The following is a 72,089-nucleotide window of genomic DNA, read 5'->3' as shown; positions in this document are numbered from 1 at the left end:
AGAAGTACTCCATAAACTTCCACTCTTAGAGCCTTCCATCCGTAAGATGTTGTTGGTTGAAAGCGGATGTATTTTGCAGTGGCGAATTCCTGTAGACTGTTCTTTACGATACCATTTTGATTTGAGTTTCCGGGAAAAACCTGTAGTTTGTGGTACAAAAAGATAAAGCATTATGTCTAAAGGTTCTTGTACTACTGCTTCACGAGCTGCTCCTACGTATCAGCTATTTACATATCCATAATTGCTATGGATAGACTTAGTTTCTTTTCTTTCAGAAGCAACACAAAGCAAGTATGTGACCCTGTCTATGACCTCGGGTCAATAACCTAAGGGAGAGGTACATGGAGTTTGTGAGAGATTATGATACAACAACAACTTGTTGGATAAACACCCAAAAATATGACATTTCGAAAACACTTTCACACAATGTTTTTATTTTCTCTTGCATCAATTACGTACTCTATTCAACAACAAGACTGAGTCTTAACCAAGTAGATAATTCTTTTTTGTCCCTCCTCTTGACTCAAAATTTGAATCAGTGTTCTAGAAGCTATATACTTTTGGCTTTTATGATATGTACATGAATGTTCACAAGAGTTTTATATGAACTTACCCTATCAACGTTGTTTTCTTGATACGTGACCATAGTGGTACCATCCATTGATAAGCGAATCTTATACTTTGTTGTCCACTCATTAATACCATGTGCTCCTTGAGTAGCAACAGCACAGATAACATACTCATACAGAAGATCAATCTGCAGGTAGTCGGCAGGATCAGAATTAGTCTTGGGTGCCCAACCTCGGTTACTTCCATTCAGTCGAGCATAAGAGGGTATATACCCAGAACTATAATGCGATGAGGCGGAGAAGCTGCTGTCTGGAATTCTTCCACCACTAGCCAGACCAATAGCTTTCAATTCACAACCTGCGAAGTAAGGGCACTTATCTGAATAACAAACATACCTCATTGAAATGAAACAGACAGCAGGTGTTAAAAAACTTCTTTAAAACTTAGAAAAAAATAATTACGCCTACACTACAATATATAAATAATGCTCATACCGTGATGATATTTGTCTTAGGGAGAGATCAAAACAAGTTGGAGTAAATAAATACCTCTTCCTTGAAGAAGCCCATAAACTTCAACTCTTAAAGCCTTCCATCTGTAATATGTTGTTGGTTGAAAGCGGATGTATTTTGCAGTGGCGAATTCCTGTAGACTGTGTTTTACGATGCCATTTTGATTTGAGTTTCCGGGAAAGACCTATAGTTTGTGGTATAAAATGATAAATCATTATGTCAAAAGGTTCTTAATATTACTGATTCAGCAGCTGCTCCTGTGTATCAGCTATTTGCGTATCTCTAATGGCTATGGAAAGACTTACTGTCTGTTGTTTCAGAACCAACACGAGGCGAGTATATAACCCTGTATATCACTTTGGGTCAGTAATTGAGGGAGAGGTACATCTAGTTTATGAGAAGTTATGATACAACAATTACTTGCTGGGTAAACACCCAAATTTATGACATTTCCAAAAACTTTCACATAGCGCTTTCATTTTCTGTTGCATCGAATACATATTCTATTAAACAACAAAACTAAGTCTTGACCAAATAGATACTTCTTTGTTCTCCTTTCTTTTGACTCAAAAGTTGAATCAGTGTTCTAGAAGCTATATACTTTTGGCTTTTATGATATCTACATGAATGCTCACAAGAGATTTATATGAACTTACCCTGTCAACGTTGTTTTCTTGATACGTGACCATAGTGGTACCATCCATTGATAAGCGAATCTTATACTTTGTTGTCCACTCATTAATACCATAAGCCCCTTGAGTAGCAACAGCACAGATAACATACTCATACAGAAGATCAATCTGCAGGTAGTCGGCAGGATCAGAATTAGTCTTGGGTGCCCAACCTCGGTTACTTCCATTCAGTCGAGCATAAGAGGGTATATACCCAGAACTATAATGCGATGAGGCGGAGAAGCTGCTGTCTGGAATTCTTCCACCCCTAGCCAGACCAATAGCCTTCAATTCACAACCTACAAGGTAACAGCACTCATCTGAATAACAAACATACCTCATTGAAATGAAACAGACAGCAGGTGTTAAAAAAACTTCTTTAGAACTTAGAAAAAAATAATTACGCCTACCCTACAATATACAAATAATGCTCGTACCGTGATGATATTTGTCTTAGGGAGAGATCAAAACAAGTTGGAGCAAATAAATACCTCTTCTTAGAAGTAGCCCATAAACTTCCACTCTTAGAGCCTTCCATCCGTAATATGTTGTTGGTTGAAAGCGGATATATTTTGCAGTGGCGAATTCCTGTAGACTGTTTTTTACGATGCCATTTTGATTTGAGTTTCCGGGAAAGACCTATAGTTTGTGGTATAAAATGATAAATCATTAGGTCAAAAGGTTCTTAATACTATTGCTTCACAAGCCGCTCTTGAGTATCAGCTATTAACATATCTCTAATGGCTATGGAAAGGATTAGTGTCTGTTGTTTCCGAACCAACACGAAGGAAGTATGTAACCCTGTATATCACTTTGGGTCAATAACATAAGGGAGAGGTACATGTAGTTTATGAGAAATAATGATACATCAACCACTTCTTGGATAAACACCCAAAAATTTGACATTTCGAAACACTTTCACACAGTGCCTTTATTTTCTGTTGCATCGAGTACATACTCTATTAAAAAGCAAGAATGAGTCTTGACCAAGTAGATACTTCTTTCTTCTCCTTCCTTTTGACTCAAAAATTGGATCAGTGTTTTAGGAGCTATATAGTCTTGGCTTTTATGATATGTATATGAATGTTCACAAGATTTTTATATGAACTTACCCTGTCAACATTGTTTTCTTGGTAGGTGACCATAGTGGTACCATCCATTGATAAGCGAATCTTATACTTTGTTGTCCACTCATTAATACCATAAGCTCCTTGAGTAGCAACAGCACAGATAACATACTCATACAGAAGATCAATCTGCAGGTAGTCGGCAGGATCAGAATTAGTCTTGGGTGCCCAACCTCGGTTACTTCCATTCAGTCGAGCATAAGAGGGTATATACCCAGAACTATAATGCGATGAGGCGGAGAAGCTGCTGTCTGGAATTCTTCCACCACTAGCCAGACCAATAGCTTTCAATTCACAACCTGCAAGGTAAGGGCACTTATCTGAATAACAAACATACCTCATCGAAATGAGACAGACGGTAGGTTTTAAAAAAAAACCTCTTTTAAAATTAGAAAATAATAATTATGTCTACCCTATAATATACTAATAATGCTCATACCGTGATGATATTAGTCTCAGAGAGATATAAAAAAGGTAGAACAAATTAATACCTTTTGTTAAAAGTACTCCATAAACTTCCACTCTCAGCGCCTTCCATCCGTAAAACGCTGTTGGTTGAAAGCGGATGTATTTTGCAGTTGCAAATTCCTGTAGACGGTTTTTTACGATGCCATTTTGATTTGAGTTTCCGAGAAAGACCTATAGTTTGTGGTACAAAATCATAAATTATTATGTCGAAAGGTTATGAATGGTACCGCTTCAGAAGCCGCCCTGAAGTATCAGCTATTTACATACCTCTAATGGCAATGGAAAGACTTAGTTTCTGTTGTTTCAGAACCAACACGAGGCAAGTATGTGACCCTGCATATCACTTTGGCTCAATAACATAAGGGAGAGGTAAACGTAGTTTGTGACAAATTATGATACAACAACCGCTTGTTGGAGAAACACCCAAAAATATGACTATCCGAAAGTACTTTCACTCAAATTTTTTATTTTCTCTTGCATCGATTATTTACTCTATTAAACAACAAGACTGAGTCTTCACTAAGAAGATACTTCTTTGTTGTCCCTCCTCTTTACTCAAAAATTGAATCAGTGTTCTAAGAGCTATATTTTCGGAAAGACTTCAGTTTTTTAGGGGCTATACTTTTGGCTTATATGATATGTATATAAATTTTCACAAGAGTTTTATATGAACTAACCCTCTCAACGTTGTTTTCTTGGTAGGTGACCATAGTGGTACCATCCATTGATAAGCGAATCTTATACTTTGTTGTCCACTCATTAATACCATGTGCTCCTTGAGTAGCAACAGCACAGATAACATACTCATACAGAAGATCAATCTGCAGGTAGTCGGCAGGATCGGAATTAGTCTTCGGTGCCCAACCCCGGTTACTTCCATTCATTCGAGCATAAGATGGTATATACCCAGAACTATAATGCGATGAGGCGGAGAAGCTGCTGTCTGGAATTCTTCCACTACTAGCCAGACCAATAGCTTTCAATTCACAACCTGCAAAGCGAGGAACTTATCTCAATAAGAAACATACCTCATCGAAATGAAACAGACAGCAGGTGTAAAAAAACTTCCTTTAAAGTTAGAAAAAATTATTACGCCTACCCGACAGTGTACTAATAATGCTTATACCATTATGATATTTGTCCTAGGGAGAGATCAAAACAAGCTAGAGGAAATAAATACCTCTTTTTAGAAGTACTCCATAAACTTCCACTCTTAGAGCCTTCCATCCGTAATATGTTGTTGGTTGAAAGCGGATGTATTTTGCAGTTGCAAATTCCTGTAGACTGTTTTTTACGATGCCATTTTGATTCGAGTTTCCGGGAAAGACCTATAATTTGTAATAGAAATTGATAAATCACTATGTCAAAAGGTTCTTATACTGTTGTTTCAAAAGCCGCTTCTGCGTATCAGCTGTTTACATATCTCTAATGGCTATGGAAAGACTTAGTCTATGTTGTTTCGGACTCAACACGAAGCAATTATGTGACCTTGTATATCACTTTGGGTCAATAACCTATGAGAGAGCTACATGTAGTTTATGATAAATTATGATACAACAACCACTTGTTGGATAAACACCCAAAAATATGACATTCCGAAAACACTTTCACACAGTGTTTTGTTTTCTCCTGCATCGATTACATACTCCATACTCCATACTCTAAACAGGAAGACTGAGTCTTGACAAAGTAGATACTTCTTTGTTCCCCTTCCTCTTGACTCAAAAATTGAATCAGTATTCTAGGAGCTATTTACTTTTAGCGTTTATGTTATGTACATGAATATTGACAAACTTACCCTGTCAACATTGTTTTCTTGATAGGTGACCATAGTGGTACCATCCTTCGATAAGCGAATCTTATACTTTGTTGTCCATTCATTAATACCATAAGCTCCTTGAGTAGCAACAGCACAGATAACATACTCATACAGAAGGTCAATATGCAAGTAGTCGGCAGGATCAGAATTAGTTTTGGGTGCCCAACCCCGGTTACTTCCATTCAGTCGAGCATAAGAGGGTATATACCCAGAACTATAATGCGATGAGGCAGAGAAGCTGCTATCTGGAATTCTTCCACCACTAGCCAGACCAATAGCTTTCAATTCACAACCTGCAAGATAAGGTCACTTATCTAAATAACAAACATTCCTCAACGAAATGAAACAGACATCAGGTTTAAAGAAAACTTCTTTAAAAATTAGAAAAAAATATTTGTGGCTACCCTACAATATACTAATAATGCTCATACCGTGATGATATTCGTCTTATGGAGAGATAAAGACAAGCTAGAGCAAAGTAATACCTTTTGTTAAAAGTACTCCATAAACTTCCACTCTCAGTGCCTTCCATCCGTAATATGTTGTTGGTTGAAAGCGGATGTATTTTGCAGTTGCAAATTCCTGTAGACTGTTTTTTACGACGCTATTTTGATTTGAGTTTCCGGGAAAGACCTATAGTTTGTGGTACAAAATGATAAACTCTTGTGTCAAAAATTTTTAAATGCTACCGGTTAACAAGCCGCTCCTGCGTATCAGCTATTTACCTATCTTTAATGGCTATTGAAAGACTTAGTGTCTGTTGTTTCAGAACCAACCCGAAGCAAATTTGTGACCCTATATATCACTTCTGGTCAATAACCTAAGGGAGAGTTACATGTAGTTTGTGGAGATTATGATACAACAACCACTTGTTGGATAAACACCCAAAAGTATGACTTTCTGAAGACACTTTCACACAATGCTTTTATTTTCTGTTGCATCGATTGCATACTCTATTTAACAACAAGACTGAGCCTTAACCAAGTAGATACTTCTTTGTTGTCCCTCCTCTTGACTCAAAATTTGAATCAGTGTTCTAGGAGCTATTTACTTTTGGCTTTTATGATATGTACATGAATGTTCACAAGAGTTTTATATGAACTTACCCTGTCAACATTGTTTTCTTGGTAGGTGACCACAGTGGTACCATCCATTGATAAGCGAATCTTATACTTTGTTGTCCACTCATTAATACCATAAGCTCCTTGAGTAGCAACAGCACAGATAACATACTCATACAGAAGGTCAATCTGCAGGTAGTCGGCAGGATCGGAATTAGTCTTGGGTGCCCAACCTTGGCTGGTTCCATTCAGTCGACCATTAGATGGTATATACCCAGAACTATAATGCGACGAGGCGGAGAAGCTGCTGTCTGGAATTGTACCACCACTGGCCAAACCAATAGCCTTCATTTCACACGCTGCAAGATAAGGTCACTTATCTGAATAACACGAATTGAGTTCGACTGCACATTGAGAGTAGGTCTTAGTTCTTGAACAAAAAACATTTCATAAAGTAGGCAGTCGAATTTGTTAGTACACTTCTGTAAAACACTAAAATTCTTCGTAAGATCCCTTGGGGCCAAAGAATGCTTGTTGCGAAAATTCTTGCCAATCGATGAAGTCGAGTTTCTGAGTTCTTGTGCAGTCGGACTCAAGTTGTGCAAAGGTTCTTTATTAGGTTTTCAATTTTAATTGGTTTTTAATTATCTTCCAATTATTTCTTCTCTTTGTATGTTCTTATTATCCTTTTACACTACAAAAAACTTTTTTACACTTTTTACACGCATATATATATTCATCGTGACATTCTTACTATTCCCTTGAAAGTGACCGAAGTTTTGTCGAAACTTCGTGTTTGACCGTTCATTTTTATTGTCAAACCATGACAATTAGTCCATTTTTATGCATAAAGTTTCTTGACGAACGAAACAATGGCAAAAATAATAGACTATACTTGAAACTACTGAAGTCTGTCTTGGAATAGTGCCTGCAAGATTTAGGTAAAGGAATACTTTTCCATACTATATTTACAGTACTTCAAAGTCCGGGTGTCTATTCAAAATTTTAAAGGAACTCTGTTAGCACATGGAGATAGCTTAAACCGTTATAGATAAAGAGGCAATAGAAACAGGATTTCCTTGTATCCCTAGTATTAATTGAAGAAAGTGTGGTAGGGGGTCGCTTATTCGGGAAAGGAAGTTTCTAAAAGCGTGGGCGCTTATTCGAGGAAATACGGTAATTATAAATTGGTATATCGCCAGTCAGCCAATGCAGTGCTGGTTATTCGCTTTCTGTTCGACGCTCGTCCCAGACACATGTCGTTAACTAAAAAGGGCACTGGTTCGAGGCAAACTACGAGTGAATGGCGGAGCAGAAGCAAATGGCCTTGCTCCCCTGCCGCGGGCGTGCGCCCGTGTGAATCGCGCACCTTGTTCGCTTGAGAAACACAAACAAATAATGATTGATTCATTGCGATTTCAAAACGTATATTGGAAAGGATAATTGCAATTTTGTGTATGCTTTCAGAAAGCTCAAATGTAAGAAAAATGGATAAATTTGTGTCCGGAGAATTGGAAAAGACTCGCTTCTGAGGCAGATATGAAACCAGCGAGACCTCAAAGCGTGCTTAAGAGGCTGTCTCTCTTATTTCGGTAATTGTGAAGAAGAGCTCCCCAAAAAACCTGTCGGCCGACTGTCAGTCAACTGTCGGCCGACAGTCGGCCGACAGTCGGCCGACAGTTGGTCGTCTGTCGGCCGACAGTCGGCCGACCGTCGGCCGTTTGTCGGCCGACAGTTGGCCGACAGACGGCCGACCTGTCGGTAGCTTGTCGGTAGCTCGTCCGTGAAACGTTAACAGAAACCTTAATGTTTTCTCTCGGTTTTCGCTTGATACAACATCCAACATGTGTAATACGTTGAAAATTGACTTTCAAGATTTGGTGGCTCCTAAAGGAGCCGTTTTGTGAGTGGTGAAATATACAAGATACTTCACTCGTAGAATCGTGATTTTAGCGGCGCGCGCCTAAATCGATTATCGCATCACGCATCCAAGTCTAATTATCGAATTGTTGCGTACAGTAATTTATTACTTAACATAACGAGTAAAAAGATTCACAGTTGTATCATTTATTAAACTTGAAATTGGAAATAGCAATTCATCCCAAACCTGCAAGATAGAGGACGATGTTAGCAACACAAATGCACAAGGTAAACATTATTGATACATACATAACATACCATAAGAGGCAGCGTTGCATTATTGGGCGATTTGAACGAAAGTGTTTGTATTGATACGTAGCTTATGCTTATCAGAGTTTTTGGCCGAGTTTTTTCGATTAAATTATCTTCCAATGCGATTCTTAGATTGTATGGTGTGTTGTAAATTACGCAAGTGATATATCCTATACGCATCTGATAACAACATTTTGGAAGAAACGTTTCTTTACATACTTTCATACTGATAACAACATTTTGGAAGAAACGTTTCTTTACATACTTTCAACTTTGCCGTCGATCGGTAAGTAGGTGAAGTCTGTCGAGTCATACATCACCATTACGGATTGTTATGTCACGTTAACTGTTCGTTTTTAACACAATTTTTCTTTTTTCTTAACCTGTCGGTAACCTGTTGGTTAGCTGTCGGTAGACTGTCGGTAATGATTTCTCCGGCTATTGACAGGTTGCTGTTCTGTGGACACAATCGACGCGGAACCGAGAGAAGCAAGCACAGGATATTTGAAATTGATTTATTAACTATATGATATCAAACTCCAAGTAAAAGCATTTATTCTTTTCATCTCAAATTTTTCTGCCCAAATATTACTTTGGGATACAAAACAAAACCATATGGCACAACGTACGGCACAAGCTATCAGCGGTCTTCTCTTTTGTGCGGACCTTTGTGAGAACAGTATAACATCGAACTGGATCTAAATTTAAGCGATTATTTCTTCACTTCAGAAGCCTAAAACCTTCATTTCTCCCTCAGCTTCCAGACATGGAGAGTTTATATTCTGATTTTGGAAAAAATTCAGCTCTGCAGCGATGTTAAATGGGTGATTCACCGCGAAATGTGGCCAATTCCGGCATTTGTTTTAATACCACGAATCACGCTGGATGCCGCCTACTTTTCGAAGGCAATACCTAGCTATTTGTTGAAGTTATCATGGATTTCACCAATTTGGTTATTAGAAAAATTCTGAAGTGAGCCATGAAGCCGGGCTGCAAAGCGGGTAAGCTGTATTTATGACGAAATCTGCTCCAGTGGTTCGATTTTGGTGTAGGCGAAAAAATCGCGAATGCTCGTACATGTGCTGATTCAAACGGTCATAACTTTTGAAAAATCGAAAACGTACAAGGGTTTTTGCATATTTTTGCCTATAAAGGTCTAAACTTAACGGCTGTGTAGGATAGAATCGTCAACCAGGTCCCAAATCCCAAAACTTAGCGTCTAAATCAAGGTTATTTACGGCCATCGGCCGATGGCGATTTCTAGTGGTCAGAATATGCTAAAATTCGCCTTTTCAAATTTCTTGAGAGGGCAAATTCTAACTTTCTTGGCAAACTAGAAAGGTTTTTAAGCAATCTGATATAAATTCTGTGGCTTAACTATGCGAATCAAATATTTTACAACGTTACAAAATATGCCTATTTTTCAATTTTCGAGACGTTGCGACGGTCCCTACGGACTGGGAAATAATTATGGCCCGTAATGCAGTCAGAAAATTATTTCGAATCAAACTAAATCTAATTTAGGTCTTTCCTAGGTAAAGTCTTTCTGTTAACAGAGTTTCAGGCAAAATTATTTTTGACGCAAAATTGACCGGGTGGAAATAAGAGAGACAGCCTCTTAAAAGCTGAACCAACGACGATCTGAATAAACATTTTTGACGACAAAATCTCAGATAATGACTTGTATTAGTATTACATTAAAACTTACCCTCGGTATGATTCTCTACCAGGTTGTTCCATTAGCTTCAAAACACAAGTTTGTCAAGGATGAGAATGAATTTTTTTTGTCAGAAAGATTCGTGGCGTCCTTTTACCTCGAGGGACTGTTTGGACTGAATGTTCACAAATTGCTCTATGTATTAGCATTTAGTAAATGAAGCGAATAAACCCAAATTTATTCAATTGTTTGGCTACATTTTGCAACGTGCTTTGGAAAGGATTATTTTGAAAAAAAGCTGGGCACCATAAATACACGATAAACTCCTCTACAATACTGACAGAGTATTTTGAGCGTTTGAAAATATATTTGAAATGTTTACGTGTCTGTAGGAATTTTCTATCGCAATCGTTTTCACTCAAGCGATGAGAATCACAAGGATTTTGCTGGGAGTTATTACAACTATGGAAAATTTGGAACAATATGTAGAAGAGCTGGTTATAGCAACCAGAGAGGGATATTACATTTTTATAAAATCTTTTACGCCCAAAAAATCAGTAATTTTATTCTCCATATTGTTCTTTACACAATTCCTACCGTGCTGACAATGAAAACTTGATGAATAATCAGGCAGCGATAATTTCCTTTATTCTCATGAGCTTTATTTTTGTTTAAGTGGAGATACCGTAGATAGAAACCAGATGCTGGTCATTCTTGGGGGATTATAAAATAAATTTACCTCTTCCTTGCTTGCTAGTTTGTCGGCTGTTAATGTCCCAAGCTGAGAAATCCTTTTCGAAATTTCACATTTGCCCTCCAAGCTTCGCTTATTATTCATTGTTCAGATATAATCAGCCGACGCTTGAACGGATTTACTCACTAAATAACCTGCCACATAAAATTTAGAGAACTGGGTTTTTAACCCTTCCTTGGAGGAATAAAACGTCGACTTTTTGTGTAGATGTACAGTTCTGGGGTGCAATGCAGGAATGTACAAGCTCATCCAAACGGCATACTGAGTGACCCGATTTATGCATCATCCGTAATACTTAATACATACTCCATTATGCATATATTTCTTCGATGAAAAGCAATAGATTATCTTTGGAACTAGCTTTACTTTAGAATAGTGTCGTGTTAAGTGGAAATCTCCTCACTTAATTGTATAGATAAAATTATCAAGCAGATAGGGCAGCTAGAGTGCTTTCCAAGAGTTCTATCCCGTTTGGCTTCAGGTGAGCACTACATCATTTGAAATCTTCTCGTAAGGTGTATTTTGACTTTCATTACCACTATTATCGGAATTGATTGGATTTATCTTTAGTTTCGAGAAGACTTCCGCGTACCATCGCAACTTAATCGCTAATGCCGACAGAATCAATTCTAAAAAGATTAGCTACTTCAGGTTTTATACTTATTGTGAAAAGATTATCTTAGAGCAAACAGGAAATCCAAATATCTTTATTTCCCGTTTGCTCTAAGATGATCTTTTCACAACAAGTATAAAACCTGGAGTAGCTAATCTTTTTAGAGCTGATTCCGTCGGCATTAGCGATTAAGTTTCGATGGTACGCAGAAGTCTTCTCCAAACTAAAGATACATCCAATCAATTCCGATAATAGTGGTAATAAAAGTCAAAATACACTTTACAAGAAGATTTCAAATGATGTAGTGCTCACCTGAAGCCAGAGGAAGAAGTACAACGAGAGAGGCTACGCGGAAACAAAGCTTGAGAATAAACTGCGCCATGTTTCAATTGAGTGTGTCACGGTAAACGATCACGACTGTTTTGCGTAATTAACCGGCCATTAAGGAGTTCATTGCACAAAAGATGTCTTTGTTTTCTCACTATCTAAGTGAGGGGGCAAGGGTCCGCTTCATTTAAACTCGTTTACTCTGCATTCAATTCAACTACTCTTTAGTACGCTCGTGAAGAAGATATGATAGCCAATACATACTCCATTATGCAACCATTTCTTCGATGAAAAGCAATAGATTATCTTTGGAACTAGTTTACTTTAGAATAGTGTCGTGTTAAATGGAAATCTCCTCACTTAATTGTATAGATAAAATTATCGAGCAGATAGGGCAGCTAGAGTGCTTTCCAAGAGTTTAACCTGAAATCGAAGCAAGTTTTGCCACCCGACAGCTTCAATGAAAATGGCTTCAGATTCTCTGTCTGTTTGATTGATAATGTAAAGCGACTTTCGTAAATTTTTCTTTCCTAATGAGCAAGTTAAATATGGAAAAAGATTTTTGGATTTCCCATTTGCTCTAAGATGATCTTTTCACAACAAGTATAAAACCTGGAGTAGCTAATCTTTTTAGAGTTGATTATGTCGACATTAGCGATTAAGTTTCGATGGTACGCAGAAGTCTTCTCCAAACTAAAGATACATCCAATCAATTCCGATAATTGTGGTGATAAAAGTCAAAATACACCTTACGAGAAGATTTCAAATGATGTAGTGCTCACCTGAAGCCAGAGGAAAAAGTACAACGAGAGAAGCTACGGTAAAAAACAAAGCTTGAGAATAAACTGCGCCATGTTTCAATTGAGTGTGTCACGGTAAACGATCACGACTGTTTTGCGTAATTAACCGGCCATTAGAGAGCTCATTGCACAAAATGTGTCTTTATTTTCTCACTATCCAAGTGAGGGGGCAAGGGTCCGCTTCACTCAAACACGTTTACTCTGCATTCAATTCAACTACTCTTTAGTACGCTCGTGAAGAAGATATGATAGCCAATACATACTCCATTATGCAACCATTTCTTCGATGAAAAGCAATAGATTATCTTTGGAACTAGCTTTACTTTAGAATAGTGTCGTGTTAAGTGGAAATCTCCTCACTTAATTGTATAGATAAAATTATCGAGCAGATAGGGCAGCTAGAGTGCTTTCCAAGAGTTCTTTAACCTGAAATTGAAGCAAGTTTTGCCACCCGACAGCTTCAATGAAAATGGCTTCAGATTCTCTGTCTCTTTGATTAATAATGTAAAGCGACTTTCGTAAATTTTTCTTTCCTAATGAGCAAATTAAATATGCTAACTAAGTTAAATAGCTAATCTTTTTAGAGTTGATTCTGTCGGCATTAGCGATTAAGTTTCGATGGTACGCAGAAGTCTTCTCCAAACTAAAGATACATCCAATCAATTCCGATAATTGTGGAAATAAAAGTCAAAATACACCTTACGAGAAGATTTCAAATGATGTAGTGCTCACCTGAAGCCAGAGGAAGAAGTACAACGAGAGAGGCTACGCGGAAACAAAGCTTGAGAATAAACTGCGCCATGTTTCAATTGACTGTGTCACGGTAAATGATCACGACTGTTTTGCGTAATTAACCGGCCATTAAGGAGCTCATTGCACAAAAGATGTCTTTGTTTTCTCACCATCCAAGTGAGGGCAAGGGTCCGCTTCACTCAAACACGTTTACTCTGCATTCAATTCAACTACTCTTTAGTGCGCTCATGAAGAAGATATGATAGCCAATACATACTCCATTATGCACCATTTCTTCGATGAAAAGCAATAGATTATCTTTGGAACTAGCTTTACTTTAGAATAGTGTCGTGTTAAGTGGAAATCTCCTCACTTAATTGTATAGATAAAATTATCGAGCAGATAGGGCAGCTAGAGTGCTTTCCAAGAGTTCCTTAACCTGAAATCAAAGCAAGTTTTGCCACCCGACAGCTTCAATGAAAATAGCTTCAGATTCTCTGTCTTTTTGATTGATAATGTAAAGCGACTTTCGTAAATTTTTCTTTCCTAATGAGCAAGTTAAATATGGAAAAAGATTTTTGGATTTCCCATTTGCTCTAAGATGATCTTTTCACAACAAGTATAAAACCTGGAGTAGCTAATCTTTTTAGAGTTGATTATGTCGACATTAGCGATTAAGTTGCGATGGTAGGCAGAAGTCTTCTCCAAACTAAAGATACATCCTATCAATTCCGATAATAGTGGTAATGAAAGTCAAAATACACCTTACGAGAAGATTTCAAATGATGTAGTGCTCACCTGAAGCCAGAGGAAGAAGTACAACGAGAGAGGCTACGCGGAAACAAAGCTTGAGAATAAACTGCGCCATGTTTCAATTGAGTGTGTCACGGTAAATGATCACGACTGTTTTGCGTAATTAACCGGCCATTAAGGAGCTCATTGCACAAAAGATGTCTTTGTTTTCTCACTATCCAAGTGAGGGGGCAAGGGTCCGCTTCACTCAAACACGTTTACTCTGCATTCAATTCAACTACTCTTTAGTGCGCTCATGAAGAAGATATGATAGCTAATACATACTCCATTATGCAACCATTTCTTCGATGAAAAGCAAAAGATTATCTTTGGAACTAGCTTTACTTTAGAATAGTGTCGTGTTAAGTGGAAATCTCCTCACTTAATTGTATAGATAAAATTATCGAGCAGATAGGGCAGCTAGAGTGCTTTCCAAGAGTTCTTTAACCTGAAATCGAAGCAAGTTTTGCCACCCGACAGCTTCAATGAAAATAGCTTCAGATTCTCTGTCTGTTTGATTGATAGTGTAAAGCGACTTTCGTAAATTTTTCTTTCCTAATGAGCAAGTTAAATATGGAAAAAGATTTTTGGATTTCCCATTTGCTCTAAGATGATCTTTTCACAACAAGTATAAAACCTGGAGTAGCTAATCTTTTTAGAGTTGATTATGTCGACATTAGCGATTAAGTTTAGATGGTACGCAGAAGTCTTCTCCAAACTAAAGATAAATCCAATCAATTCCGATAATAGTTGTAATGAAAGTCAAAATACACCTTACGAGAAGATTTCAAATGATGTAGTACTCACCTGAAGCCAGAGGAAGAAGTACAACGAGAGAGGCTACGCGGAAACAAAGCTTGAGAATAAACTGCGCCATGTTTCAATTGAGTGTGTCACGGTAAACGATCACGACTGTTTTGCGTAATTAACCGGCCATTAGAGAGCTCATTGCACAAAAGATGTCTTTGTTTTCTCACTATCCAAGTGAGGGGGCAAGGGTCCGCTTCACTCAAACACGTTTACTCTGCATTCAATTCAACTACTCTTTAGTACGCTCATGAAGAAGATATGATAGCCAATACATACCCCATTATGCAACCATTTCTTCGATGAAAAGCAATAGATTATCTTTGGAACTAGCTTTACTTTAGAATAGTGTCGTGTTAAGTGGAAATCTCCTTACTTAACTGTATAGATAAAATTATCGAGTAGATAGGGCAGCTAGAGTGCTTTCCAAGAGTTCTTTAACCTGAAATCGAAGCAAGTTTTGCCACCCGACAGCTTCAAAGAAAATGGCTTCAGATTCTCTGTCTGTTTGATTGATAATGTAAAGCGACTTTCGTAAATTTTTCTTTCCTAATGAGCAAGTTGAATATGCAGAAAGATTTTTGGATTTCCCATTTGCTCTAAGATGATCTTTTCACAACAAGTATAAAACCTGGAGTAGCTAATCTTTTTAGAGTTGATTATGTCGACATTAGCGATTAAGTTTAGATGGTACGCAGAAGTCTTCTCCAAACTAAAGATACATCCAATCAATTCCGATAATAGTGGTAATGAAAGTCAAAATACACCTTACGAGAAGATTTCAAATGATGTAGTGCTCACCTGAAGCCAGAGGAAGAAGTACAACGAGAGAGGCTACGCGGAAACAAAGCTTGAGAATAAACTGCGCCATGTTTCAGTTGAGTGTGTCACGGTAAACGATCACGACTGTTTTGCGTAATTAACCGGCCATTAGAGAGCTCATTGCACAAAAGATGTCTTTGTTTTCTCACTATCCAAGTGAGGGGGCAAGGGTCCGCTTCACTTAAACACGTTTACTCTGCATTCAATTCAACTACTCTTTAGTACGCTCATGAAGAAGATATGATAGCCAATACATACCCCATTATGCATACATTTCTTCGATGAAAAGCAATAGATTATCTTTGGAACTAGCTTTACTTTAGAATAGTGTCGTGTTAAATGGAAATCTCCTCACTTAATTGTATAGATAAAATTATCGAGCAGATAGGGCAGCTAGAAAGCTTTCCAAGAGTTCTTTAACCTGAAACTGAAGCAAGTTTTACCACCCGACAGCTTCAATGAAAATGGCTTCAGATTCTCTGTCTGTTTGATAATGTAAAGCGACTTTCGTAAATTTTTCTTTCCTTATGAGCAAGTTAAATATGCAAAAAGATTTTTGGATTTCCCGTTTGCTCTAAGATAATCTTTTCACAACAAGTATAAAACCTGGAGTAGCTAATCTTTTTAGAGTTGATTCTGTCGGCATTAGCGATTAAGTTGCGATGGTACGCAGAAGTCTTCTCCAAACTAAAGATACATCCAATCAATTCCGAGGCTACGCGGAAACAAAGCTTGAGAATAAACTGCGCCATGTTTCAATTGAGTGTGTCACGGTAAACGATCACGACTGTTTTGCGTAATTGACCAGCTATTAGAGAGCTCATTGCACAAAAGATGTCTTTATTTTCTCACTATCCAAGCTAGGGGGCGAGGGTCCGCTTCACTCAAACACGTTTACTCTGCATTCAATTCAACTACTCTTTAGTACGCTCGTGAAGAAGATATGATAGCTGGATATTGGATATTGGCCGAGTTCTTTTTTTTCCGCATCTCTTCGCTTTATCAAGAAGCAAGTATGATTGGTTTATTTCAAGAGGCAAGAAAGAAAGCAACTGTGTTTGTGGCACAACACAGCACGAGAGTCCTTTATGTTTTCTTTGTTTTGACTCTATTCTGCAACTTTTTGCGACTTTATCGCTGACATTGTCCAAGAATTACGAACTTTGTAAGTTTGCGCGGGATCAAAGCGGGAAATCCTGAACGGGCAAGAGGGACCCATCTTTGTCGCTTGGGTAACCAATCAGAACACTTCGCTTATAAAAATATCATTTCGTTTTTTCGAGGTCGTTTTATTGACAAAACTCATTTCTAAGCTGTTCATTCTATTCATCCAGAATATCACATCTACCAGGAATTTCCTATGCGGACATATCGGAAAACTAACTTCCGTTCGAGGGACTATCTACAAATAACTATGGGGAGTTGAGATATTCCGCAGCTAAGACCCAAGGCCCCTTCTCTGCCAATTTAATTCCATTTGGTTTAACGTCAAATAGTTTCAATAATGAAGGTTTTCTTCAACGAAATTTTCAAGAACTAACGGCCGGACGCAGTCAAAGTAAAAAAGATACTCTTAAACTTTGTAGAAGATTATTTAATCAGTAACAGAGCGGATCACTCCAAAATTCATAAAACATACATAGAAAATGTTAATAATGAGATGGAGAACCATATTAAGATATAGCCATGATTTTCAACAATTACCAATTTCAGTCAATAAATCAAACAATTAATATATGAATATGAATCTAAAACTAACGTACTAACTATATACGTGAACTCTATCCTTTACATTAGTAAAAATATGTTTCAATGTGCTTTGCACGTTTGAATTCCAAATTAATCGTTCAAAGAATATATCAGTTACCATTTAATTACCAAAAATCAAACTCTTTGCACAATTCTATCTTACTTCTGATAAAAATACAATCTTATAGAAATTCTGATGTATTAATTGAAAACAGTGTGAATTAAATTCAGATAAAAAAAGAGAAAATGCAAAAGGCACCATAACCCTCCAAAACAAACTATAAAACTACAAACCACTTTTAATCTAACACTGTTGAAAGAAAACGATAACTATGAAACTTAATAGACTTTTAAGAGACATCATGAAATATGTAAGTTATCAAAAACTTTCCTTTACAATTAACTAAAAAAAAACCCACAAAACTCTACAAATGTAATAACTTTTTGTGATACACCTAGTACCTCTTTCATTGCATAATTAGAAAAGAAGGATAACACAATTCATGATATTGCCATAATCCTAGGCCTCACAGGGACACATGCTTGTTTGTCAAGTTACCATAGCAAAATCTGATGTAAATTTATCAACAATCAAGCGGTGAACATCTTCCAGCTGACAACACCTTCACTTGCACGGACGCATTTTACCTACTTCCTATGACAAAAAACTCCTTTTTTAACTAAAATATGTAATAAAAACTTTTTTAGGAAAACTATTAGGGGGAAAGGCCACCCGCTTAGAGGTAACTATGATTTGTTACAAAAATTTGAATATGAGGGGAAAAAGCTGCTTCGTAAAAAAAAAAGATGTGCGTCACTCCTTTCTGTCAAATCTGTTTTTTACTTTGCAATGCCTTTTAGCATTCTGCAAAGTTTGAGTACGTACTGAAAGAGTCTAAGTAAGCTAGAACTGTTTTGTAACAAAACATGTACAGCTCCTGAAAGATAAAAACAAAAAAAAAACACACCTTAGGCTCACGAAGGATATGCTATTGATCTGTGAGCGCCCAGCATTGTGCAAAGTAAGCTTCAGACGTGAAAAAGCAGCAAAAAACTATTAAACATGATGAAAAACGCGACAGAAAAGAGATCAGACGACATACTAAACTTGCAGACGTATCTTTGAAGTGACTATGTTGTTTCTTACAAATCCAAAAGGGATGACTTCTCCTGTGATTCCTTTGATAAATTTCAGCATAATGGGAAGCTCAAGCGTAGTTTATTGGGCGGGAGGGGGGGAATGAACGTAACCCGCCCCTCCACCCATCCCCAGGCAGATATCCTGGAATTCTGTTACATCCCCAACTCACCCCGAGGTAGAACTCCTCTGTTACGCCCTTAACAATTTACACCTGAACAAAGCTATAACAATGGATCATGACACTTTTAACTTACCAGAGTGTTGACGGCACCTGGTCTCTTTGCTCGAACTAGTTTTACAGTCTGTAAAACATCAACTGTTTGTTCAGTCTTGACTCGTTCGATCACTGACATTATGGTGGCTACGCAGCCACTACGACCAGTACCATCACTGTAGAAAGATAAACGGAGAACTGATCAAGAAAGTTGAAAAGTGTACAGTGGTGGATTCGTATTACAGGTTCTTGCCTTTGTTCTCCTAGCATCGAACTTCCAAAGTGTCAAGTATCCACTGTTTTCAGAAAGATAAAACCATTAACACCGACCACGCCGGATACAGTCAACTAAACTGTTTCCTGTAAATACTGTATCTGTTGTAGACAGTGTGGATAGCTTTATCCATTGTAGAAAGTGAATAAACTAAGCTGTATTTACTGTAGATAATGTATATTGATTATCTAATTGTCACAATAGGGAAAACTGTATATACTTTAGAAAGTGTAAATAGTTGTATCTAATAGAGACAATTTAGATAGCTGTATGTACTGTAGACGGTGAAGGTGGCTCATCTGATATAGTCAGCGTGAATAGCTCAATCTAACGCATATAGTGTAAATGGGTGCTTGTAGATAGAGGTAGATAGCAGTATCTAATGTAGACACTCTTGATAGTTGTATCTTTTTTAGACAAGATATGTTGTTTTATGTTCTGTTTACAGTCTGAACGCGTTATGCAAAAAGTATGTACATAAAGTCATACATGATTCGAGTAGCCATACGCTATTCTAGCATAAGTGCACAATTATTAGCCAAACGCCCAGTAGGTTTAGAATCACTTCTATTACAACATTTAAATGTATGATAACATCAATAAGAGACGTGCTCTTTATACCTGCACTGGAAAACTATGACTCTATTTCCTGATTGCTGCTGAGACTGCTGTACAGTAGTCATCAGGTCAAGTATATCCTGGGGATCTGGGCATGAGTTTTCATTGGCCCACCCAGTGTATTGTATATGCTGCAAAGTTGACGTCTTCTTAGGGGGCTGAAGAAAGAATTTAATTAGAAGCAAATCGAGCTATTCTTTTTAGGAACACGAGGTCAAGTTATTTTAAATTAGTTATCGCGTGGGCCGCATAGTCCCACGTGATCACATAGCCAGGTCTTTTTTTTGTTGTTGTCGTTAAGAACTCAAAATCCCCCAGGAACGTTCATTCCTTGCTTTGCTCGTCAGGAAGCCTCGCAGAACTTGCAAATACTTAGATAAAGTATGAACTTTTTATTTCATAAAACATTGCGATTTATTTTTTCATGCTTGTTGTACAATAAACTTAGTGGTGAATTGAATCGTGGGGTTGTCTGTAACGTTCCCGAACACATTCCGTAATGAACAAAAATCAATTTTCCACGCAGGATTAATTTGATTACGTAGAATGAAACATTGAAATTCGAAAAACAAACAAACAAAAACAAATCAAAAAGGAATTATTTCAACCACTAGATTCCGCAATTATGAATACGTTCAGAAAATCTCGGGTTCATTCAAACGATCTCCTCTTCTTTATATTTTCCTCTCCACTCATCACCTTTCTGCCAGAGAGTATTTTGATTCAGAAAGGAAAAAAATTACTCATTGGCCTCTCTCCTAATAATGAAATAGTTAAGGTCCAACTCCCGCGCATCAAGAATGCACAAACGCCTCCTGTTGGTATAGATAAAAGTTTCCTCCAAACTAACCAGAAAAAATGGGACCTTACAATTCGAGAACAAACAAACTGTACCGCTGCATTCTCGACGCTGAATCCTCTGGTAGTGATATTGTTTGAAGTTTCTTGGGACAAAAGCTGGACAGTGACTTCACCATACTTGGCAGATCCCTCGCTTGGCCAGTATTGCGGGTAAATCTAAAAAAGAAAAGCAGTGTTACAAGTATTATCCGTGAAACGAATAACTGAATATATGTGATATTAAGGTGGGCATGATAGTAGGAAGGATTTTCCGAAAAAGAGTTTCAACTATAGCGTCTCACTGACATTTGAGAGCATACTCAGTAAGTCAATCACTGTAAAATGTTACTTTCTCTCGACGATGAATGGTACCAATGGCTCCTCATTCTAAAAGTGTTGAGATGATAACCGAAACACAGTGACGCGTCCTTCCAAAATTTCTTAATAATTATTTCTTTACCAATTTGTTTAACGAATAGTGGTAATCTATCAAAGTTCACCACAGATACCAATAGTAACCCATATCAGTAGCTGGCTGTCTTGAAATAAATCACGTGATTTCTAGCACAATCTAGCATAGCTCTAGGATGTTGATTAGGCGTATTTTGCACACTTCGTTGCAAACATAGAGTGAAGAGTGTTGCTATATGCTTTTAAAAAACATGCCATGATTTTTACCTGCTTTCCTTCTTCCAAGTTATTCAACATCACAACTGTGCCAATATCATATTGAGAAATCATAAGCCAGAAGTCTATAATGGTGCAGTCTAACGGAGTTTGTGTCAGGATGTATGCATTACGTTGTGTGTAGTCCTGATAAATAAAAGATCAAAGAAAAATATGGACGTCAAGTTAAGCAACACGAATATACCAATACGAAAAGAATAATAACACCACAACCCAAGAAGGAAAACTTGAATAGAAATAAAGATCTTTTTATGGGTTGACTGAATTAAAAAATCTACTATACGGACACGTTGCAACAGAAAGCTTTCTAAAGAACCCGAAAATACGGAGTCTTTTCTTATCAGCACGCTAAAATTACAGAATATATTAAGAAAATTTTACAAGGGCATTTTTGCACTTACATCCACATAAGAGGCATTGATGTAACTCTTTTCTTGTGAAGACGCTTGTAAATGCACTCGAGCATTGTCCACTAATACAAAATCGAATATAAGTGTTTAATGTTTAATAAAATTAAAGGCATTTGTGCAAACAAAAAATATACTTAACAAAAGTTATAAGGATTGTCTCAGATCTATCGTTTGGAAACATTATTCAATGTGTGGCACCACCTGAAATTTGGAGTGGAAAGTTAGGGAACCAGTTGTCAAATTTTACGCATTTTAGTTATCCTAGAGATACTTCAAGCTAGTCGACGCAAGTTGTCCTAAAACACAACACAGCGACTTAACCATCACTTAACAAATAGAGAAGCCTTGACTATGCTGTGTTCTGTTGTAAAGAACGCAGGAAGCGGCTAAAACACGAAAGAAGTGTAGGGAGAAACACTCGACCATGTCTCGTGTTTCTCCCCTCTTCGTGAAGTTTCACTTTTACATAACGAACAAAACAAGAGATGTCCGGGAAATGGCCGGTACAAATTGGCGGATGGCGTGACAGCTCTAGCTCAGCTCCGTGCTCTGTACTCTGATAGAGCAGGCTCTTTCAACCAATGAAAGGGTGCGTTATAGTCTCTTATAGGCTATAACCTTAGTTAATTAAAAGTAACAAAATGATAGAGTACGATTGATGATCTGTAGCTTGGACAGCGCACTAATCTAATAGTGCACGATTCATGCCTGTAACCGCACAGTAAGAAAGGATAGTTCGCGCGTAATCAATGTGTATTTTGTTCCCAAAATGCTCTGACAGTTTTGATTGTTCAGTAACAGAACTTTCTGTCGTCCAAATCTATCTTGTGACAAAAAAAACTAACGTTACTTGTGGTCTTTTGATTTCGTTGATCACTGGTAAGATCACAGACCGAATGAGACCCCACTCGGTTTAAGACTCCGCTAGAAAACAATCCAGGAGTAAGCAAAAGTTTTGTTTAGTGTTTCGGAAACAATGCAAACAAAGACAAAGGAACACTTACGCGGAACAATGTTGGGGAACCTGTTCTTGACGACGTTTGCGGGCATAAATGCGTTCGTTGCTACTTCTTGAGAAGCGTGGGCGTCTGTTACAAGCTCCAAGCACTACAACACATAAAATTCTCTCAGTTCGTCCTATCCAATTTTAATTCCCTCCATCTTAAGCCATTTTTGTTCGGTCCTGGTTAATTGCTGTTTCCATAGCATTTTTGTTTCTTACCGAACTAATATATTGCTGTTTCATTCAGGCTATAGGTAATCTTTTTTTTTTCTCGTGCTAAACACACACACACAAATTACATTAATAGAAAAGTGAAACAAAATATTGTGATGTAAGATCAACAAATTACAGAGTAGTTCATTTGCCACTAATATGTATGTTAAAAAGAAATTTGCAGGAGTTATCCATGAACAAAAGCACGCTTTGTAATTTGATAATTACGTCTGACAATAATTTTTCGAGATTTTTTTGTCTTTAAGAACTGTAGATGAGATATGAACATGAAGTCAACAAAGTCACATTGACACGTCTTTAAAAGAATCTCCAGAAGCAAGTAATAAGCTGTCTTGTCAGCATTTACGTTTACGCACAATTAACAACATATAAAACCAAACTCAGTTTCTAGGAATAGTTAACACTTGCCTTCAACTCTCGTTCATATCCAGTCTTTTTGGATGGTTTATGCACCTTGGCAAGCTTGTTCGTCGCAATTCGTAGGTCCTGAGGGATAATCTCTGTATTTCCACATACCAAGGTTTCCATCACTGCTTGGTGCAAGAAAACATACTGGTCCTATATAGAGATAAAGTACATACCAATACTGTTGCAAAGGACAGTTTTTGATGAAGCTAGATTTAGGAAATTCGTCACCGTCAAACTAAAACATCCACGACAAATACACCCTGTATCCTCGCTACCAACCAAAACACCATCGTTTTTGAAACCGTGACCGTTCCTGGCGTTGGCCGAAGAGCAAATCTGAACTCCACAAAGAAGGTCGGCCATTTTTCCATATATCATTCGTATTCTCAAATTATTCAAACCTGATTTACACACCATAGACTAAAGTTCGGTTTAACTGAGCATGTTTTGTTAGTGTGAATGAGTTATAAGATACTGAGGAACGAGTTACTTAATGCCCCTGTATATTTATTGATCGATTGATTACTCTAAAAGTTTAAAAAAAGTGGTGCTCACTGTGATATTCATTTTTACATAAACTCTGTATTGTACTAAATTTTCAGATGGAAATTGAGAAAGGTTAGGATTTTCTATAAAGTAATTTGGGTGTCATATCGAAATCATAAAAAGGCCTTTGACAGTCATCATAATGACCAGGCTTGGGTTATTAAGACACCGTATCAGTTTTACTATCATGACACACTCTTTTTAAAGATACACTGGGGGAAAGTAAATAGGACTTTTGCTGCTGTTATTCTTATGGAAAACGGTTAAATTTGTTAGCTTACATCTTTCTGAATCATATGAGGACGAGATCTACGCATGACTTGCACGTAATTCTGTATAAACACAGTTTTTATCTTCTCAGCACTCTCCAACATGGCGTCGATAGCAATGTATGTGCCAGTTCGACCAACACCAGCACTGTACAAAGGTAACAACAGATGTAAGTAACAACCAACGGAGAGAACAATAGAGGAAAAATAGCAAGAACTATTAAGGGTCGCGACCAATAAAGGGGAAACGGCAGGAGTAGAAGGTAAAAGTTGGAGACCTGACTATTGAAATACCTCAGATACCTCTAGGCTTCGCTTCTAGCAGGGTTCACTTGTGTTTTTAAAATTCTCGACATCATTGGTGGGATCAGTAAGAGTATTGAGAGTAAACAATTGAGGTCTATTTATTAACCCTATAGCTCCTCGACCAAATTTGTAATTCTCCTAACCGTCAACCATACAATTCTTAATATGTTAGTTCGGAGAATTAAGTATTGGATCAACTTATTATCCCCAAGCTGATATTTCTCTTTATGCTCATCACCTATCTGGTTGACATTGTATTGATATTGTAAGGAGAAATTCTGTCTTAGTCACTCATGGGAGCTGAAGGGTTAACTACATAAAAAAGAGCCCTACACTAACGCATATAATTTTAACACTGAAGACAGTTTTACTGTTTTAATTTCAGTTCTTTTAGGTTCCTTGTGATATTAATCTTTCTTCAGATCAAAACGTTTATTTCCTGTTATCCAAACCAGATAGAAATCGCAATTGAAATATCTACAAAAGAACTAAACTAACATGCGATAAAGATTTGCGAATGTGAAGCATTTAATTTGAAGTCTTCAAATTTTACCCTGCTTTTTACCTGCAGTGCACAACAAGAGGTCCACCAGTCGCCTGGTGCCTCGCATGAATCTTTTGTCTAAATCCAAGTAGAGCTGTGGAATGCTGTGGGACACCTTTGTCTGGCCAAGTGACGTAATGAAACTGCTGCACGGCCCTTTTTTCTGAGTCCTAAGTGAAAATTCGTTCTCATGTTGGGAATGTTGTTACAGAGGGAACTCTCTTAGTTTAAAATACGCAGTCATTCTTTGTAAGTAGTTTACAGTAAAAAAATGCAAGACGTCGTATTCCAAATAACGTAATTTCATTTCGAACAGAGACAACCCACCTTTGTCACAATCAATGACCTGATGACGTAATCGGCAAATGTTTCAGTCTTGTGTAGGGTAACTGTGATAGCACCAAATTTGGAAGTATCGTCTGGCCAATACTGATCGCATTTGCCCTAAAGATATGATAGGAAAAAAAAAAGGCTGATGCTATATATATCGTACAGCATGCTATACAAGTGGCCTGATCGCTGAGTGGCTTGCTGGCTGACATTATGATGCATGTTTTACAGACTACTCATAAAGTGTAGAAAATGAAAAACCACTGAAACTCTGGATTACGTTCAACATCAAACTAAAAACTTGCGCTACGTCTACCTTTCCCAGCTCAACCAAGTTTGTAAGCATCACAATGATGAAACTGTTTTCCTGCCAGACCATTCGCCAGAAATCAGCGATAGTTGTAGAAGTTGGACCTAAACAGCAGTAAGAATAATTGTAAAAGAGAGGCGAAACATAAGTTAATTTCATAAGAGCTTTTTGGCATTTAGCTACCAAAGAATGGGACAAGTCATTTTTTTGGGAGTATGGGAGTTTTCGTCATTTATTGCTGCTTTATTCCCTGAGTACTTCTGCCCACAGAGTAGAACACTGAAACAACGCAAAATTCTGGTAAAAGGCCACAACAAAAAGCCCAACAAGTTGATGGAACCCTGTAATGACGAGTGATAAGCTTCGCCCCCTAAAAGTCTAAAAACTATCGTCTGAGTTTTCTAAAAGCTTTGTTCCTACAATGAACGAAAACGATGGGATCGACGACGCTTTTGTTAGTTCCAGGGGTGCCCCATTTGGAAAGGGTATACGATTAAATATACCGACAAAGAACCTGGTGAGAGTGACGCTCATCATCATGGGACATTTGCTAGCCCTCTGACTCTATGTTGCGTCAGATTCCCACGAGCTGTTCAACAGCAATACGAGTAAGCGTGCGACAACTTACAGTGTATCCACGAGACACCTCAAGTAATATTTACCTTGTGTTGCGATATAGGTCATGGTGACCTCATCGTAGGTCTGAGGAGAGATATTTGAAAAAGATAACAGAAATTCTCGATAATCAACTCAAATATCGATTGTTTATCTATTTATTTATTCATTATATCAAACAAGTAGGGTTGACTTGGTCGTTCTACTTTGTCTTGTCGTGTCATGTCGTATTGTGTCGTTGTGTTCACGTTGTCGTATGCTTTTTTTGTTACTGACCGGAATGTAGCTTGCATTGATGTAGCTGGAGTTTTTGTCACCCTCTATTTCCTCCAACAAAACGCGAGAATGATCATCTGTGAACAAACACAATCGTTTGTTCAGTTTCTATTGAAGTTTTCAAAAGTTTTTTTTTATGGTGTGAGATGCAAAATCTTAAGAATGATGCGCTTTGAACGTAAGGTTCAAAATTTGGATTAAAACATAATAATCTCTCAAGATTTAAGCTCACCACTTCCTAAATCACCAACTTTGAAGCGATTATTAATCCCAGTATAGTTCTGCGATTTATCAACAATGGGATTTGAAAAAAAAAATTCAGGCCTGATCGGGATTTGAACCCATGACCTCTGTGATATCAGTGCAATACTCTATCAACGGAGCTAACCATCCAGCTGAGAGGTGGTTATTAAGTTGGTTGGACTTCATTGCCTCACAAGACAACTGAAAGGGGAAGCACCAGTTACAGTCCCTGCACTAGAAGCTGACTTCTAGTTATCTAAACTTCTAGGTTTTACATAGCTACCGTTGCATAAAAATACTTACAAAGTTGATGGAATGTACTCACATGAAACAATGTTTCCATAACGGTTCTTGCCTCTGTTACTCTTACCGATCTCCCAAGCAAACTGCATCCCACCTGGTAAATACTGGAAAAGGTATGACCTAAGTTGCAATACATGTGCTCTTATCAAAACCGATGAGATGTCATCACTTTTTTCGACCCTTGCAACGACATCCAAAAAATTGTTCTTACGCTTTTGCAAAAATGGATATAGATAATGTACTGAAGCATATATATGTCAAGTTGTCCATTAAGAAAATAAAAAACACGAAACAATTCGAGAAATATTCATAATTACTGTATCATACAATAATACGATAATACGAAAGAAAAGGAAAGAAGTAAAAACTATAATAGATAATTACCTTAAATTCCTCTCGCAACACAATGGCACCATTTTCTGATTTTTTCTTGAAGTATTTTGGAAACTCAGCCACAGGTATTGGTTTGGGTTTACCATCGTCAGCCTCACTGTAAATAGCTTCTTCTTCTTCACTAACAGGCTGTTTCTCAGCACCTGTAGGGTAGAAAAATCGCTCATAAGGAACTCCACAATTCCTTTGATCTTCTCTCTAGACACTCGACCGTGTTATTAATTCTCCTCCTTGGTAACAGATACGCTCCAACTGCTCCGTTTCGTTTGCTACACTCAACAAGAAACACCTACCACGACCTTGAGATACAGCTCAAGTAACGAACAAGCTACGAGAGTGTATTCCTTGAGTAACCTTTAAATCTGGAGTAGCTCCACTACCCCCACAAAGTTATTTTTAGACTCAGAGTATCTGCTGTCTGAGAATCATGTACCAAGGTAATTTAACTTTAAATATATAGTAACAACTTTCTTTTGATACAAGTCCTCAATCAACTAGTTAATTATTTTTTTTTGTACTTAAAAACGATGACCAGTTACACGCAGTCCAATAGACCAGGTGAGGGTTGTTTTGAAAAGGACTGTTGTCGACTGCGATGAAGACCTTTAAACGACCTGGGAAAATTTCATCAGCACAATTAAGTGAGAAATTGTTTTTTTATTCAAGTGATGTAACTAAATCTGGTTCGTAATAGTTGATTGGTGCAATCACGACCGAGTTACACTATTTGAATCTTGCAGCAAATAGCGTCACGGCAAAATTGACTACACGATTAAAAATTGCTCCTGGTACAAACCACTTTCCTAGTTGAAATGATGCTGATCCAAATTTTGACTTTGAAGATATAACTTTGTTACACAGACAATACATAAGTCAGTCACAGTTCAAGTAAAAATTTAGCAAGGCATCCCAACAATCCTTTTTAGCATGAAAATAACGATTCGATCGTAGCTAATTGTACGAACGTAGCTAATTGTACGAACGTTGACTTCAACCGTGAAAATTATTCAATGACCCTCTCCTAGAAACTAACATGTATATTATACTTTATCTACTAAAAATTACCATGAATTGTTCGACGAATGTCTCGTACATTTTGATAGACCAGATTTGATGTACTTGAGGTAGGGTCTTGAGAATCGTCTTTAATGTCATCTAGTTGAACAGATCTTTCCCCGGCACTTTTGGATCTTGACTGCCTTCTCCTAAAAAAAAGAACGAAATGTCGAATATTCGGCTGCCATACTTTTTTCTACGCTCAGTCACTAGGATTCAGTCTTAAAAAGAAACAAACCTCTGGTATAGGAACACAGCGACAACAACTGCTGGTAAGAGGAGTAACAACAGGACTACTGGTACAGCAACAGCCGCAGCGTTAGAACCGTTGGACGTTTCCTTTTTCTCACCTTCTGCATAAGAAAAATGTAAAGAGCATTTAATAATTAAGCTCTTCTGGAATTGCTACTTGCAGTGCTCCAAGCTTAAAGTTGTTTCAGAGCAGACAGTTGGCAGCCGAAAACCAGGTATTCGTCGTAAGAGAAAGAATTTTAGTCGACAGTGGCCGACAATTATTTTAAAGGCTCGCGTGACATCTCAAGACTTAGGCCCCTAGTATGGGACACTAAATCTTGTTAAAACATGAAAGCATTACAGCTTGCTACTTGACAGCCGAAAACATGTGGCGAATTCGTCGACTTTCGCTGAGAATTTCGTCGCCATGGCAACCAAAATGATTGCAGCTTGGAGTGCTGACTTGTACTACTAACTGTATCATTGTTTCCTGCTACTGTCAAAATAGAACTTCTTCATTAGTAATCGCTGTCAAACTTCTCCATTCTTAACCATCCTTGTTCTTTTTAGGCTCATTCGTACTTTTTATTGTGTTTGTTTACCCTGGATATCAATTAACTTATGGTTTCCCTCGCATTCATTACAGTTTCTCAGGAACAACACGGCAAAAAAAAACACACAAAATATTGTGACGTAGCTCAATAAAGCTCAGTACTACGAGCAATTTAATTAAAAAAATCAGCGCCAAGTCCAGTTTCTAAACTTTATTGAACAAGACGAGAGAGTCTGTGACACACCGCAATTGTGTTATCAAAATCATTTTGTTGGCTCTGATGTGCGATGCAGCTTATTACCGTCACCAAATTTAGGTTGCTACGAAACTGATCACGAGTGAGACAAAATCTGGGGTAAACGGTGAACACTCGAAGTCGGTGTTTTGGATTGAGCACAGCTTGATGATCTAGATAATATGAGGAGGAGAATCTCCAGGCCAGTTGTAATTAATACCCGCCTAGGCATGAGGCTCTCGGAGCCAACATTCTTGCAAGTAAAGAACTGCTCCAGAAATCATTTTGCTCTCTGTTACTTTGTAGTACAATATGTAACTTCATTGCTTATTAAGTACAATATAGACAAACCCGTGGTAGTAGAGGTGATGGAAATTTTGGCAACTATGCTTGCGTATCCCTTTAATTCCCCCTGTGAAATATACAAAAACAAAAACAAAAAGAGCACGTGCTTTAAAATCAAAGAGGCCACTGAATCGAGAGCAAAGGAACTGCAAAGTTATTGTGTGGTTCGATTACATAACCCCCTGGTGTATGTGTTTACATACACTAGGAGGACATGTGTTTACATACACCTTTCTCTGTATTTGCAGTGCAAATACAGATAGGTACTGTCTAGCAAGCTACTCTTAAAAATCGACTCGGAAAAAGGTCAATAAACCCAGTTGTAAAACTAATGGGAGCAAGATTGTGCTCTAGTGAGTTTAAAGTAGGCCTTCTCCAGGGTCAAATCTCTATAGAGAGGGGTTACATATTTTTCCAGAAGAAAAGGCAAACCGTTTCACCACGCTGATGGTCAGATGATTCTGGTAGTAAAAAAAGAGGAAAATTTTTTAAATAAGTAGTTTACATACCTTCTCGGCTTTAGTTAGAGCTCTCTCATACACAATGTAGTTTTCTCCTTTCTCAAGTTCTTCATTCACAAATTCCTTACTTTTATGACCATCGCCAACGGTAAATTTCTGAGGTTTGCTGAGCAATGGGTCATTTTCTATCTCAGCAGCAATGTAAAAATTCACGTTCTCTTCCTTAGCATCACTGGCAGCTTTCAGTTTTGAATCATAATTGTCTGGAAGTTCTTGAACGTCATTAGCGATTTTCAGAACAATAACCTGATAAGCACTGAAAGGTATAAAACAAAATGCCAGACTAATGGGTAACATCTCGAAAAGAGGCCATTAAGATAGCATTTAGGGGCCACTGACCATTAACATCGAGAATCCGCCGACAGTTTCGTAATTCATTTAATATTTCCTAAAGGACCCTTTTAATGAACCTCTTTCAAGAATTATAAAACATCTAACGCCTCTTAAATTTGATTTCCTAAGGGACACTTTTAATGAACCTTTTTCAAAAATTATTAAATATCTAACGCCTCTTAAGTTTAATTTCTGTCGCACGCACGAATCCAGCCTTCGTGGAGGGAGCGTGACCTCATTTATCGAGAAGCGGCAGGTAATCTTACCTTATATCTTAATGCAGGATCTATTCCACCTGTGGTTCTTTAGAAAATCACATTCTTATTGATAATTACCTTACTGGACCATATTTTTGTTCAACAGGCCACAGATAAATATCCACAGCTGTCTGAGAAACCTCAACATCGGTTATATTATCTGGATGTGGGGCTTCAGGAGCTGGTAAGGGAAAAAAATAGCTTCTGAACCACAACAACACTCTTGTACAGAAAAGGGTTCCTTTTAATTGAGATAATACAGCTGTATGATTACAGGTTCAAAAGGTGATTCATGACTCTACGCAGAATCTAATTAGTGAATTAATATAACTCAACTGTTCAAGAGGTTAACTTGATCAAATGGACGGCAAGACATTAATAATTCATTTTTGCTTGACAGAATTTCATGGCATTACCAATATTGATGGTCGCAATTTAAAGACTTTTCGGAAAATGTAAATGTAACTAAATGTTCTCGTTAAAGCTATTTCTTTAAAGACATTGGGCACTATTTATTATCAACCTTCAGTTTTAATATTATTTTCTTTCACAAGCAGAAAAAAAATCACTTCCACCAATTCATTTCGAAAGCAGACGAACATCGAAAACAAGGTCCCTTTGTTCAAAGGGTAGATAAAGTTATCCAACGGATAAATCGCTATCGATATCCTACACTAAGAACCACATGATAACATTAAACTGCCTTCAAGCAAGCGTAGGCAGATCTATCTAAAACAAAAAAATTGAAAAATTTTGATATCATCAGTTTTGATTAAAATGGCAAGGTAAGAGTGTCATGGGTAAATGATCCAAGGGGGTAAGTTTCTAAAGAATCTTTGGTGCTACGTCAGTGTGAGAGTATATCAAGGTAATTTCGTATTGTCAACTGAGATGATAACGTAAATTGGCCGCCGTTAAGAGTTTCAAAGCTGACGTTTCGAGCGTTGGCCCTTCATCAGAGCGAATGTTTTCTTAGATAGTTTCATAGATAACCTATTACAATGATTGGTTGGCCTCAAAGAATTTGGAAACTTACCCATCATATCTGTCATCTTTGAGACGACTTCGGAAGCGCTCTCGCCACAAACAGAGGTGCCATGAACTCTAAATTTATATGTGGTGCCTGGAATCAACCCTTCTACTTTCTGTGTTGTTGCCTTTATTGCTTCTATAGTCTGCTCATCTCTGAACGTTTTATTGTAGGACTTTGTTCCAGTGTACTTCACCTACACGATTAAGTACAAAAGGCTCCGATATCAAATTACTTCAAATTTAATGTTTCTGTAATTCAAGCCGAGTTATAGAATCTACGTTAATCTAATTTTAAAATCTCTGATAGGAAGTAAGCTTGGACAAATTAAATTATACAAAGTTTTTTTATAAAGCAATTTTGAATTTCGAGGAACAGTTGATATTCCGATAAAATAAATTAGTTTTGTGATTTTGACTTTTTGTTTTGATACAAATTATGCGATTTCAAGAATGGTCTTGGGATTGGATTTGAGTAAAGTCAATAGTTTCTAGCTGAAATGATGACTCTGTTCTCATTTTGGGTGACTTGCCTGGTTACTTTTGTGATATAAATTTAAATTGAGTCAAAATATATAAAAAGGACCTCCCTTTTGTAAATATATGACGTTGTGACTAAGATACAATTGGTCTGACTTGGAATCAAGCCATTCACAAGGGTTAAAGTTTCTTGAAAATCTAGCAAAGATAGGAGTTGTTTTTTTTCTTTTCAAAAATAAATTTCCACTGAAACAAAATCTTGCTGATGAAACGTATTAAGAAATTCCCTTTGGTATCGTCATTACACATTTATTAGTATCAGCACTAAAAATATGAATATGCATAAAACGTCTCACACAAACATAAGTTTAAAATTTTAGTACTATAGGTACCATCTACATAGTACCTAAAGATAGTACCATAGGCACTATCTTATATATATTTTAATAATTTAATATTTCTTAGTTTTAAATTCTTAATCAGCAGAACCCCGTTAATAACAGTACTTTTGTATTGAAGGGTTATCCTGGATAAATATTTCAATTATTATTATTTCAAGACATGTCTAACTATGTACAGTATAAGTACTACTTATAATTACATGCGAAATAATTGCACCCAAAGGGAAGAAATAGGGTAATTTTAATCCCACTTACAGTATAGACGATTTTTTCCTTTTCATCATATTGTTTCCACGCCAGGGTAATCTGTTTTGTTCCAAAGTCTGTTATTTTAAATTCCCCTGGTGCTTCAGGTCCTATAGTGTTATGTTAGAGAACAAAAAAAGGTAAAGAAAGGCCTTGTATATTGAAAAAGTTATCGAGTCAGAATAACTTGGGGAAGAATCTTATCATATAATGAATGTTACAAGTTGTGCTTTTTTTTAAATTGTCAATAATCATAAAATAAAACAAAATTTTTTTTTGAGTATTTTTTTTTCACCAATCATGTCACAAACCAATATAGTTTTCATAATAATCTCATCAAACTCACTTGATGTTTCCAGTTCCAAAGGTTGGCCATAAGGTCCAGGCCCTTCTGCTGTGTAAGCTCGAACAGACACATTATATCTGGAACAAAGCTCTAAATCAGACAGGACAACAAATGTCACTGATGTGTTGACAGAGGGGCTATAAATTACAGATCTTTTGCGCAAATATCCTTTCTTCGAGAAGATGGCCTTGACTTCATACAAAATAACTTTTCCATAACTCTTTTCTCTTAATAGAGGTTCCCATGATATGTTAAAAGTCGTCTTGTTCACTTGAGCGGATGAAGGACGTTCTGGGCCAGCTCCGGGTGCTGAGGAAGAGAGTAAAAACCTCACGCTATCAGAGGACAATATTATTAGTTTTATAAAAAATGTTTGAGTATTCTATTTTACCACAATTTGGAGAAAATACCAAGAGTTTTCGATAAAGTAAAGAGGCAGTTGAACCTTTGTCACCTAAAATGCACCTGCAAGTCTACAATCTAAGATATTTTCTCATTATTAGTAATTAGTTGAACATTTAGGATCGCTTAAGTCTTCAGCTACAAAGAACAGGACATTTTGTTAATTGATTCACAGCAAATGGAAGTCACTTGTACTTATTTGCTCGTTTTCAACAATACTTAAGTTGTTTCCTGACTTTCTTTATTATTTAATACATGTAAAGTAGCGTAGGTAAATCATTTTAGATAATTTGTACTATAGGTGTTAATATCAATGAAGATATGTACAAAAATAATTTAGGTAATTGCCCTTTTTTCCCCCTACTTTTGTGCTTTCCCAACTAATAAATAGGAATTACCCAAGTAGTTTAGCACTTAAGTTATTTTGGGCGACCAACTACTGTCTGTTTTTTGAATTTACACAATGTATAAAAATTTATTTTAGTATGGTAAAATTAAAAAGAAGTCCCTTCAAATATATGAAGGTAAAGTTTACCATATTCCTTAGTAGTTACTGTTTTCGTGGCATTTTTTCCAGGTTTAATAGTCACGGCTCTGACATTAAACTGATAAGTCACTCCACCTAATACATCAACAGTGTGACTAAGTACAGCTTTGCCTATTCCAGAAATCTCTCTTGGTGCAACTCCATCGTGACTGTAAAACAAAGTATAACTTTTGATAACTCCATTTCTTTCTGCAGGCTCACTCCAGGTCAGGGTTATTCTTGGACCATGTGACTTGCTTGGTGACAGATCAGTATATGACAAGGAGGTAGGTGCATCGGGCGCTGGCAGAATAAAGGAAAATTGTTAACACTAATTAAGAGTGAACAAATCAACAATAACTGCATGCTGTTTCAAAAAAGATTACTTGGGATTAAAAAAATATATATCATTCAAGAAATAGTTTGGGTATCATCTTCACACATGTTTAAGTGTGAGATATATTATGAAGGATACAATTGATAACCTTACATAAAAGAAATCACCCTAAATAGGTAACATCACTTTTATGTTCAAATGTTGGTTAAATCACTTCTGATTCGCACCATCTTCCATCGTTGTCTTGAAGACAGTGGAACTGTTTGGTCCATCACCAGCAGAAGTGAAGGCCAACACTTGAAATTCATATTTAGTGTATTTCTCAAGCTCGGTAACTGTGTCTGATGTTTTTGTATTGTTCAGTGTCAAGGTTACTGAGTCTGAGCCTTTCTTTTTATAGAACAGTGTATATCCTTTGATGATTCCATGTCTGGAGCCTTCTGGTGGTAACCGCCATGATGCTGTGATACTGGTTGAAGATTCCACAGTGACATTAAACTGAGAGGGAGGTTGCGAAGGAGCTGCAATAGAGCAGTCATATTTCAATTAGTATCTTTAAATAATGAATCTGACTGAGTGTTATTTTCCTTTTTACTACAGCCTCTGTAAATAGCTAACCTGCAGCTACAACTTAGAAGTTTTCTTCCAGAAAGATATTAATGCCTCCCTGGGAAGGAGGCAAATTCAGATTTAAACATGTTTGAGTTGTAAATGCAATTACATAATAAACAGTTATACTCAGAGTCAGCACAACTGATTTTAATTTTCCGTAACGGTAATTTCCAATAGCACTGAACAGCAAATTACTATAACAAAACAAAACTTGAAACAGTTTAACATGTACCTTTGCAACAAAGCAGTGCGTACATGAGTACATGACACCGTCTATTTGCGCTTACAGCTTAAGGATATGGTCAATTTCTTCGAACGGATCCTCGGGAGGAGCTGACTCACCCTTTCCTACCTCAGCGACTCCTGTTTTCTCCTACCTTTTGGCAACGTAGCGCTTTCCCTAACTGTTAGTCGTTATATTAAACTTTGCGTGGTTAATGCTCGCGAAAAGAGTTTTACGCGGGTCTCTTCACAGTTTTTGAAAATCATACGATTAATAGCTAACAATGAGGTGTTGTAACATTACAACCATGCATGTACGGGGGGCAGGTGTGTTTTTACAAAATTTAGGAAGCCATAAACACCTGAAATAAAATTTTGACTTTGGAATGTTGATTGTGTTGAGATATAGCTATCACATCACAGACCTGACAAGCAAACAATTAAGTTATATAAGTTTTCTCAAGACTGCTTGATCTCTCTTTAGGCGAGATATAATCTCAGAGACATTTGTGGCATCCATGTTTTTCTGACTTTCATGGAATTAGGACTTAGATAAAATCCTATTTCTTACCAGCCTCCTTTGTTTTCTCACAAATAACTGTACTTTTTGGTCCATCCCCAACAGAAGTGAATGCCAAAATTTGAAATTCATATTCTGTGTACTTATCAAGCCCAGTGACCTCTTGAGAGCGAGTTGCCTGACTGTTAATGAGCTTCGAGCTTCCTGCCCCTGAAGAGCCTTTCTCTTTGTAGAACAATTTATACCCTATGATGATTTCATTTCTGGAGTCTTTTGGTGGTAACTGCCAGGATGCTGTTATACTTTCAGAAGTGGTTGCAGCCAGAGTAAAGCCACTAGGAGGCTGTGAAGGAACTGTAATTGAGAAGTTGCATATGACTATAAAAAAAAATGACAGTAATCCTAACGATAATCGTCATCTTCTCGTTATTTTTAATCAAATAATCACTTAATAGCAGCAACCAGTACACGAAGGCTAACACCCGTATAGTCTCTCCGTCTTTGGTACGAACTGTCACCTAAACTTCTCGGGAATTTCGTACGTTTCAATACTTCTCTCATAGCCATTTTGGGAAGCCAAGTTTTCCGGACTTTTAGCCAGTTGTCTTTGCTTTGTTAGATGTTTCTGTTTTGAGCACTCTCCTTCAAACTTTGAATTTAGAAGTTGCTACTTGCTGCTAACCTGTCCGCAATTTGCGACATTCCTGTGAATCAATTTCATTTCCAATTTTTGCACTTAATTTCAACTTTCTGCACTGTATGAAATAAACTGGTGTGTTCTCAACCAATTAGCATACTGAAATTGTTGCATACGAAGCCTGTAATCTATGTTGAAAATACGCCATAATCGTAAGTGGTCTTGTGGTAAACATAAAGAATCAAACTATATTTTTACTTCAATTTGTAGGATGCCTCTTCCAGTGAGGAACTCAAATTTGACTCAGAATATCAGTGTTGTAGCTATATTGGTTTCTGTTCATTTGTTTTTCTGTTTTTGTTTGTTTGTTTAATATTACTGCCACTCAGGAACAAATGAAAGAAAAAAGGCAGATTTAAATCCAGAAATTATTCTAAATTTGCAACGGAGCTAAGGGTACACCATCTAGGTCTAAATCCAGAAGGAAGGCAACCAATAAAAACAGCCAACATAATTGCTAATATTCAATTGCATGCTTATAATTTCTTGAGTAAATAGTCATGATTTGATGGCCAATCAGAATGCTTACATTATGTTAGTTATCTTCAAATAATTACCTTTCCACTCATGACTCACTGATATGACGGTGTGTTAAATCATAGTTATTAAAATCACATATTACATAATTATACATTCTCACTTTTCACACCAAATCAGAAAACTGTATGAGAAGTGCAAGTGTATCTGACCTTTAATTAAAGAGTCAAGACGTTTTAAGAAGATAAAACAAAAAGTTTCTCTAACCATCTTCTTTTGTTCTCTTAACAACAACAGAGCTGTTTACACCATCACCAGCAGAAGTAAAAGCCAACACTTGAAATTCATACTCTGTGTACTTATAAAGCCCATTGACATTTTTGCTTAAAATTGATTCACTGTTGATAAGAAGAATGGTGCCTGAGTCTGACGAGTCTTTCCTTTTGTAAAATAATTTGAATCCACAAATTATTCCATTCCTGGAGTTTGCTGGTGGTAGTTGCCATGATGCTCTTGCACCAGTAGAGGAGGTTGGAGTGACATTGAAGTTAGATGGAGGTTGTGAAGGAGCTGCAATTAGGCAGTAGTGTTTTTAATTAGTTTCATTAGCTGTAAAATTTTTCGAAAAATTCTATCACATCTTAACTTGCCACATGAATATAAATGCTATCGTGTTTTGATGAATTAAAGTAACCAACTGATTCCAAACTATTCAATTGTTTAGCCCTCTCATCATGAGATTGGTATCCAATAAACCTGCAATGAAGATGCAAATTCAAGAACTATCTTTCATAGTTCTTTTCATTATCCCTGAACTGTTACATACCATCTTCCATTGTTCTTTTCACTTTCGCTAAACTTTTTGGTCCATCACCATCAGAAGTGAAGGCCAAAACCTGAAATTCATATTCTGTGTACTTATCAAGCACTCTGACAGTTTTACTTAATATTGCTCCATCGCTGATTGGCAAGGTTGTTGCTGAGCTACTAGAACTTTTCTTTTTGTAAAACAATTTAAACCCTGCAATGTTTCCATGTCTGGCAAAGACTGGTGGTAACTGCCAGGAAGCTGTGATGCTGGTAGAAGAGCTTGCAGTCAACTGGAAGGCAGTGGGAGGTTGTGACGGAACTGTATCAACAACAAGAGATGTATGCTTGAATTCATATATGATAATTAATGTGAAGTTTAAAAGAACATGTCATTAACGGCCACGGTAAACCTAATGGGTAGTCTATATTGATTAGGAGTTGTGCGAAGGATCATCTGAGGTGGTGACTTTGTTGACGCATTTACAATACTTTCTCCATGATGTTCGTTATGAGTTAGGCTTCACAACTTTGTTGATAGGCATTTCACAGCCATCTCCAACATTTACTTTTGGTATTCGTCAATAACATCGCCCTCGTAATTGCAAATTGCCCAGTTCTGCCTTAATTGTCCTAATAATTACTTATTGTGACTTCATTTTGTATCTGAGGACCAAAAATGAGAACAAATAAATACCTTTAGACAAAAGTATTCCATAAGCCTCCACTCTCAAAATTTTGAACCTATTATACTTTGTTGGCAGAAAGCGGATAAACTTTGCACTTGCAAATTCCTTTAGACTGTTTTTCACTGTGTCAGTTTTTCCTGAATTTCCTGGAAAGGCCTGTTATACAAAAAGTGATATTGATGTATTTAATGGTTCGCTGTAATTTGGCAAATGAGATAAAGTGAAAATCTGCAATTTGCAAAATGAAAATCTGTAACTTGGAAAAAGAACACAACATGAGAATCTGTAATGTGTACAACTGAAATCTGTTATCTGTAGGTTAAGTCCCCATTGTCTGTATACATCCTAGGTTAAAAACTAAAGAGCTTGAGCTACTTCAGCAAGTCATTTGAAGATGACCAGGGATTGTGCCTTGAGGAATGCCACAGGTCAGATAATGAATGTCAGAGAGATCACAACCATTTCTTTCTTCATCTTTAAATTGTGTGGTAATTTTTTTCAGTACGTGTGATTGAACAGTTAGAATTGGTCAGTGTTTGCTACATCTTTGTACAATCATACTGCTATGAAAACATATATTTAACTAATAGACTACATGCTTTTGGGTGTGTGTACTCCATTTTAATCCTTACATGTACATGTAATTGATTAGAAAACTTCACTATTAATTCTTGAAAGAAATGCCGATATGGTTTGCAAGCAACAGAAGTATATTGTGGGTAATGCGAGCATTGGTAAATATTGTTAATATTCTACGACATGTATAAGCAAATTTGTTATTGCTGTGAGTAGCTCTAGTTTTGTACCACAAGCATTAATTTTGGCTGTTATGAATACTTGCATACGAGAGCATGTCATACCAACCTTATCAGCCTTATTTTCGTTATAAGGGAAAAAAGTGGTACCATTCAAAGAAAATCTTAGTTTGTACTCTGTGGTCCATTCTTGAGCTGGCGATTGAGTTGGTGGATTTCCTTGAGTAGCTACAGCACAGATAACATACTCATAGAGAAGGTCAATTTGAAGGTAGTCATCACGGCCATTAGTCTCAGCTGCCCATGCCCTTGTTCCATTAAGACGACCATATTTAGCTGCATATGTGGAACTATATATTGAAGTGGCTGAGAAGCTGTCATCTGGAATTCTACCACCACTGGCCAAACCAATTGGCTGTGAATCACATGCTACAAGGTAACAATTAAAAGATTACCTTTCTATCTATGCATATTTCATGTATGTTTTTCAATATAATTCATTGAAGACACTTCTAAACAATCTGAAAGATATTAAAACAGAAATACAGAAAAAGAGTGATGGTACAATACGAGAAAATGAAGCCTTGACTGTTTGCAAAATAACCAAATGAATGCTGCGATCTGTCAGGAAATACACAGTAAATGCGATCTAAGTGTTGTGTTGGACATGAAGACTGCGCGGGTGCCTTGTTGTTGTGGGTAACAGCCAAGAGGCTCTGATACACCTTTTACATAGGGTAAAACCGATGTGGACTTGAACTGCCTCACAGGCCTTCTACTTGGGGAGGAGTTTGGGAAATCTGTGCTTATGAGAACAATGGAGATCAAGATCCCCTAATCACACTAGAACACCATGATACAAATGGTAAAGCATGAGCAGTCGACTCCATCGCCTAATGAAGACTAGCAGTAAGCAGTCGGAATGTCACAATCTACATCTCAAGTGACTACATCGTGATACAAACGATTATACGGTTTCTTATTAATTGAAATGATTAATAAACTGAATCCTACAGCATTTGAATACCAAATATTGCCTCAACTTAGTTGGTATTAATCCCAATAATTTGAGTTTCACATTACAAAAATTACAACTGATCTAATGTACATATCAATCGAATAGAGACTTTTCAAAAAGTTTAAAACAGAATTTGGGCACCAAAAATGAATTCAATTTTAGCATTTTCTATCAGCTATTCCCTTTCTTTGGCGAATTAGAGACAATAAGTCGTTAAGCATGCAACTTAAAAGTTATCATGAGAGGTTTGATGTTTTTGATGACTGTATAAACTGTATCATTAGACTATAAATTATATACAATGTTGTTTGTATCATTTTAGCCACTAACTGTATCCAAAAAGCTTATTTTTTAGCATTAAAAGAACATATCTACGAATGTATCAGGTTTAAAACTCTTCTTTAAAGATTAAGAGAGTATCTAAGAACGTCCATTAAAGTGGCAGATCATAGCAATCATGAAACATTAAATTTCAAACTCACTTGGCTTTTGTTTCACCCCAAACACTTCTATTCTCATACACACCCCACCCTGGTGAGTTTGTGGTCGGATTCGTAGATATCTAGTCAACACTCCATACAAAACATGCTTTACTTCTGAGTTTTTGCCATCATTTCCTATCAGAATCTTAAAAGAAACAAAACAAATAGTCACACCTCATAATCCCCCATTTTCTCAATTTGTATTTCTTGCAAACTGAGAAAAAAGCAGGGATAATGATATTCACACAGCTTATAACAAATGAGTTTCTATCATCATTTCCTTCTTAACCCTTTACACCCTAACATCATTAGACACATTCCCCAAACAATTCTCTTTACATTTCCAAAGGTACGACATGACAAAGAGCTTGTGATCAGTTCCGTTATTTGTGTGACCTTAGTGTTTAATTCAGGGCTGATACTGTAACCAAAAACAAGATGCTAGTACTCTTTAGGGCCAAGAGTCAAACCTTGAAAATTGTTTGATAAGGGTGAAAATGAAAATGGAGCAGGAAACATCTTTGCGCTCTTTAAGACATGGTCACCGCAAGTAGTAAAGTGCCCTCAGAAATTTTGAGTGAAAATCTATTCTTCCCATTTTCAACAAGTAGATGATTGAGGGCTAGCAATACTCTTTTTCATTTAAAATAATGGCATTTGGTTTGCCATATAGGAAAAAAAGTCTTACACAGCAGTGTAAAAAAAAAAATTCTTACTGCTCCTCGGCAGCAATCTCACAGCTCTGAAAAATCATTTGCTGAAGGCTTATCTGAAGACACTGTATTTGCTTAGCCCACAGAGGATACTACGCATTTTCAATTTAAGTGCAATTACTAATTAAAATAATATCAGTGAATTCATTTTCTTCTCCGACATTCCTTTTTAAAGAAGAAGAAATCCAATGATGGACATACTGATAATTTGAGCATCATAGGTGGTAATGACGGAAATGTACGATGTTCGATTCTTCATGGGGACGCAGATTTGTTAGCTTTGTCCTACGCTTGTGAGAAGACAAAAAATATCTTTCTCACTTTCTTCACATGGCTAAAATGTTACCATCTTTCTTCACAATAAAATTAATTAAATAAATATTGAAATTTTGAAACTATGGACAGCTCTTAATAAAAATGGTCAGACTCTTCAGAATCAGGACGTGAAAGCTATGTTTTTTTCATCAATATCAGTATTTCTGTTGGTATCACAACCTGTATCACACATTTATATTCAATAATTTTTAGGGGCAAGAACTAGTCACTGCCTCCTGCATGCTTGTAAGGATTTTATATAGATGTAAAAATCAATGCGTGTTAAATCTTAGTTGTTTTGGAAATAATGCTCTGTGTATTATGCTCTGCCTACCTTGACTTGTCCACCTAATTCCTTATAGTCTGTCCAAGCTATCCCATTGGTGGATAATTGTAGTGTGTAGGTCTTCACCCACTGATCTGCTTTAGAATTTCCTTGAGTAGACAGAGCACAGATGATATGAAGTTTCTGTAGATCAATCTGTAGATATGGGTTAGTGTCACTCGCTCCTGCACACCATGATGATCCTGATGTGTAGTTCAGTCGACCGTTCTTGGCTGGTGTGCTAGAAGACGAAGCATTTATTCCACTGTCTGGAATTCTTCCATCTTCCATCCCCAGACTAAACTCAACACAACCTAAGCATTGAAAAAAGATTTAAAGCATTACAACTGACAGGGACAAATGATCTGTAATGAACACTAGACAGGTTTAAGAGGGTAGAGCTCTCAACATGAGCATTTCATAATTTTGTCTCTGCAACCCTCTTAAACTTAAGGTAAACGAAATTTAAAAAAGTGTGTGGGTCAAAAAGTCACAATGGCACAATATATATATCTCTGAGATCCCAAGAGTTTAGTAGCAAACCTTTGTTAGCATTCCTAGGGTCCTCTGTAATGCTTGGTTTCAGGTTTTTTTCAGCCCTACTTATTCAGTTGTTTTCAACCATTCAATTTTTTTGTATTTATCCCCTTTTGTTCCTCAGACCTTTTGTACAGTTTGCCTTAAGGTATTATGGGAAACCTTCATTAAGTATCCATGCCTTTGTAGTGTTGTCGTGATCATCTCTAAATGTTACCAAACAGTTTTCAAGTACAATAATGTACTTGTCTGCAAGAGGTTATCAGCATTGTGCAGTTGTCTTAAAGCTTTCATAAGCAATCACTAAATTGTGGTCTTCAAACAAGGGTGCCCTGGTACCATGGAGAGTTCGGGGCCATACTTTGCCCCAGGCTTACGTGTCCTACATGTAGTCTTATGGTCAGCTAAGAAAGACCCTGGCCTAGAATGGCTGTTTTCTGGGGATTTGACCGCTATGAGAGCAATATTTCATCTGAGGCCTGCTTGGACACAGTGGTAGTCCCTAGATATCGCCTACACTTGTCTTCCATTATTTTAAGCAAAGCAGCCATTTCACTCAGCCCTTATTAGGTATTCTGAATTGGCCATACAGAGAAAATGTACTTTCGATTTCATCACACACCAAATACACAGCTTTTAAAATATCACTTTTGGTCGGTTTTCATTTTCCTTCAAGTGCGTGAGATGTTAAAAAAAGGGATAACATTTATATAAAAGCAAAGTGTTCTAACTTCTCAAGGTCTAAAAACATTTCAGCTTTTGAATCTGTTTGCCCAACACGTGTACTACAGCACCACGCATATTACAAACCACAAAATAGCTACCTTGGTTGATGCAAATGTACTTATGTAAACTGGAAAAGTTCAAATCAAGCAATAACATATTAAAGTTCTGTTAGAATATGCTTTCTCATCTAAGAATCAGCTCATAAGTTTTTTTGCTGTTGCTAAACCATGCAGACTCAGTTAAAAAAGGCTTGAACATTGTTTTAAAATTCTTACCATCTTTCGTGGTTCTAACAAACACTACAGGAGAACTCCTTGGTCCATCACCAGCTGAAGTAGAGGCCAACATTTCAAATTCATATTCTGTGTAAACATCCAGCCCAATGACATCTTTACTTAATGCTGCTCCATTGTTAATGGTCACGGTGGTTGCTGCTCCAGCAGAGCCTCTCTTTTTGTAAAACAATTTGAATCCTATAATTATTCCATTTCTGGAGTCTGCTGGTGGTAACTGCCAGGATGCTGTAATAATTGTAGAAGTAATGGCAGTCACTCTGAAGCTGCTAGGGGCTTTTGATGGAGCTGCAATTGGAAAAATGTGGAACTTAATGCCAATAACTGGTCCTGTTAAATGTTGCTACCAAACAAAGAAACCTCTATCTATTTTCTAGCTCCCAATGTGTCGCTTGATAGCTCAGTTGGTAGTAGTGCCCATCTGGCATCTGAAAGGTACGGGTTCAAATCCCATCGAAGCCTGAATTTTTTCTGGTTTCTTTTCTGAAATTGTTTACAAATGTAGTCCACATGGGAGGATCTTTTCTCTCCTTGCAGGTCTAACAAAATTTATTTCATCAAAAATTGTGATAATCTTTTATCTTTCACTTTCACCTATCACATACCGGCTTCCTTTGTCCGTTCCACCTCAACAGGGCTCTTTGGTCCATCACCATCAGAGGTAGAAGCCAACACTTGAAATTCATATTGTGTGAACTTATCAAGCCCAGTGACAGTTCTATTTAATATTGATCCACTGCTTATAGTCAAATTTGTTGCTGATGCACCAGAACCTTTCTTTTTGTAGAACAGTTTAAATCCTGTAATGGTTCTTCCATGTCTGGAAAAGACTGGTGGTAACTGCCAGGAAGCTGTGATGCTGGTAGAGGAGCTTGCAGTCAGCTTGATGGCAGTAGGAGGTTATGATGGAACTAAAATAAATATTGCCAGATGCATGCTTTACTCCTTAACTGATTTTTAATGTGAAGTTAAGAAAGGAAAAAATACTCAATCACCATAGTGAACTTAGATAACATTTAGAAATTTGTCCGAGCAGTGACTCAGGGATCATCAGTGTAGGGACTGTATGTATACAACAGATGTTCATTATTCAGGTGCAAAGATCCTCTATAAAATATTAGATTAGCATTTTGTTACCACAATAACCCTTTGCCTTCCAGAATCCACAATTATACCAACACATTATACCACACCTGGTATAAATCATGATCAAAGCTCAACTTTGTTCAGTGTAACAAAAAATGAATAATAAATAGTAGCATTCCAGAAGAGGGAATGTAACATTTCATATCAAACTGAACAAAAAAAAAGGATGTGGTGGTCAAATTTTGGTCAGCTCTAAAATTCTCATGCTATCAAGGCTTAGTGATGATTGGAGAGTATTTAACTCCTAATTAGCTCTATTAACTTACATGTACCTGCCCTTGTCTTGTTCAAATAATGAGTTATTGTGATGTCATTTTTGTCTCAGAGGGAGACAAATATACGAGCAAGAAAGTACTTTTAGTAAGAACTATTCCATAAACTTCCACCCTCAGAACCTTTCAGCTGTTATATGGTCAGTAAATACTGGATGATATTTAACTCTAATATAGCTCTGTAATATTTCAAAATTTTCCTTACTGTGGATAAGTGGTTATTGCATCTTCATTGTCATCACAGCATGCAGGAGGCAAACAAGAGAGCAAATAAATACCTTTACTTAAAAGTATCCCATAAACTTCCACTCTCAGACCTTTATATCCACTATATGCTGTAGGTTGAAAGCGGATAAACTTTGCACTTGCAAATTCCTCTAGACTGTTTGTTATGATGCTATTTCTATCTTTGTTTCCAGGAAAGACCTGTAGTTTGTGGCACAAAATGTGACATTTAAATGTTAATTATTGAATCAAAATTGCTTTAAGTAATCTACTGCAGCATTACCTGCTGTAATAAAGTATTAGTTATTCCCTACATATAGACGCAGGATTGAAAACAATTGGTGTTTGAAAATTTGTTATTAGTACTGGTAATCACATGATTTCCTGTGCAATTTGGAATAAACAAGCATGAGTAAATTTTTTCAAAGACTTACAAAATTGTGCAAATAGGGCGAGTGCAATTTTCCAAATTGCACGAGAAAAATCATTTAATTATGTATTAGTAATATATATGAAAAAGTACGACATAGCTTATCATAATTATGCAGAAGCAAAGCGTGTGCATCAAGTGCAAAAATAATTTATTTCAAACATTGCTAGTTATATTGTGTGTTCGGTCAAAACAACCCTGTACAATCAAAGCAATAATATACAATGATATTTTTGCATCTTTGAGGTGCAAAAAAGTTCATAGTCCGGCTAAAAAGTTCAAGGAATTGTTCAGTCTGGTTTGCATTGAATAACCTGAAAACTGTATTTATCTTATTGAATTGATCTGCCAAAAGCACTTAATGGCCTAAGAAAGACCTACACCCTCTGCGTTTATAGCTGCATCTAAACCCACCTTTTCAGTACTGTTTTCCCGATAGGTGATAAAATTTGCATCATCAAGGGATAATGTTAACTTGTATTTTGTTGTCCACTCATTGGCCCTTGGATTTCCCTGTGTAGCTACAGCACAGATGACATACTCAAACAGCAGGTCAATTTGAAGGTAATCATTATCATTATTGTTGTCAAGAGGTGCCCATGACTTTACCCCATTTAAGCGGCCATATTTTGCTGTATAAACTGAATTAAAGTTTGACGAGACAAAGAAGCTGCTGTCTGGAATGGTACCAGTCCTGGCTACACCAATGGCCTGGGTATTACACACTGCAAAATAATGATCCATAATTAAACGTGAAAAATCATTTTCAAATTCATTTCATGGACAATCTTTTCATCATTAACTTCTAGCATCTTAACCCTTTAACTCCCAAGATCTGATTGCTTATCCTCCCCTCTAGCTCCCACACATTTCCTTGTAAATTGGTTATGAGAATTTGTTGGTCAATCAAGATAATATCTTGTACCCGATAAGTTTGAGTATTCTCACCACCTGTCTGCTGGACTATGTTTGGATACTAAAGGGAGAAGTTATATGTTAATCACTTCTGGGAGTTAAAGGGTCAAGTCTTTGTCTGAGTAATTTGTATTTCAATATTTTTGCTTACTTTTTTAATGGATGAGAGAATTCAAAGTAATTTGTATCTTTAAAACTCATTAGTCAGAATAACAAGTATTACAAAAATGGCCCAGCTAATAGGTTAAGGATTAATTAGGCTGGAATCTTACTTTATAGATGAGGAGACAATCTATAAGGTTGATGTACTAGGTACTTTTTAGATATTGAATATAACCCAGTGCAAAATTACATATAAAGTGAACAATTACTACGTTTCAAACTCACTTGGCTTTTGTGTTACTCCAAACAATTCTGTTCTCATACACACCCCACCCTGGTGAGTTTGAGGCAAAAATCGGAGATATTTTGTTAAGACTCCATAAACAGCATGTTTGACCTGTGAGTTTCTGTCGTGATTTCCATCTAGAACCTTTAAAAGAAAAAGGAGATAAATCCTTATATCTCCTCAAAAAATGTTTTCTTGAAGAAAAAAGGTCGATTCTCTGATTAAGTCTTCAACATTATTGTATATTTAGAAATACTCACAGTTCCAAGTGAGTGCAAGAAAATAGTTCTCTGAACAATGATGTCTTGAAGTATACACAATATGTATGTCTCATACAGGTACCTTAATTTGTCCACCTTCCTTGTAGTCTGTCCAAGTTGTTCCATCGATGGAAAGTTGTAGTGTGTAATTCTTCACCCACTGATCTACTTGAGAATTCCCTTGAGTGGAAACAGCACAGACGATATGAAGTGTCTGTAGATCAATCTGTAGATATGGGTTGGTGTCACTTGTTCCTGCACACCATGACGATCCTGATGAGTAGTTTAGTCGACCATTTTTTGCTGGTGTGCTGGCACTTTCTACCGAAGAAGCGTTTATATTATTATCTGGAATTGTTCCACTTCCCATTCCAAGGTCAAAATCAACACAAGCCCCTATAGAAAAAGAATTTACATTTGCACTTTAATAATTTTGCATAATTTGTAGCATTACGCTAAGACATGTAAATCTGGAGCTTTCAATCAGTTTATGCTTATTTCTAAATAATGCATTTTGTTCTTTGCTGTATTTTTATATTTATCACATAAGTTTGTGTTGGTTTGTCGTTCAGATTGAATTTCACCCTTAGATGCTATGGATGTGGCAGTGATAGTTAAATCAATGGGATTTTTAGAATTTTCATGTACGATCTAGTTGATTTCATCTACAGTGAAAACATTTTTATTCCAGCTGAAGTATGTAAGTTTGAGTTTTTAGTAGTTCGACCCAAACTCTATTGAAGTATTTCAAAGAACCGTAAAAAGAACTGGAACGGAAAAGAATCTACTCTCCTGTCCTGATGCGGCGGTGGTTGAAGCCCAAAATGTTATAGATAAAGTGGCAATAGAAACAAGATTTCCCTACTAGTAATTGAAGAAAGTGAGATAGGGGGTCGCTTATTCGGGAGAGGACGCTTATCAAAGAGTGGGCGCTTATTCGAAAAAGTACGGTAATTGTAAGTAGGTATTTTGCGAAGCCAGTCAGTCAATGCAGTGGTAGCTATTCGCTTTCTGTCCGACGCTCGATATTTTATCGCTACGGTCGCATATCGTTAACTACAAGGGAAACTGGGCGAGAGGTAGCCATGAGTGTGACTCGCGGGGGCAAAAGGAAACGGCCTCCTTCGCCTGCATGGGCATGCGCGCGTGTGAATCGCGCACCTTCCTCGCTTGAGAAACGGAAATGAATAATGATTGTTTCATTGCGAAACTGAATGAAATACTGGAAAAGGCAGACAATTTCAATTATCTCTTTGCTCTCCTTAAGCTCCAATGTAAGCATAATGTATTGATTTTTGTCCGCAAGATTGGAAAAGACACGTTTCTGAGGCAGACATGGAATCAGTCAATGCCTAAGGCATGCGTAGAAGTTTAGTTAACGACGGTCGCAATAAATATGTTCGACGACAAAATCTCAGTTAAATGACTTGTATTAGTATTACTTTAAAACTTATTCTCGGCATGATTATCTACCAGGTTGTTCTATTAGCTTCAAAACCCAAGTTTTTCATGGATGAGAATGAATTTTTCGACAGAAAGGTTCGTTGCGTCGTTTTACCCCCAAGGACTGTTTGAACTGAATGTTCACAAGTCGCCTGAACGTACTTTAGCATTTAGTGAATGTAGCGAATAAACCCAAATTTATTCAATTGTTTGGTCACATTCCCAAACATGCTTTGGAAAGGATTGTTTTTAAAGAGAGCTTGGTATCTGTCCCAAGATTAATAAACAATACTCTAATCTGGTTTTAATGCTGACAGCATTAGCGATTAAGTTACGATGATACGCGGAAGTCTTAAGCTCCAGCTCTCAAAACTGAAAAACATATCCCACTATTTCTGCTAAATGTAGTATTCAAATAAAAATAAACCTTCCGAGTAGATTTGATATGATATGGTGCTCACCTGAAGCCAGAGGAAGAAATACAGCGAGAACAACTACACAGGAACAAAGCTCGAGATTGAACTGCGCCATGTTTCAATTGTGTGTCAAGGTATGCGGTCACGCAAGATGTCTTTGGGCAAAATTTCCGCACAGCCCTATACTTCATTATGCATACAGTCTTTTGTTGAAGAAAACAATAGCGCAAACAATAGATTACCTTTGGGACTATCCGCTTTGTTTTCAAGAAGTTGAATTTTTTTTTTAGCCTTTATTTAAACCTTCGTAAAGTGCGAAAATAATTGTGTCGAGATGATACGTGGAAAAACCAAACGAATACGTGTAAACTAACAAGTGCGGAAATATAAGACCCATTTATGAGAAATCAAAAAAAATTATACATTCGCCATAAAACCAAGCTCGTCTTTGTATAGTTTGTAGGAATATCGTCAATGAATGTAAATCTTATTTTTAAATCAGTTTATGTTAATTTCTAAATTATGATACATTTAGTTCTTTACAGTATTTATAGTTGTTACGAAAGCTTGCGTGTCGGTTTTTTCATCAGTTTGGATTTCACCCCTTGATGATGCTATGGACGTAGCAGTAATAATTTAATCACTGGGTTTTTTAGATTTCCAAGTACGTTTTGTAACATGACCAACGTAAAGCGCGCTCTGATTGGTCAATTTAATGCCTACAATTTGCCCATGGGAGTTTGCCGTGACTTGAAGAATACAACGACTAGTTATCGCGCGCTCGTTTTAACTACACGAACATTTTTGGTTCAATAAAAAGATAACTCTTTTGCTACAATGTGTCAATATATGCGTTATTAACGAAGCTGAATATTGGATATTGGCCGAGTTCCTTTTTTTTCTTTTGCATTTTACGGACCGAGATAATACTGTTATCTGATAAAGCTTGAGTCAGAATGTACGCATTACGTTGTCTGTAATCCTGATAAATAAATATCGAAAGAAAATATGAACATCAAGTTAAGCAACAGGAGTTTACCAATACGAAAAGAATAACAACACCGCAACCCAAGAAGGAAAACCTAAATGAGTATCTGCTTAGAAATTAGCCCTTTAACCTTTAAGGGTCACTAGCATTTAATTTCTCCTTACAATATCACCCCTGAATCCCATATTAAGGTAATGAGAATAAAGAAAATGACCACCAGCTGAAGAAGCCCGTGATTGTTAAACAAATTCTCCTCGTCAGCACTTTAGGAAATGTATATAGAGCAGTATGGAGAATATGCATACTGATGTTAGGGTGGAAAGGGTTAAAAAATTCAAAAGTAAACTACACGGATACTTTGCAACAAAAGCTTCCTAAACCTAAAAGTACTGAGTTTTTTCTAATCAACACGTTGGAATTACAGAGCATGTTATAAAAAGATATCTTTTCGTGAAAACTTTTTATTCCATTATCTACAACCATTCTGTTGCTTAGATGCAGTTGAATATAATAATATTTATATTTTATTGCATTGGAAAAATCTTTCCAAACATTTTTCAATTTAACCCTTTAACTCCTGTAATGGTTTCGCTCAAGTTGGAAATGAAAGTCTCGTTCCCGGGTTGTTACACGCGCAATCGAAAACACCAAACCAATATGGACATACGATTCTTTCCTTTATTGTTCCTACGTACTCCTATTCTTGTGGCCTCAGGGCATTTATCGAATCAAAGAGGTCAACTGAAATAGTTACATTAAGAAATCACTTAAATATTTGTCTCTTTTGCAGCTAAGGAATGATCATAAAATCAAGCGCACGTGATATTGAGAGAGACTTAAGCAGTGAAATCTAGCGAAACCTGTAACTTCAGAATTACAAACCGACGTAGCTTCATAGCCTTAAAGATAATTAGATTGCTGCTTACCAACGTTCGCGGGTCTTGATTTCTATCGAGATTTTCGCTCTAACTTGTCTTCTAGTTTTCACTAACAGATCTTGATCTCGCGGGATCTTCTGAAGAACTGAAACGCGAGCTATACGCTATGCCTATCTATACTGCGGTAATCCCAGCGGTAGCGTAAATCAAACCACAAAATATTTCGCGACGTATTTCGATCCTAACGGAAGCGGTTACAACTCCCATGAGTGACCAAGGCAGAATTTCTCCTTACAGTATCAATACAATATCAACCAGATGAGTGATGAGAATAAAGAAAAATATCAATTTAGAGATAATTAGTTGATCCAATACTAAATTCTCTGAATGAACATTATAAGAATTGTATAGTTGACAGTAGGGAGAATTACAAATTTTATCTGGGAGTTAAAGGGTTAATAAAATATAGGAGATAGGAGATGAACTTTGTTCGTTTGTCTCACGATAGAGTCACTTAAGATGTAGATCGCGACGTTTCGACTGCAATACTGCTCCTCTTCATCAGGCGATGAGGTCGATTGTTTACGTTTCGCTATTTGTAGCACGCTGCTATCAGTGCATTTCGATCCTCATTATTATTCCAAACGTCGACTCTAAGTGACTCTATCGTGAGACACGAACAACGTTCATCTCCCATTTTCTTCAATTTGTAAATAGGCTGACTAAGAAATATCTTCAAGAGACTAGAGTGTAAATTTTCTATTCAGCTATCAACAAATATCTAACAATAATATTCTGTTAGCTAACCTTTTTCAATTTCTTCAAAGCAAGAGTACAAACCAGATTTGTTTTACGATTTAGAAGAATCTACTATGTATAAGAACATAATAAATGGTTCAAAAAATGTAATTTTCCTTAAAAGTTAAAATATAAGGAACAACTTCCATTACATTTTTACATTTTGCTCTCTTTTTATATCTACTGGCTCTTAAACGAGTTTGCAAATTCAGTACTTTAACTTTAATTCTGCCACTGGGATATGCAATTGCAGATTAAATCTCACTTGATAGCATGGATTCCCTATAATTGTACAGATATGCGTAAAATACGAGAAAGATTAATATAATTAATTTCGAATCGACCAAATAAAAGTCGTTGCTAGCCGAGGAAGCTCTTACAGCCGCACTGCTGTAAATTGGCTGATAAACCTCCTTGACCAGAAACCAATTGTAGTCATGTCTGTTCTTGAGGAAATTATTTGGGGATTATCATATTTCCTCATACACTTCTTCATTTTGTTTCCCACCAATTTCTTTCTGAAGCACCATATTGTAATATTCGGGGTTCATGGGTACTTCCTGTAGCGACTGATACTCAGTTGGAACATGAGACTGTTTATGGTTCGGGAGCCTGGCTTTGAGTTCCATATACGTATTTGGGTCTGAAGCTTGTTCATCATTCGACTGTCGATCAGGTGAAGTTTTGACGCCATGAAAGTCAACCTTTTCTTTACCCTGTATCCTTTCACTGGGAACAGCTCGTCTCCGCTGCCATATCAGCCCACAAATTATGATGAGCAACACAACCACAGCACAACACAGCGCGATTACATTAGCAAGGAAGATGCTTCGTGGTATACCTTGCGAAGGAAAACCAACGACTTTAGAACCAACCATCAAACACTGAAAACATAGTTTAGTTGTTGTTTTTTTTTAAGTAATTTCACGCTAAGGAATACGAAGTTTCTTTCAACCCTGAAACCTAAATACTTTAACAAACGTTCTCGTCTTTAGGTCGTTCTTCATTCTATCCCATAATTTTCTTATTCTTTCTTCATTCAAAATTCGTCCTTCAGAGACTTTGAGCCATTAGGACAACAACAGGAGAAACACAGAAATATTTTAGCCTTGAGCCCCCTCAACAATGGTATATATAGCTCTTTTTTTCTTTAGTTACAGCCTAACAGGCCAATTTTGATATATGGAATGATCTGCCTGCATTGCACACTATGATAACTTTCGTAAGTGCATGAGACCACCTCAAAATATTGCTTTTGATACATAAATGATTATACAAAATAACTGTAATTAGAAGCCCCAAAACTCTTAACTGGACTTCATAGTTCTGGGCTTTCCAAAATTTTTGAAAGGAAAACATTTAAGAATGTTCGAATATTTAGGAAGAATATTTACCCTCATCATCTTGATTACCTTTAGGAGAAAGCAGAGTGATTGTATACTCTGTTGATCCAAGGCTGTTTGTAGCGTGACACACATACTCTCCATAATCTTGTCTATCCCGTGGCGTGACGATGATACTGTTATTCATCAACTTGATGTTATCACTAGTTGGAACCTGGCCATCCTTCGTCCAAGAGTAGTTAAACGGGATATAACTTGATGCTTGACATGAGAGAAAACACGGAGTTTGCTTTTCACAAATTACTTCAGAAGGGGAAAGCTCTTCCATAATTCTGGGTGGCACTGTGTGGAAAGATTTAAAATTGTATTGAGACTAAAAGAAATTTTGACCAGATCATGCTCATGCAAAACGGGGAAGAGTATAACAAACATATGGGGACACTACCATGATGTACGTTTGGTTTGCACTTTGAGTAGTCGTTTGCCTTGTTGTTAACGGTAATTTTCAAAATGCTATTTTAACCTTCAAGTCCAATAACTGTTGAATGACCTGTAAATAACAGGCTGGAGTACGTTTTATACGAGTTGCTATGGTGATCATCGTGGTGCTCAGCATAACCATACTTGGTCATTAACTTTGGTAAAGGTTGGCAAATTTTCTGACGTATTGTTAAAAATAATACACCTACTCTTCCACATATTTACCTCACAGAAAAAAAGATTAAGCAATTTTTATGTAATTTTTAATGTAATTGTAAATCAGTTTCTACGTACAAGCAACAATCAGTACCGTAGATGTACGGTTCTCTCCAAACAAGTTCACTGCTTTACATTCATAAATGCCACTGTCACCAGGGACAACATCTTGTATAATAAGTATCTTGCCGCTGTTCTTGAACTGAGCGCGAGGCATACTGGTAAGTCCATCTTTGGTCCAGGTAACAGAAGCCTCAAGGTCGCCACTAACATCACAAGTCAACACCGCCAGTTCGCCAGCTGCTGTAATGGTTCCTTCAGGAAGATCATTGACGTGAGGTTTATCTGAGATTTGATCAAAATGGATTAGTTATTCCTTAACAAAGCTCAGGACAAAAAGTAGCATGCTGGCTTTGCAGCCTCTCTTCTCAGCTAAACAATAACATAAAAAGCTCCTCAGTTTTTAGCCTTTCATTGTTAAACAAATCAAAGGTTAGATCAAACTAGGTTCAAGTGTGCTCACTGAGTGCTTAGCATCTCCGAATATCTGAATAAGAAAAACATATGAAGGAAATAAAACAAAACAAGACAACAAAACACAAATAGTATCACCTGGAAGGAACAACACCTTTGGTATCGATGTCTACGAAATAAGGCTGCACTTACAAAGTTTGCAAAATAGAACCACAAAAAATTAGCCATTCATATGCAACCATGTGGTGCGCTTGAATATGGCATTACAAGCTTGCTAAAAACTGTTAGTAAAACTTTCACCAAGACCAAAACGCTAGAACAACAGCAGGATGATGATTTAAGAGGGAAAAGCTCCTGAGATATCTGAATACATACCATTAATAAATGGATGGGTCAGTTTTATTAATCAGTTTTTACATTGGACGAGTAGAGCTTCCCTTTCGATGATAGAAATATCGTTATCGTAACTTTGTCACAATAATGAGATGTATCTTTTAGATCTCAAGCAGCCCAGTTGCAAACATTCGTGGGCAGTCCCAGGTTGCTTTGTAATGCTTGATTTCAAGTTTTCTTCGGTGGCTTTGCAGCGATTCTCTTCATGCCTTCCTCGGCCCTATCAATTAATTTTTTTTCTTCGACTATTCATGGCAAATTTTATGGGATTCATCTTCTTTTGTTTGCCAAACCTTTTGTAACAGCTATCTTGAGCCTCTGTAGTGTTGTAGCTGTCATCTCCAAACATTCCCGAACAGTTTTCAAGTACAATCATACTCTTGTCTTAAGATTTTACTGTCACCGTTCTAGCAGTTCTCTTAAAGCTTGCATAGGCGGCCATCAAATTTTTGTCTGCAAACGAGGGTTCCTGGGTACCATGAAAAGTTCAGGGCCATGCTTTGTCCTAGGCTTACATGGCTTCCATGTAGTCTTACGGTCCGCTAAGAAAGACATCGGCCTAGAGTGAGGGCTCATGGCCGTTTTCTAGGGATTTGACCGCTCTAAGAGCCCTATTTCATCTAAGGCTTGCCTCCGACACATTGTTATTCCCTAGAAACCCCTAGCACTTGTTTTCCATTATTATAAGCAAAGCAGCCATTAACCTCAGAACTTAAATAAGTATTCTTAATTGGCCATACAGAGAGAATATACTTTTGATCTCATCACAAACCAAATACACAGCTTTCAAAATTTCACTTTCCGTTCCTTTCCATTTTCCTTCAAGTGCATGAGATCTTAAAAGAGGCATAACGTTTGTATAAAGGCAAGGTTTTTTAACTTCTCAATGCCTAAAAACATTTCAGCACAGAATCTGTGGGCTAAACATGTATAACTAACTCTACAAATATAATACTATAAACCACAAAACGCCATTTTGGTTACTGCAAATGTAAAATTAAACAATAACAATAAAGATTACACATCTTTTTAAAATTCTTACCACGTTTCATGGTTCTCACCACCACTACAGGAGAACTCCTTGGTCCATCACCAACTGAAGTAAAGGCCAATACTTCAAATTCATATTCTGTGTAAATATCAAGCCCAGCGACATCTCTACTTAATGCTGTTCCATTGTTCATGGTCAAGGGGGTTGCTACTCCAGCAGAGCCTCTCTTTTTGTAAAACAATTTGAATCCTATAATTATTCCATTTCTGGAGTCTGCTGGTGGTAACTGCCAGGATGCTGTGATAATTGTAGAAGTAACTGCAGTCGCACTGAAGCTCCTCGGGGCTTGTGATGGAGCTGCAATTAAAAAACTGTAGCACTTAATGCCTTACTGGTCTTGTTAGTTGTTACTACCAAACAATGAAGCCTCTCAAAAATTACCTCGCTCCTAACCTGTAACTTTACAACTCAGTTGGTAGCAACACCCATCTAGTATCTGAGGGAAGTAGGTTCAAATCCCATCGATGCCTGAATCAGTAGCGAGCTTCTTTGCTGTAATTGCTTGAAATTACAGCCTACTTGGGAGGATCATTTCTTTCCTTGATGTTATCCGCAGTTCTTATTAATTTATTTATAAAAGCCGTGTTAATATTTTCTCTTTCACTCTCACTTATCACATACCATCCTCTTTTGTTCTCTCCACCTCAACAGCGCTCTTTGGTCCATCACCATCAGAGGTGAAGGCCAACATTTGAAATTCGTACTCTGTGTACTTATCAAGCCAGGTGACATTTCTACTTAATGTCGATCCACTGCTTATGGTCAGGGTTGTTGATGACCCCACAGAACCTTTCTTTCTGTAGAACAGTTTAAACCCTGTAATGTTTCTTCCATGTCTGGCAAAGACTGGTGGCAACTGCCAGGAAGCTGTGATGCTGGTAGAAGAGCTTGCAGTTAACTTGAAGGCTGCCGGAGGTTGTGATGGAACTAAAATAAACAACACCGGTTGCTTGTTGTAATTTTTAGTTAATTTAGTGATATGAATGTAAATTAATCACCCTCATGATCTTACAGAACCTTAGATATTCCTCAGATCAAAGTGAAGGATCATGGGACTATGTAATGCATTAAATATACATTATTCGTATCCCGAGTGTGAAGATGTGTCATAAAAGGAGAGAAATGATTCTGTTGCAATGGAAACCCACTGGGCTCCAGAATCTACAATGTACAATGCTACAATCACATCAGACACTGTTTCATATCAAGCACGAATAATAATCTAAGCAAAACTTTGTTTTTAATTTAGCAGAGAGAGAACCTGAAGGATCTCAGCAGAGTGGATTCAAGGTTTAAAAAAACCTAAAATTGATTTATTTTCAAATTCCCTCATCTCTCATGGTCAGCTATAAAGTTATTTTTAAAAAATTGTTCACCTGACCAATTAATAGGCTCTATCAGTATTGGATAACTCGCCGTTAGCTAGCTCTGCACAATTACCTAGGTTTGTCTTCCACAAATGATTTGAATAATGTGACTTCATTTTTGTCTCTGGGGGAGATAAAAACAAGTGCAAATAAATACCTTTTGTTAGAAGTAATCCATAAACTTCCACTCTCAGAGCTTTAAAGTTATTGTATGCCGTTGGCTTAAAACGGATAATCTTTGCACTTGCAAATTCCTGGAGACTGTTTTTCACGATGCCATTTCGATTTGAGTTTCCGAGAAAGACCTGTAGTTTGTGGTACAAAATGTGAAATAATTGTGTCAAAATACTCTTGATAGTACTGCTTCATTAACCACTATTAAGTATCAGTTACTTACACGTCTCTAATAGCTATTGAAAGACCCAGTTTCTGTTGTTACAAAACTAACTCAAAAACACCGGTATGTAGTTCGAGAGAGATTATAGTATGAGAACCACTGGTTGGACAAACACCGAAAAATAAGATTTTTCGAAAGCCCTTTCACACAATATTTTTATTTTCTTTGTTATAGATTACATATTTTATTAAACCACAAGACTGAGCCTTGACCAGGTACACGCTCCTTTTACCTCCCTCCTCTTGACTCAAAAAATTGAGACAGTGTTCTAGGACCTATATACTATTGGCTTTTTTGTAACTTACATGAATATTCACATGACTTTTACATAAACTTACCCTGTCTGCATTGTTTTCTTGGTAGGTAACCATAGTGGTACCATCCACTGATAACTGAATCGCGTAGTTTGTTGTCCACTCATTAATACCATAAGTTCCTTGGGTAGCAACAGCACAGATAACATACTCATACAGAAGGTCAATTTGGAGTGAGTCGGCAGGATCGGAATTTGTCCTGGGTGCCCAACCCCGCCTATTTCCATTTAGTCGACCATAAGAGGGTAAATACCTAATATTAAAATGCGATGAGGCAGAGAAGCTGCTGTCTGGAATTTTACCACCACTGGCCAGACCAATGGCCTCCATTTCACAAGCTGCAAGGTAATAATTTAGAATCAGCCTTCATAGTGTTATGCAAATTGTAATCATATTAGGTCTGCGGTCTTATGCATGCGTCTTGGGACGTGTAAGCAAAAGACATGTTCGTTTACCAAATAAAATATAAGTTGAGACCACGATGAGGCTCCATGAATCTTAATACAAATCATGTTTAATAATTCAAGTGATCAGACAAATAACGTGTACATGGTCTGTAGACCAACTCTCACTTCAACTCAGTTTGTATTTTTACCCTATACTTTAAAGCCATTAGTTTGCATTATTCACTTCACAAAAAATGCACTTGATCTACAAATTAAAGATTACAAGATTTTTCAAGGTTCATAATGACGTTTTGAGTACCAAACAATAAATTCAAACTCAGCTCTTTTCTATCAACAAGTCTCCCTTTACATGCCTTGAAAAACTCGTGTAAAGATTAAAAGAGTATCTTAGACTACTCTCACAATATGGCAGAAATAATGATAACATGATAATAGCAGACATGCAAAAATACATTAAAGTTTCATACTCACTTGGGCTTTTTTTCACTCCAAAAACCTCTGTTCTCATACACACCCCACCCTGGTGTGTTTGTGGCAGCAATCGCAGATATCTTGTTAGCACTCCATAAACAACATGCTTCACTTCTGAGTTCCTGTCATCATTTCCTCTCAGAAACTTGACGCCAACAAATAGTCACATGCCATCAAAAACATTTTTAACAAATTAAGAACGTAGTAGGTATATGAATATAAGTTGTGTAAATGCTATTGAGATGCTATATACCTTGATTTTTCCACCTTCCTTGTAGTCTGTCCAAGTTGTCCCATCTGTAGATAATTGCAGTGTGAAATTCTTCACCCACTGATCTGCTTGAGAATTCCCTTGAGTGGACACAGCACAGATGATATGAAGTGTTTGTAAATCAATCTGTAGATATGGGTTTTTGTCACTTGTTCTTGCACACCATGATGATCCTGAGGTGTAGTTCAGACGACTATTCCTGGCTGGTGTGCTGGCACTTTGTTCAGAATAAGCAATTATATTACTATCTGGAATTGTTCCACTACCCAATCCAAGGTCAAAATCAGCACAAGCCCCTGTAGAAACAAAATCTACATTTGCACAACAACATATTCATAATAATTATTGTAACATGGATAATGGGTTGGATGTAAAAGGACGTGGAAGCCTTGACTCTCTATATAGGGTACCTCTAATAAAAGGTGCATGTCACAGATAGCCAACAACTGTTCACCGAAGTGGCAGTGGCTAATGTGCACATTCACCAAGTCGCAAATAAGGAAGAAAAACGAACTCGCTTCATAGAGTCTGGTGAGAGTGACGTTAAAAACTGATCTCAAATGCTGTCCAATGTACAATACAATAATTAATGGAGGGATTATGTAATAGTAAACATCCATCTGGCCTGCTGGTATGTCGGCTAATAATGTCCTTGGCTGAGGGTTTCTACTCACAATTTCTCTTTTGCCTTCCAAGCTTCGCTAATTTCCCAAATATTCATTTTTCGGACCACATCTCAGCTACAGACATACCAACCACCTGAAGAGGTTTCTTCACTAAATAACTTGACACAGGGAAACAGGGTTTTTAACCCTTCCTTTGTTGAGAGGGAAGTTGACTTTTTGGGCAAATGTACAGTTTCTGAGGTGCAGGGCAGGAATGTACAGGCTGATCGAAATGCAACGGCAGAGTTAACTGGAATTAGCATAATCCATGATATAATGAATAATTTATTATGCGTACAGTTCCTTGATGAAAGAAAAAATGGCAAACATCCGATTGAAAACATTAGACTATTAAACATTGAACTATCTCCGTCTTAGAATAGTGAAAGGTTAAACTGAAATCGTTCCATTAAACTGCACGCCTAAAATCACCGAGTACATAGTATAAGTAGCATAGTTTCCTTAAAAGGTTTATTTTGACGCTGATAAAAAGTTTACAAAATATACATAATGGTTTCGGACTCTCTGTCTATTTGCTCAATGACGTAAAGTTTAAAGATTATATTTGAAACTATCTCTGTCTTAGAAAAATAAACTGAAATAGTTCCATTAGACTGTATACCTAAAATAACCGAGCACATAGTATAGGTAGCATAATTTCTTAGGGTTTAAGGCTTTACTGGCCTTCTGTAACAGAAAGGTCATCCGACAGAACATGTCTGTTTCCTCGCCACTCGAGCTCGTATTTTCATAATTTGTAGCATCATCGCTAATACATGTAAATCTGTGGCTTTCAATCAGCTTATTTCTAGATGATGCATTTAGCTCTTTGCAGTATTATTATAGTTGTCACGGAAGTGTGTGTTGTTTTGTTTGTCAGTTTGGATTTCACCCTTTGATGCTTTGGATGTGGCAGTGGTACTTAAATCATTGGGATTTTTACAATTTTCAAGTAAGATCTAGTTGATGTTATCTTACAAAGAAAACATTTTTTTTTCCAGCTGAGGTATGCAAGTTTGAGGTTTTAGTAATCCATTGCAACGTTCAACCCAAACTATATTTACAGTATTTCAAAGTACGGTATTTCCTTAACGAAAAGGCCCGGGTGCCCGGGTGCTTGTTTAAAATTTCAATTGCTTACAGCAAGTTGCAAAAAATGCTTACTGTAACTTGCGAAATGAAACAAAACGAAAATCTGTAACTTGCAAAATGGAAATATGCTAACGATTTGCAAAATATAAATTCCTATTTTGCAAATTATAAGCATATTTCCGTTTCGCAAATTACAGATTTCTAGAAATCTGTAATTTGCTAAATGGAAATATCCTAATGCTTTGCAAAATCTGCGTGGTGAACTTTGCGAATCTCCACTACCTTCGTGAATAACTCAATGCTTCGTTTAGGCCATAGAGTGCAAAAGTAATTTGAAATGTTAGTTGATGCTGTAGCTGTACCGTCTATAAAGTGTAATCAATGAACGTTGTCGACACAACACCTACGTGACCGGAAATGCACATAGAAAGTGTCGCAGCATGTTTCTAGATGAGATATCATATTTGGTAAGAAAATGTAACTGACCCAAGCTCTTTCATTTTCTTGAGTCTCAGAAAAATTTTTTCTTAAATTATAGATTTCTATTTAGCAAATCATTAGCATATTTCCATTTCGCAAATTGCAGATGTGTACTTTGCGATGGAAATGGAAATATGCTAATGATTTGCAAAATAGAAATCTGTATTTTGCGAAATGGAGATATGCTTGTGATTTGCAAAATATAAATTTCTATTCTGGAAATCATTAGCATATCTCCATTTCACAAATTACAGATTTTCATTTCGTTTCGTTTCGTTTCATTCCGTTTCGTTTCGTTTCATTTCGTTTCGCAAATTATAGTAAGCCATTTTAACTGAACTCTGCAAGCAAATAGATATAGACATAACTGAAACGGAAAAGACCCTATTCTCCTGTACTAGTTCCGCGTTGGTTGAAGCCTAAAATAATATAGATAAAGTGGCAATAGAAACATGATTTCCTTGTATCCCTTTTATTCATTTAAGAAAGTGAGGTAAGGGGTCGCTTATTCGGGAGAGGACGATTATCAAAGCGTGAGTGCTTACTCGAAGAAATACAGTAATTGTAAATTGGTATTATGCGAAGCCGGTCAGTCAATGCAGTGGTAGCTATTCGCTTTCTGTCTGACACTCTATGTTTTATCGCCACAGACGCATTTCGTTAACTACATGGAAACTAGGCGAGAGGCAGCCATGAGCGTGACTCGCGGGGGCAGAAACAAATGGCCTCGCGCGCGTGTAAATCACGCACCTTGCTCGCTTGAGAAACGCAAATAAATAATGATTGATTCACCGCGATTTCAGTTTCAAATTGAGTTTGCTCTCCTAGAGCTAGTATGTAAGCATGATGTATTGATTTTTGTCCGCGAGATTAGAAAACACATGTTTCTGAGGCAGACATGGAATCAATGAATGCTTAACGCATGCTTAGAAGTTTAGTTAACGACGATCGTAATCAATATTTTTGACGAGAAAATCACAGTTAAATGACTTGTATTATTGTTACATTTAAACTTGCCCTCGGTATGATTCTCTACTAGGTTGTTCCCTTAGCTTTAAAACCCAAGTTTGTCAAGGATGAGAATTAATATTTTGTCAGAAAGATACATGGCGTCCTTTTGCCCCAGGGACTGTTTGGACTGAATGTTCAAATGTTGCTTGAACGTACATTAGCATTTAGTAAATGAAGCGAACAAATCCAAATTTGTTCCATTGTTTGGTCACATTCCCAAACATGCTTTGGAAAAAGGATTGTTTTTTTAAAGAGAGCTTGGCATCTATCTAAAGATTTATAAACAATACTTTATTCTACAACCGCGACGGAACCCGAAGCAGCTCTCTAATCTTTTTGGTATTGATGCTGTCGGCATTCGCGATTAAGTGGCGGAATTCGAAAAATTGAAAGATGTAACTCACCAATTCCGTTAGATGTAGTATTCAAATGAAAATAAACCTTTTGAGTAGATTTGATATCATATGGTGCTCACCTGAAGCAAGAGGAAGAAATACAGCGAGAACAGCTACAAGGAAACAAAGCTCGAGATTACAAGCGACTAAATACAGGAATGGCTCCGACCTGTGATTGGATGATAAAAATAGTAAAAGTTAATAAGTTATATCTTAACTCGTTAACTGCGTGTCTCGAAGCGGAACAATGAAATACCAATGTAAAAACACTGATGTGTCAAACAAGAAATGGCTACTTACATAACGAAGAGAAGGCAGAGTCTATCTTGTTCAGCGAGGTCGTTCAGTGATATTCCGGCGATGAAAAAGTCATCCGCTGACAAGTTCCGCTGAAAAAACTCATTTAGTCAGTTTAAGCGGACGACCAGAGACTGGAGCCATTCGTGTATTTCACCGCAGACAGGAATGGCTCCAACTCATGCGTACATTAATTTTTTTTCGCCCTGGCTATATAATTTATACACTGAGATAAAAACTGAAAGAGCGATTTCTTAGGTTCTTCTTATGTTGTAATCTACAGTGCTTGCAAATGAAGCCCTCTTTTATTACTACAGGGCCATGTAGTTTCCAAGTTTTAAAATAATGCAGCAACTGCATGTCACGTTTGGAAAATCACGCAATGTTGCGTGACGCTGCGACCAATGTCTTTACTTTACAGCATGCTCTGCTGGAGAAATAAGGCTTGGCCGCAATCGAGGGAGTTTTTTTTTCGTGGAAAACTGATTTTCTAGGCTATTGTTCACATGAAGGAGAAATCCATTCATCGGGCTCTTCATCTTTTTTTGCACAACACCTAAAGGAAGAAAGTCGCGGATTAATTTTGCTTGGTAATTTCTAACAACTCCACTAGACCTAAAAACAAACCAAACCAAAAAAACGTCTTACCAGTCAAGCCAGTTGCAGTAGCTCTCGCACTGAATCATGTCGAAGTACCTTGACTGTTTGCAATGATGGTACAACCAATCTTCAAAAAGTTTTCGGCCATAACAAGAAAGCGTAAAATGATTTTATAAAACTTGTTCTAAAATTAATGAAGGCTGTTCATCACATGACGCTGTATTGGAACGTGTATATCTCGTTTGCTATTGTATCACACTACTGTTTTAGACAAGGTATTTATACCACTTAAATTTAAGAAAGAATGAGTAGAACATAAACCACATTTTCTGTAAAGTACACGAGCCATCCTAACCTAATTTGCCAACTACTTTCCAGGCATCGTCTGTAAAAAATCGCTTCAATTTTTAAAATTTGAAAATTTTTTAGCTAAAACCGTGGCTCCCAAAAATATTTCTCACCTCGCCTAAAAAAATTTTCAGAAGAAATTTTCAAATTTTTCACAGCTTTGCCTATTCCTGCTCGTAGGTCCAACCAAGCCCTTATGGTCATTGGCCCACGCAATGGCCGCTAACAATGGCTTATAAATATAGGCGTTTGGTGTTGACTTGTAAAACTCCCTGAAGAAGTTTACGACAGTTAGACGAAACGCGTCAGAGAATAAAGAAGTTTTACAACTACTGTTCGCACAGCGCTACTCACTAGTTTAGTTTTAAATTTTCAAAATTTTTTTTTTTTTAAATTGTCTAAAAATTATATAAAAATTATTGAAAACAAATTAATAAACAGTCGGAGCTATTCCTGTCAGCGGTGAAATACAGGAATGGCTCCAGTCTCTGATCGTCCGCCTGAACTGACTAAATGAGTTTAGTCAGCAGATGACTTTTTCATCACTGGAATATCGCTGAACGACCTCGCTGAAAAAGAAAGGCTGCCTTCCCTTCGCTACGTAAGTAACCATTTCTTGTTTGACACATCGGTATTTTCACTCGCATTGATAGTTCATTGTTCCGCTTCGAGACACGCGGTAAACAATACTCACGAGCAAGGAGTTAAGATGTAACTTATTAACTTTTACTATTTTTATCATCCAATCACAGGTCGGAGCCATTCCTGTATTTAGTCGCTTGTCTCGAGATTAAACTGCGCCATGTTTCGATTGAGTGTGTCACGGTATGCGGTCACGCAAGATGTCTTTGTTTTCTCACTATCTTGGTAAAGGGTCAAAGGCCCTCTTCACACAAACACGCTTACTCAGAATTCAATTTAACTACTCTTTACTTCGCACGTGAAGAAGAAGTTAATTCCTAAGGAACAGGAAAACGACTTTCGCAAAAGAGTACTAATATACAAGGCGGGAAAAATAAATGCGAAGATACCACGAGACAAAAACGTTACAAAATGCTATAGGAATACACGAGACACGAAACACTCGTGGGAAATGGGTTTACATCGACGCAAAATAAGACACGCTATTTAAAGGGACGTGAAACATGATGCACAAAGGGGGGCGTAATTTGCATAAAGTGTGAAAATAATGGTGTAGAGATGATATATGGAAAAACCAATAAAATACGTGTAAATTAACGGGTGTGGAAATATAAGACCCATTTGTGAGAAATCAAAAAAATAAGAACACATTCGCCACAACACTAAGCTTGTCTTTGTATAATTTGTAGGAATATCGTCATTACATGTCAATATGTAGTTTTCAATCGGTTTATGTTAATTTTTTAATGATGATACATTTAGTTCTTTACAGTATTTATAGTTATTACAGAGGCGTGTGTGTCGGTTTTTTTCGTCAGTTTGAATTTCACCCTTTGATGATGCTATGGATGTAGCAGTAATAATTCAATCATTGGGTTTTGTAGAATTCCCAAGCACGTTTTGTAACATAACCAATGTAAAGCTCGCGCTCTGACTGGCCAATTCAGTGTCTACTACTTTTCCGTGAGAGGTCACTGTGACTTGAAGAATGCAACGACTAATTAGCGCGCGCTCGTTTTAACCACACGAACATTTTTTGTTCAATAAAAGAGAACTCTTTCGCTACAATATGTCAATGTATGCGTTATTGACGAAGCTGGATACTGGATATGGGCCGAGTTCCTTTTTTTTCTTTTACATTTTTATGGACCGAAATAATACTGTTATTTACTGGAGCTTGAGTCAGAATGTACGCATTACGTTTTCTGTAATCCTGATAGAAAAAGATCGAAAGAAAATATGGACGTCAAGTAAAGTAACGCGAGTATACCAATACGAAAAGAATAACGACATCGCACCCCAAGAAGGAAGATGGAAATGAATATCTGCTTAGAGAATGAACAAATTCAAAATTTATTACACGAATTCTTTGCTACGAAAGCTTCCTAAACCTGAAAGTACTGAGTCTTTTCTGATCAGCTCGTTGGAATCACAGAGTATGTTATAAGAGACATGTTTTCGTAAAAACTTCTTATTCCATCATCTACAACTATTCTGTTGCTTATTAACAGTTGAAAATGTACTCATAAGTTATTGCATTATAAAAATATTTCCAAGCATTTTTTCAATTTGTAAATAGGCTATGGCTTTGAAATGTCTTCAAGAGACTGGAGTGTAAATTTTCTCTTCAGATATCTACAAATACCTAACAGTAATATTCGTTTAGCTAGCAGTTTTCAATTTCTTCAGAGTACAAACCAATAAATTTGCTTAACGGTTACGAATCTAATATGTATAAAAACATAAGAAAAGACTCAAAAAGTATAATCTTTCTTAAAAGGTAAAATACAAAGAACAACTTCCATTACATTGTTACGCTTCAATCTCTTTTTACATCTAATGGCTCTTAAACGAGTTTGCAAATTCACTCTTTTAACTTTAATTCAGGTTCAGAACTCACTTAAACTCAAATTAAAATTTTCATGCTACTACTGGGATATGCAATTGTAGATTAAATCCCACTTGAAAACACGGATTCCTTTAGCAAAGTAAGTGTCGTGTGTGATCGTCTTCTAAGAGATTTCGTTTAGTTTGGGAACCTCGCTCAAAGTTATAATTTCATTTACCTCTCATTCGTGGCTATAACTAAATGTTTAGTTCTGGCTATACGCGATATATTGTTAGAAGAAATTTCTAGCATTCTTGTGCAGTTGAAACTTTCTTTATTGCTTCTCTTAACAGATCAAATAACTTGCTAGCTTAGGGTATGACGCATCATTTACAAGAAAGTGTTGGTTTCCAGTTTATAAAGGTGGCAATTAGTAAGTTGTCAATATTTAACCACCGTCACTGTTTCCCACTTCACTAGCGAGTCACGTCGACTTACGTAGTTAGTATGTACCTTAGGTTTGTTTTCTCTTACCAAAATTACTTTCTACCTAAAATTTCAAACTTTTGCGGTTATGATCTGCCAAAACAGAAACAAGATTGATAATATAAAAATTATAAAGAAACTGTTGCGTAGAGTAGAATTTCAATTAAAAAGATAACTAAAGAAAAAACAACCCTTGAAGTTTGTTACATAACAACAGAATAAACCGAGGATTCAAGGAACAAAGCCCTACCCTAAGTACCGCCCCTCTGAGAGAACTGTTTGCTAACAGATAACAATTAGTCTACTTACAAAGTAAAACCGTCATTGAAATAGTAAACTATCAACTGCTTACAATATGTTTTTTAGTTGAATGGTTTATCCTAATTAGTTATTTCCATTCACATTCCCAACACTAAAGTAACAAAACTCTTATAATGCTTCCAAATAAGATGTGTAGTAATGAAGCTCTTATAATGCTTCTAAACAAGATGTGTAGTAATAAAGCTCTTATAATGCTTCCAAACAAGATGTGTAGTACTGAAGCTCTCATAATGCTTCTAAATAAGATGTGTAGTAATGAAGCTCTTATAATGCTTCTAAATAAGATGTGTAGTAATGAAGCTCTTATAATGCTTCTAAACAAGATGTGTAGTAATGAAGCTCTTATAATGCTTCTATAAATAAGATGTGTAGTAATAAAGCTCTTATAATGCTTCTAAATAAGATGTGTAGTAATGAAGCTCTTATAATGCTTCTAAATAAGATGTGTAGTAATGAAGCTCTTATAATGCTTCTAAATAAGATGTGTAGTAATGAAGCTCTTATAATGGCAAGTAATGAAGCTCTTATAATGCTTCTAAACAAGATGTGTAGTAATGAAGCTCTTATAATGCTTCTATAAATAAGATGTGTAGTAATGAAGCTCTTATAATGCTTCTAAATAAGATGTGTAGTAATGAAGCTCTTATAATGCTTCTAAATAAGATGTGTAGTAATGAAGCTCTTATAATGCTTCTAAACAAGATGTGTAGTAATAAAGCTCTCATAATGCTTCTAAATAAGATGTGTAGTAATGAAGCTCTTATAATGCTTCTAAACAAGATGTGTGGTAATGAAGCTCTCATAATGCTTCTAAATAAGATGTGTAGTAATAAAGCTCTTATAATGCTTCCAAACAAGATGTGTAGTAATGAAGCTCTCATAATGCTTCTAAACAAGATGTGTAGTAATAAAGCTCTTATAATGCTTCCAAACAAGATGTGTAGTAATGAAGCTCTCATAATGCTTCTAAACAAGATGTGTAGTAATGAAGCTCTTATAATGCTTCTAAACAAGATGTGTAGTAATGAAGCTCTTATAATGCTTCTAAACAAGATGTGTAGTAATGAAGCTCTTATAATACTTCTAAATAAGAAGTGTAGTAATGAAGTTCATATAATGCTTCTAAACAAGATGTGTAGTAATAAAGCTCTTATAATGCTTCCAAACAAGATGTGTAGTAATGAAGCTCTTATAATGCTTCCAAATAAGATGTGTAGTAATGAAGCTCTTATAATGCTTCTAAACAAGATGTGTAGTAATGAAGCTCTTATAATGCTTCCAAACAAGATGTGTAGTAATGAAGCTCTCATAATGCTTCCAAATAAGATGTGTAGTAATGAAGCTCTTATAATGCTTCTAAACAAGATGTGTAGTAATAAAGCTCTTATAATGCTTCCAAACAAGATGTGTAGTAATGAAGCTCTCATAATGCTTCTAAATAAGATGTGTAGTAATAAAGCTCTTATAATGCTTCTAAATAAGATGTGTAGTAATGAAGCTCTTATAATGCTTCTAAATAAGATGTGTAGTAATAAAGCTCTCATAATGCTTCTAAATAAGATGTGTAGTAATGAAGCTCTTATAATGCTTCTAAATAAGATGTGTAGTAATGAAGCTCTTATAATGCTTCTAAATAAGATGTGTAGTAATGAAGCTCTTATAATGTTTCCAAATAAGAAGTGTAGTAATGAAGCTCTTATAATGCTTCTAAATAAGATGTGTAGTAATGAAGCTCTTATAATGCTTCTAAATAAGATGTGTAGTAATGAAGCTCTTATAATGCTTCTAAATAAGATGTATAGTAATGAAGCTCTTATAATGTTTCCAAATAAGAAGTGTAGTAATGAAGCTCTTATGTTTCTAAATAAGAAGTGTAGTAATGAAGCTCTTATAATGCTTCTAAATAAGATATGTAGTAATAAAGCTCTTATAATGCTTCTAAACAAGATGTATAGTAATGAAGCTCTTATAGTGCTTCTAAACAACTGAGATGTGTAGTAATGAAGCTCTTATACTGCTTCTAAACAACTGAGATGTGTAGTAATGAAGCTCTTATAATGCTTCTAAATAAGATGTGTAGTAATGAAGCTCGGTGTTCTTGGGTATTTCCTGCAGCGACTGATACTCACTAGGAACGTGAGACTGTTCATGGTTCGAGGGCCTGGGTTTGAGTTCTATATATGTATTTAGGTCTGGAGCTTGTTCATAATTTGACTGTCGATCGGGTGAAGGTTCAACGCCTTCAAAGGAAACGTTTTCTTCTCCCTGTATCCTTTCACTTGGCACGACTCGTCTGCGCTGCCATATCAGCCCACAAATTATAATGAGCAACACGACCACAACACAAGACAATGCGATTACACCGGCAAGGGATGTGCTTTGTGGTACACTTAGTAAAAGAAAAAAAACGTCTTTAGAACCAACTATCAAACACTGAAAACATAGCTTAGATAGATATCGTTGTTGTTGTTGCTGTTTTTTCAATAGATTCACACCAAGGAATACGAAGTTTCTTTTCACCCCGAAACCTAAATACTTTAACAAACGTTCTCGTCTTTAGGTCGTTCTTCATTGTATCTCATAAATTTCGTATTCCTTCTTCATTCCAGATTTCGTACTCCAGAAATCTTGAACCAGCAGGACAACAATAGGAGAAACACGGAGATATTTTACCCTTATACCTCAACAGTGGTATACATATAGTTCTGTTTTGATTTACTAACAACCTAAGAGGCCAATTTTGATATAAGAATTATCTACCTGCATTGCACACCATAACTTTCTAACTGAAGCAAAAAAATGTAACTTCATACAGAACAACGTCGGCTTATAAGACCATCGTATAATATTGCTTTTGATACATAACTGGTTCTATCAAAAAACTGTAATTAGAAGCCCATAAACTCCAAAACGTTCTAGGCTTTCCAAAATGTTTGAAGCGAAAACATTTAAGCACGTTCGAATGTTGAGAAATATTTACCGTTTTGAGAATATTTACGGTCATCATCTCGATTATCCTTAGGAGAAAGCAGAGTGATTTTATAATTTGTTGACCCAAAGCTGTTTGTAACGCGACACACGTACTCCCCATAACCTTTTCCATCACGTGGCGTGACAATGATACTGTTATTCATTAACTGAATGCCATCACCAGTTGGAACCTGGCCATCTTTCGTCCAAGAGTAGTTAAACGGAAGATAACTTGTTGCTTGACATGAGAGAAAACACGGAGTTTCTTTTTCACACATCACTGAAGATGGGGAAAGCTCTTCGATAATTCTGGGTGGCGCTGTGTAGAAAGAAAGAGAATTGTAATGAGACCAAGGGAAATTTTGACAAAATCATGCTCATGCAAAATCGTGAAGGGTATAACAAACATACGGGGACACTATCATGATGAAGGTTTGCACTTTGAGTGGTAGTTTACTTTGTTGTCATTGGTGTTTCTTTTTGCTTTAACCTTCAAGTCCAATAAGTACTAAATGACCTGTAAATAAGAGGCTGGAGTAAACTGAGACTAGTTGCAATGGTGATCATAGTGGTGCTTAGCAAAACCATACTTGGTCATTAACTTTGGTAGAGGCTGGCAAATTTTCTAACGTATTGCTGAAAATTATACACCTACTCTCCATTATATTTATCTCACAGAAGAAATGATTATGCCATTGTATGCAATGTTTAACGTGATTGTAAATGAGTTTCTACGTACCAGCAACAATGAGTGTCGAAGCTGTACGGCTCTCTCCATATATGTTCATAGCTATGCATTCATAAACGCCACTGTCACCAGGAACAACATCTTGTATAATAAGTATCTTGCCGTTCTTCTTGAACTTAGCGCGAGGTATACTGGTAAGTCCATCTTTGGTCCAGGTAACAGAAGCCTCAGGGTCTCCACTAACCTCACAAGTCAACACTGCCAGTTCGCCAACTGCTTTAATGGTTCTTTTAGGCAGATCCTTGATGTGAGGTTTATCTGAGATTTAGTAAAAAACGGATTAGTTATTTCTTAATAAAGCTTGGGACACAAAGCAGCATGTAGGCTTTGCAGCTTCTCTTCCCAACTAAACAATAACAGAAAAGCTCCTCAATTGATAGCCAACTTCAGGTTGATTACCAAAACAGACAAACAACCAAATCAGCATTTAAGCCTTTCATCACTAAACAAATCAAAGGTTAGATCAAATTAGGTTCAAGTGTGCTCACTGAGTGCTATAAGTCTCTGAATATCTGAATATAAAAATGTACAAAGCAAATAGACCAAAACAAAAAAAAAACGACAAAACGCAAATAGTAGCGCCCGAAAGGAACAGTACCTTTGGTGTCAATGTCTACGAAATATGGCTAGACATAAACCGTTTGTAAAATAGAACCACAAAAAAACTAATTTTTCATTTGCAACCCTGTGGTGCATCTGGGTATGGCATGGGAACTCAGATCTCCCAAGTATCACAAGCCAACTAAAAACTGGTTTTATAACTTTCAGCAAGACCACAAACCTGGTAACAACAGCAGGATGGTTATTTAGGAGGGGAAAGTTCCTGAGACATCTGAATGCAGACCAGGAATAGATGGATGGGTCAGTTTTATTAATCAGTTCTTTCACTGGACGAATAGAATTCCCTTTCGAATGATGAAAGTTTTGTTATTGTAACTTTGTTACAATAACTTAGTG

At 36.8% G+C, this 72,089-nt stretch overlaps 4 protein-coding genes across 7 annotated transcripts in view; all 4 read right to left on the bottom strand.

Annotated features, from left to right (window-relative positions):
* LOC149037091 (uncharacterized) overlaps nt 1-6,579 on the bottom strand; it is a 25,253-nt gene extending 18,674 nt beyond the window's left edge. Inside the window, exons 1-12 of the mRNA XM_089188393.1 lie at nt 6,274-6,579; nt 5,653-5,800; nt 5,147-5,460; nt 4,529-4,676; nt 4,026-4,339; nt 3,372-3,519; nt 2,866-3,179; nt 2,245-2,392; nt 1,739-2,052; nt 1,119-1,266; nt 614-948; nt 1-140 (exon numbers count right to left, since the gene is read on the bottom strand). The exon at nt 1-140 is cut by the window's left edge and continues 8 nt beyond it. Coding sequence (XP_089044519.1) covers nt 1-140; nt 614-948; nt 1,119-1,266; nt 1,739-2,052; nt 2,245-2,392; nt 2,866-3,179; nt 3,372-3,519; nt 4,026-4,339; nt 4,529-4,676; nt 5,147-5,460; nt 5,653-5,800; nt 6,274-6,579 — 2,777 coding nt within the window. The remainder of the gene's footprint in view (nt 141-613; nt 949-1,118; nt 1,267-1,738; nt 2,053-2,244; nt 2,393-2,865; nt 3,180-3,371; nt 3,520-4,025; nt 4,340-4,528; nt 4,677-5,146; nt 5,461-5,652; nt 5,801-6,273) is intronic.
* Nucleotides 6,580-17,282: 10,703 nt separating this feature from the next.
* Nucleotides 17,283-49,516, bottom strand: LOC149037090 (receptor-type tyrosine-protein phosphatase F-like). 4 transcript variants are annotated; one of them, XM_089186889.1, is made up of 35 exons: nt 44,512-45,330; nt 43,889-44,194; nt 42,360-42,664; nt 40,998-41,142; nt 39,607-39,926; nt 38,751-38,898; nt 38,073-38,375; nt 37,514-37,816; nt 36,124-36,426; nt 34,946-35,239; nt 34,391-34,684; nt 33,454-33,762; nt 33,117-33,217; nt 31,988-32,177; nt 31,030-31,132; nt 30,350-30,617; nt 29,847-29,907; nt 28,712-28,826; nt 28,483-28,622; nt 27,409-27,560; nt 27,047-27,128; nt 26,479-26,555; nt 26,250-26,289; nt 25,594-25,691; nt 25,275-25,391; nt 24,969-25,117; nt 24,110-24,245; nt 23,283-23,432; nt 22,642-22,744; nt 21,629-21,699; nt 21,219-21,353; nt 20,595-20,717; nt 19,704-19,858; nt 18,849-18,984; nt 17,283-18,391 (listed from the first exon to the last, which is right to left on the bottom strand). In XM_089186889.1, exons 2-35 carry the CDS (start codon nt 43,959-43,961, stop codon nt 18,311-18,313), a joined length of 5,580 nt encoding a protein of 1,859 aa, XP_089043015.1. In that variant the 5' UTR covers nt 43,962-44,194; nt 44,512-45,330; the 3' UTR covers nt 17,283-18,310. The 4 variants fall into 4 exon arrangements, 3 of the variants coding, with proteins under 3 accessions (XP_089043015.1, XP_089043016.1, XP_089043017.1); XM_089186890.1 differs by lacking the exons at nt 34,946-35,239; nt 36,124-36,426; XM_089186891.1 differs by lacking the exons at nt 34,946-35,239; nt 36,124-36,426; nt 42,360-42,664; nt 43,889-44,194; nt 44,512-45,330 and adding exons at nt 47,625-47,938; nt 49,447-49,516.
* A 2,587-nt stretch (nt 49,517-52,103) lies between these two features.
* Nucleotides 52,104-63,875, bottom strand: LOC149037089 (uncharacterized). The gene is made up of 11 exons (XM_089188392.1): nt 63,838-63,875; nt 62,973-63,061; nt 59,232-59,545; nt 58,979-59,123; nt 58,125-58,438; nt 57,547-57,694; nt 56,644-56,949; nt 56,014-56,319; nt 54,183-54,449; nt 53,478-53,750; nt 52,104-52,906 (listed from the first exon to the last, which is right to left on the bottom strand). The coding sequence occupies exons 1-11, from the start codon at nt 63,873-63,875 to the stop codon at nt 52,536-52,538; spliced, it is 2,571 nt and encodes an 856-aa protein (XP_089044518.1). The 3' UTR covers nt 52,104-52,535.
* A 5,453-nt stretch (nt 63,876-69,328) lies between these two features.
* The window catches only part of LOC149037087 (protein sidekick-1-like), a 24,385-nt gene continuing 21,624 nt past the window's right edge, over nt 69,329-72,089 (bottom strand). Inside the window, exons 11-13 of the mRNA XM_089186963.1 lie at nt 71,124-71,390; nt 70,395-70,703; nt 69,329-69,804 (exon numbers count right to left, since the gene is read on the bottom strand). Of these exons, the coding sequence (XP_089043089.1) occupies nt 69,467-69,804; nt 70,395-70,703; nt 71,124-71,390 (914 nt within the window). The 3' untranslated portion in view covers nt 69,329-69,466. The remainder of the gene's footprint in view (nt 69,805-70,394; nt 70,704-71,123; nt 71,391-72,089) is intronic.

This window comes from Pocillopora damicornis, chromosome 11, assembly GCF_964200805.1.
Source record: "Pocillopora damicornis chromosome 11, jaPocDami1.2, whole genome shotgun sequence".
NCBI classification, from domain to species: Eukaryota; Metazoa; Cnidaria; class Anthozoa; order Scleractinia; family Pocilloporidae; genus Pocillopora; species Pocillopora damicornis.
Note: the sequence above shows the minus strand (reverse complement) of the source record. Positions and strands in the feature narration are given on the sequence as shown.

Coding starts and splice junctions, on each gene's coding strand:
- LOC149037090 (XM_089186889.1), bottom strand. CDS start 43,961: ATGTTGGCCTCTACTTCAGCTGGTGATGGACCAAGGAGTTCTCCTGTA. Junction 25,392..25,593: donor ACTTGGTTGAGCTGGGAAAG/GTAGACGTAGCG, acceptor TCATATCTTTAG/GGCAAATGCGATCAGTATTG. Junction 18,985..19,703: donor GTCATAGTTTTCCAGTGCAG/GTATAAAGAGCA, acceptor ATCTTTCTACAG/TGATGGTACTGGTCGTAGTG.
- LOC149037089 (XM_089188392.1), bottom strand. CDS start 63,875: ATGATTCAGTGCGAGAGCTACTGCAACTGGCTTGACTG. Junction 53,751..54,182: donor TACGGTACTGATTGTTGCTT/GTACGTAGAAAC, acceptor CTTTCCACACAG/TGCCACCCAGAATTATGGAA. Junction 52,907..53,477: donor CACTCTGCTTTCTCCTAAAG/GTAATCAAGATG, acceptor TTCCTTCGCAAG/GTATACCACGAAGCATCTTC.